Genomic DNA, 71,432 nt, shown 5'->3' with positions numbered 1-71,432 from the left:
GCCATCTTTGCCTTCTGTCTCGTGGCGCACCGGACAGTCCGGTGCACACCGGACACTGTCCGGTGCCTGATTTATTTCCTTAAATGGCGAAGCCGACCGTTGCCGACCGTTGCAGATCTGGCGCACCGGACAGTCCGGTGCACACCGGACAGTCCGGTGCTTCCTTCCGACCGTTGGCTCGGCCACGTGTCACGCGCCGATCGCGCGGCCGACCGTTGGCCCGGCCGACCGTTGGCTCACCGGACAGTCCGGTGCACACCGGACAGTCCGGTGAATTTTAGCCGAAGTCGCCGGAGAAAAACCCGAGAGCGGCCTCTTCGGCCGAGGCAGCCTGGCGCACCGGACACTGTCCGGTGCACCACCGGACACTGTCCGGTGCACCACCGGACAGTCCGGTGCCCCAGACCGAAGCAGCCCCTTGGCTGTACACAGCCAAGTCTTCTCTTCTCTTCTTCTATCTGTTTCTAACACTTAGACAAATATATTAGTACACAAAACCAATGTACTAAGGCTTAGAAACATACCTTAACTTGTGATTTGCACTTTGTTCATCCTTGGGCATATTTTCACATTTAAGCACTTGTGTTTGCACTCAATCACCAAAATACTTAGAAATGGCCCAAAGGCACATTTCCCTTTCAATCTCCCCCTTTTTGGTGATTTATGCCAACACAACATAAAGCAACTAGAACAAGTGCAAAATCACTTCAAATAAAAACTCAAATTGGTTTTATTCAATTTTGGCATATATGGATCATCCTTTGCCACCACTTGGTTTGTTTTTGCAAATCAAACTCAAATCTCTATCTCTAAGTCAAACACACATGTTGAAGCATAAAGAGAGTCATTCCAAAAGAGATTGATCAAAGATTTCAAAAACTCCCCCTATTTCCCATAATCAATACTTCTCCCCACAAGAAGCCAACTTTTGACAATAGAGACAATAAGAGACAATAAAAGCTTTTGACAAAACAAAAACTCTATTCTACTAGTTTCAAAATCTCTCAAGTGGTAGCTGATCCATTTCTTGCTTTGGCCTTTATTTTCTCCCCCTTTGGCATCAAGCACCAAAACGGGATTAACCTTGGCCTTTTAACCCCATTGCCTCACCAAAGTCTTCAATTAAGAGCAAATGGCAATAAGATTTCATGAGATGAACTTGGAATTAGTTACCCTCTCATCGGAGTGCAGTGGAAGTCTTTCATGGTCCAAGTTCACCTTTTCCCTTTCAATCGAGACTCAATCAAGCAAACTCAAGCAAATGGTTAGTCTCAAAGGGTCAAGTTGTAACACATCTCCCCCTAAACATGTGCATCACTTTGCAACGGACTTGTGAGGTCCAGGGAGTGTTGGTACAACTTGAGCACCACAATAAGCAACAAAATGCAAAAAGGAACATGATCAAAAGCATAAGTACATGTATGCTACAATTCAATCCAGGTTCCGCGAATCTATGACATTTAGCTCACTACGCAGCCTGCAAAAGGTCTTCTCATCTAGAGGCTTAGTGAAGATATCGGCTAGCTGGTTCTCGGTGCTAACATGAAACACTTCGATATCTCCCTTTTGCTGGTGATCTCTCAAAAAGTGATGCCGGATGTCTATGTGCTTTGTGCGGCTGTGCTCAACAGGATTCTCCGCCATGCGGATAGCACTCTCATTGTCACATAGGAGTGGGACTTTGCTCAGATTGTAGCCAAAGTCCCTGAGGGTTTGCCTCATCCAAAGTAGTTGCGCGCAACACTGTCCTGCGGCAACATACTCGGCCTCAGCGGTGGATAGGGCAACGGAGGTTTGTTTCTTAGAGTTCCATGACACCAGGGACCTTCCTAAGAATTGGCACGTCCCCGATGTACTCTTCCTATCGACCTTACATCCAGCATAGTCGGAGTCTGAGTATCCAACTAAGTCAAAGGTAGACCCCTTTGGATACCAGAGCCCGAAGCAAGGCGTAGCAACCAAATATCTAAGAATTCGCTTCACCGCCACTAAGTGACACTCCTTAGGATCGGATTGAAATCTAGCACACATGCATACGCTAAGCATAATATCCGGTCTACTAGCACATAAGTAAAGCAAAGAACCTATCATTGACCGGTATGCTTTTTGATCAACGGACTTACCTCCTTTGTTGAGGTCGGTGTGTCCGTCGGTCCCCATCGGAGTCTTGGCGGGCTTGGCGTCCTTCATCCCAAACCGCTTTAGCAGATCTTGCGTGTACTTCGTTTGGGAGATGAAGGTACCGTCCTTGAGTTGCTTCACTTGGAACCCAAGGAAGTAGTTCAACTCGCCCATCATCGACATCTCGAATTTTTGCGTCATCACCCTGCTAAACTCTTCACAAGACTTTTGGTTAGTAGAACCAAATATTATGTCATCGACATAAATTTGGCACACAAACAAATCACCATCGCATGTCTTTGTAAAAAGAGTTGGATCGGCTTTCCCAACCTTGAAAGCATTAACAATTAAGAAATCTCTAAGGCATTCATACCATGCTCTTGGAGCTTGCTTAAGTCCATAGAGCGCCTTAGAGAGCTTACACACATGGTCGGGGTACCGTTCATCCTCAAAGCCCGGGGGTTGCTCCACGTACACCTCCTCCTTGATTGGCCCATTGAGGAAAGCGCTCTTCACATCCATTTGGTACAACCTGAAAGAATGGTGAGCGGCATATGCTAGCAAAATACGAATGGACTCTAGCCTAGCCACAGGAGCAAAAGTCTCCTCAAAGTCCAAACCTGCGACTTGGGCATAACCTTTTGCCACAAGTCGAGCCTTGTTCCTCGTCACCACCCCGTGCTCGTCCTGTTTGTTGCGGAACACCCACTTGGTTCCCACAACATTTTGCTTCGGACGAGGCACCAGTGTCCAAACTTCATTGCGCTTGAAGTTGTTTAACTCCTCTTGCATGGCCAACACCCAGTCCGGATCTAGCAAGGCCTCTTCTACCCTGAAAGGCTCAATAGAAGAGACAAAGGAGTAATGCTCACAAAAATTAACTAATCGAGATCGAGTAGTTACTCCCTTGCTAATGTCACCCAGAATTTGGTCGACGGGATGATCCCTTTGAATCATCGCTCGAACTTGGGTTGGAGGTGCCGGTTGCGCTTCTTCCTCCATCACGTTATCATCTTGTGCTCCCCCTTGATCACACGCCTCCTTTTGATGAACCTGTTCATCGTCTTGAGTCGGGGGATGCACCATAATTGAGGAAGAGGGTTGATCTTGCTCATCTTGTTCCTGTGGCCGCACTTCTCCAATTGCCATGGTTCGTATAGCGGCTGTCGGAACATCTTCTTCATCTACATCATCACAATCAACAACTTGCTCTCTTTGAGAGCCATTAGTCTCATCAAATACAACGTCGCTAGAGACTTCAACCAAACCCGATGATTTGTTGAAGACTCTATACGCCTTTGTATTTGAGTCATAACCTAATAAAAACCCTTCTACAGCTTTGGGAGCAAACTTAGAATTTCTACCCTTCTTCACTAGAATGTAGCATTTACTCCCAAATACACGAAAGTACGATACATTGGGTTTGTTACCGGTTAGTAGCTCATACGACGTCTTCTTGAGGAGGCGATGAAGGTAGACCCTGTTGATGGCGTGGCAAGCAGTGTTAACGGCTTCCGTCCAAAAGCACTCGGGGGTCTTGAACTCTCCTAGCATCGTCCTCGCCATGTCGATGAGCGTCCTGTTCTTCCTCTCTACCACACCATTTTGCTGTGGTGTGTAGGGAGCGGAGAACTCGTGCTTGATCCCTTCTTCTTCAAGGAACTCCTCCACTTGAAGGTTCTTGAACTCGGACCCGTTGTCGCTCCTTATCTTTTTCACTTTGAGCTCAAACTCATTTTGAGCCCTCCTGAGGAAGCGCTTGAGGGTCCCTTGGGTTTCAGACTTATCCTGCAAAAAGAACACCCAAGTGAAGCGGGAAAAGTCATCAACAATAACTAGACCATACTTACTTCCCCCTATGCTTAGATAGGCGACGGGTCCGAAGAGGTCCATATGCATCAGCTCCAGGGGTCTTGAAGTGGTCATCACATTCTTGCTGTGATGCGCTCCTCCCACCTGTTTCCCTGCTTGACAAGCTGCACAAGGTCTATCTTTTTCGAAATGCACGTTAGTCAACCCTATCACGTGTTCTCCCTTTAGAAGCTTGTGAAGGTTCTTCATCCCCACATGTGCTAAGCGGCGATGCCACAGCCAGCCCATGCTAGTCTTAGCTATTAAGCATGCATCTAGACCGGCCTCTTCTTTTGCAAAATCAACTAAATAAAGTTTGCCGTCTAATACACCCTTAAAAGCTAGTGAACCATCACTTCTTCTAAAGACAGACACATCTACATTTGTAAATAGACAGTTATACCCCATATGACATAATTGACTAACAGATAGCAAATTATATCCAAGACTCTCTACTAAAAATACATTAGAGATAGAATGCTCATTAGAAATCGCAATTTTACCTAAACCTTTTACCTTGCCTTGATTCCCATCACCGAATACAATTGAATCTTGGGAATCTTTATTCTTGACGTAGGAAGTGAACATCTTCTTCTCCCCCGTCATATGGTTTGTGCATCCGCTGTCGATAATCCAGCTTGAACCCCCGGATGCATAAACCTGCAAGGCAAATTTAGGCTTGGGACTTAGGTACCCAACTCTTGTTGGGTCCTACAAGGTTAGTCACAATTTCCTTAGGGACCCAAATGCAAGTTTTATCACCTTTGCATTTTGCCCCTAACTTCCTAGCAATTACTTTTCTATCCTTTCTACAAATTGCAAATGAAGTATTCAAAGCACAATAAATTGTAGAAGGTTCATTCACTACTTTCCTAGGAGCATGAATAACATTCTTTCTAGGCACATGATGAATAGCATTTCTCCTAGACATATTTCTACCATGCATAACATTTCTATCATACACATAAGAGGAACTAGGAGCAAACATGGCATGAGAATCATAAACATATGAATCAAAAGCATCATAACTTCTATTTCTAGTTTGTCGTTTATCATGATACAAAAAGGCATGGTTCCTTTTAGCACTAGTAGCCATAGGGGCCTTCCCTTTCTCCTTGGCGGGAATGGGAGCCTTATGGCTTGTTAAGTTCTTGGCTTCCCTCTTGAAGCCAAGTCCATCCTTAATTGAGGGGTGTCTACCAACCGTGTAGGCATCCCTAGCAAATTTTAGTTTTTCAAAATCACTTTTGCTAGTCTTAAGTTGAGCATTAAGACTAGCCACTTCATCACTCAATTTTGAGATGGAAACTAAGTGTTCACTACAGGCATTAATATCAACATCCTTACACCTAGTGCAAATTTCAACATGTTCAACACAAGAGTTGGATTTATTTGCTTCTACTAGTTTAGCATTTAAATCATCGTTTATGCTCTTTAAGTTAGAAATAGAATCATGGCATGTTGACACTTCACAAGCAAGCATTTCATTCCTCTTAATTTCTAATGCAAGAGATTTTTGAGCCTCTACAAACTTATCATGTTCTTCATACAACAAATCCTCTTGCTTTTCTAAAAGTATATTCTTTTCATTCAAGGCATCAATTAATTCATTAATTTTGTCTATCTTAGATCCATCTAAGCCCTTGAATAAACATGAATAATCTACTTCATCCTCATCACTAGATTCGTCCTCACTTGAAGAAGCATAGGTAGAGTTGCGAGTACATACCTTCTTCTCCCTTGCCATAAGGCATGTGTGACGCTCGTTGGGGAAGAGGGTTGATTTGTTGAAGGCGGTGGCGGCGAGTCCTTCATTGTCGGAGTCGGACGAGGAGCAATCCGAGTCCCACTCCTTGCCTAGATGCGCCTCGCCTTTTGCCTTCTTATAATGCTTCTTCTTTTCCCTCTTGTTTCCCTTTTCCTGGTCACTTTCATTATCAGGACAGTTAGCAATAAAATGACCAAGCTTACCGCATTTGAAGCATGATCGCTTCCCCTTGGTCTTAGTCTTGCTCGGCTGTCCATTGCGACCCTTTAGCACCGTCTTGAAGCGCTTAATGATGAGAGCCATTTCTTCATCATTAAGCCCGGCCGCCTCAATTTGCGCCACCTTGTTTGGTAGTGCCTCCTTGCTCCTCGATGCCTTGAGAGCAATGGGTTGAGGCTCGTGGATTTGACCGTTCAACGCGTCATCGACGTACCTTGCCTCCTTGATCATCATCCGCCCGCTTACAAATTTTCCAAGAATTTCTTCGGGCGACATTTTGGTGTACCTGGGATTCTCACGAATATTATTCACCAAATGAGGATCAAGAACAGTAAAGGACCTTAGCATTAGGCGGACGACGTCGTGGTCCGTCCATCGCGTGCTTCCATAGCTCCTTATCTTGTTGACAAGGGTCTTGAGCCGGTTGTATGTTTGAGTTGGCTCCTCGCCCCTTATCATCGCGAACCGTCCAAGCTCGCCCTCCACCAACTCCATTTTGGTGAGCAAGGTAGCGTCATTTCCCTCATGAGAGATCTTGAGGGTATCCCAGATTTGCTTGGCGTTATCCAAGCCACTCACTTTATTATATTCATCCCTGCACAATGAGGCTAGAAGAACAGTAGTAGCTTGTGCATTCTTATGGATTTGCTCATTAATGAATATAGGACTATCCGAACTATTAAAGTGCATTCCACTATCTACAATCTCCCATATGCTAGGATGGAGAGAGAATAGGTGACTACGCATTTTGTGGCTCCAAAATCCGTAGTCCTCCCCATCAAAGTGTGGGGGCTTGCCGAGTGGAATAGAAAGCAAATGTGAATTTGAACTTTGCGGAATACGAGAGTAGTCAAAAGAAAAGTTAGAATTAACCGGTTTCCTTTGTTTGTCGTGGTCGTCGTCCTTTTGGGAAGAAGAGGACTCATCGCTGTCGTAGTAGACGATCTCCTTGATGTGTCTTGTCTTCTTCTTCTTCCCATCTCTTCGCTTGTGGCCCGAGCCCGAGTCATTTGACTTGTCATCCCTTGGCTCGTTGACGAAGGACTCCTTCTCCTTGTCGTTGATCACAATTCCCTTCCCCTTAGGATCCATCTCTTCGGGCGGTTAGTCCCTTTCTTGAAGAGAACGGCTCTGATACCAATTGAGAGCACCTAGAGGGGGGGGGTGAATAGGTGATCCTGTAAAAACTTAAACTTAAGCCACAAAAACTTGTTAATGGTTAGTACAAGTATGGCCAAGTGGCTAGAGAGAACTCAAAACACGATAACCACAAGAAAGCAATCACAGAGTTGACACGGTGGTTATCCCGTGGTTCGGCCAAGTACAAAACTTGCCTACTCCACGTTGTGGCGTCCCAACGGACGAGAGTTGCACTCAACTCCTCTCAAGTGATCCAATGATCAACTTGAATACCACGGTGTTTTTCTTTCCTTTGATCTTTTCCCGTTTGCGAGGAATCTCCACAACTTGGAGTCTCTCGCCCTTACAATTGAGTTCACAAAGAAATACGGAGTAAGGTGGGAATGAGCAACGCACACAAGACTCGAAAATCAGAGCAACACCACGCACACAAGTCGCAACAAGAGCTCGCAACGCAACACAAAGAGTTCACAACTCCACAAGAGCTCTATATGCTATCACAATGAAACGAATGCGTGAGATTGATGTCTTGGTGCTTAGAAGAGTTGTAGGAATGCTTGGTGTGCTCCTCCATGCGCCTAGGGGTCCCTTTTATAGCCCCAAGGCAGCTAGGAGCCGTTGGGAACAAATCTGGAAGGCCATCTTTGCCTTCTGTCTCGTGGCGCACCGGACAGTCCGGTGCACACCGGACACTGTCCGGTGCCTGATTTATTTCCTTAAATGGCGAAGCCGACCGTTGCCGACCGTTGCAGATCTGGCGCACCGGACAGTCCGGTGCACACCGGACAGTCCGGTGCTTCCTTCCGACCGTTGGCTCGGCCACGTGTCACGCGCCGATCGCGCGGCCGACCGTTGGCCCGGCCGACCGTTGGCTCACCGGACAGTCCGGTGCACACCGGACAGTCCGGTGAATTTTAGCCGAAGTCGCCGGAGAAAAACCCGAGAGCGGCCTCTTCGGCCGAGGCAGCCTGGCGCACCGGACACTGTCCGGTGCACCACCGGACACTGTCCGGTGCACCACCGGACAGTCCGGTGCCCCAGACCGAAGCAGCCCCTTGGCTGTACACAGCCAAGTCTTCTCTTCTCTTCTTCTATCTGTTTCTAACACTTAGACAAATATATTAGTACACAAAACCAATGTACTAAGGCTTAGAAACATACCTTAACTTGTGATTTGCACTTTGTTCATCCTTGGGCATATTTTCACATTTAAGCACTTGTGTTTGCACTCAATCACCAAAATACTTAGAAATGGCCCAAAGGCACATTTCCCTTTCAGAGTTTGAGCTCAAGGTGAAGAAGATAAGGAGCGACAATGGGTCCGAGTTCAAGAACCTTCAAGTGGAGGAGTATCTTGAGGAGGAAGGAATCAAGCACGAGTTCTCCGTTCCCTACACACCACAGCAAAATGGTGTGGTAGAGAGGAAGAACAGGACGCTTATAGACATGGCGAGGACGATGCTTGGAGAGTTCAAGACCCCTGAGCGCTTTTGGTCGGAAGCCGTGAACACGGCTTGCCACGCCATCAACCGGGTCTACCTTCATCGCCTCCTCAAGAAGACTTCGTATGAGCTACTAACCGGTAACAAACCCAATGTTTCGTATTTCTGAGTTTTTGGGAGTAAATGCTACATTCTAGTGAATAAGGGTAGGAATTCCAAATTTGCTCCCAAAGCGGTAGAAGGGTTTTTGTTAGGTTATGACTCAAATACAAAGGCGTATAGGGTCTTCAACAAATCATCGGGTTTGGTTGAAGTCTCTAGCGATGTTGTATTTGATGAGACTAATGGCTCTCCACGAGAGCAAGTTGTTGATCTTGATGATGTAGATGAAGAAGACGCTCCAACAGCCGCAATGCGCACCATGGCGATTGAAGATGTGAGGCCACTGGAACAAAAGGAGCAAGATCAACCTTCTTCCTCAACAATGGTGCATCCCCCAACTCAAGAAGATGAACAGGTTCATCAAGAGGAGGCGTATGATCAAGGGGGAGCACAAGATGATCATGTAGTGGAGGAAGAAGCACAACCGGCACCTCCAACTCAAGTCCGAGCGATGATTCAAAGAGATCACCCCGTCGACCAGATTTTGGGTGACATTAGCAAGGGAGTAACTACTCGGTCTCGATTAGTCAATTTTTGTGAGCATTACTCTTTTGTCTCTTCTATTGAGCCTTTCAGGGTAGAAGAGGCCTTGCTAGATCCGGACTGGGTGTTGGCCATGCAGGAGGAGCTCAACAACTTCAAAAGAAATGAAGTTTGGACACTGGTGCCTCGTCCCAAGCGAAATGTTGTGGGAACCAAGTGGGTGTTCTGCAACAAACAAGACGAGCACGGGGTGGTGACAAGGAACAAGGCTAGACTTGTGGCAAAAGGTTATGCCCAAGTCGCAGGTTTGGACTTTGAGGAGACTTTTGCTCCTGTGGCTAGGCTAGAGTCAATTCGCATATTGTTAGCCTATGCTACTCACCATTCTTTCAGGTTGTTCCAAATGGATGTGAAGAGCGCTTTCCTCAACAGGCCAATCAAGGAGGAGGTGTACGTGGAGCAACCCCCTGGCTTTGAGGATGAACGGTACCCCGACCATGTGTGTAAGCTCTCTAAGGCGCTCTATGGACTTAAGCAAGCCCCAAGAGCATGGTATGAATGCCTAAGAGTCTTTTTAATTGCTAATGCTTTCAAGGTTGGGAAAGCCGATCCAACTCTTTTTACTAAGACTTGTGATGGTGATCTTTTTGTGTGCCAAATTTATGTCGATGACATAATATTTGGTTCTACTAACCAAAAGTCTTGTGAAGAGTTTAGCAGGGTGATGACTCAAAAGTTTGAGATGTCGATGATGGGCGAGCTAAGCTATTTCCTTGGGTTCCAAGTGAAGCAACTCAAGGATGGGACCTTCATCTCCCAAACGAAGTACACGCAAGACTTGATCAAACGGTTTGGGATGAAGGACGCCAAGCCCGCAAAGACTCCAATGGGAACTGACGGACACACCGACCTCAACAAAGGAGGTAAGTCCGTCGATCAAAAGGCATACCGGTCTATGATAGGGTCTTTACTTTATTTATGTGCTAGTAGACCGGATATTATGCTTAGCGTATGCATGTGTGCTAGATTTCAATCCGATCCAAGGGAGTGTCACTTAGTGGCTGTGAAGCGAATTCTTAGATATTTAGTCGCTACGCCTTGCTTCGGGATCTGGTATCCAAAGGGTTCTACCTTTGACTTGATTGGATATTCAGACTCCGACTATGCTGGATGTAAGGTCGATAGGAAGAGTACATCGGGGACGTGCCAATTCTTAGGAAGGTCCCTGGTGTCATGGAGTTCGAAGAAACAAACCTCTGTTGCCCTATCCACCGCTGAGGCCGAGTATGTTGCCGCAGGACAGTGTTGCGCGCAACTACTTTGGATGAGGCAAACCCTCAGGGACTTTGGCTACAATCTGAGCAAAGTCCCACTCCTATGTGATAATGAGAGTGCTATCCGCATAGCGGATAATCCTGTTGAACACAGCCACAGAAAGCACATAGACATCCGGCATCACTTTTTGAGAGACCACCAGCAAAAGGGGGATATCGAAGTGTTTCATGTTAGCACCGAGAACCAGCTAGCCGATATCTTTACCAAGCCTCTAGATGAGAAGACCTTTTGCAGGCTACGTAGTGAGCTAAATGTCTTAGATTCGCGGAACTTGGATTGATGTGTAGCATACATGTGTCTTATGCTTTGATCATGTTCCCTTATGCATTTTGTTGTTTATTTATGGTGCTCAAGTTGTACTCATGATCCCCGGACCTCACAAGTCCGTTTGCAAGTGATGCACTTATTTAGGGGGAGGCATGCTACAACTTGACCCTTTGAGACTAACTGTGTGCTTGAGTTTACTTGATTTAGTCTCAAAGGTGGATTGAAAGGGAAAGGTGAACTTGGACCATGCAAGACTTCCACTGCACTCCGATGAGAGGGTAACTCACTCCAAGTTCATCTCCATATTCTTATTGCCTTTGTACTCTTATTTGAAGATTTTGGTGAGGCAATGAGGTCTTGGGGCCAAGATTGATCCTGTTTTGGTGCTTGATGCCAAAGGGGGAGAAAATAAGGCCAAAGCAATAAATGGATCAGCTACCACCTACCACTTGAGAATTTTGAAAATAGTAGAATAGAGCTTTTTGTTTTGTCAAAATACTCTTATTGGATCTTTTTGTCAAAAATTGGTCTCTTGAGGGGAGAAGGCTTGATTATGGGAAAAAGGGGGAGTTTTTGAATCTTTGATCAATTTCTATTGGAACAACTCTCTTATGTCTAAACAAGTGTGTTTGATTTAGAGATAGGAAATTGAGGTTGATTTGCAAAAACAAACCAAGTGGTGGCAAAGAATGATCCAAATATGCCAAAGTTGATTCAAAACAAATTTGTGTTCTCATTTGAATTGATGTTGCACTTCTTTTAGTTGCTTTTTGTTGTGTTGGCATAAATCACCAAAAAGGGGGAGATTGAAAGGGAAATGTGCCCTTGGGCCATTTCTAAGTATTTTGGTGATTTAGTGTCCAACACAAGTGCTTAAGTCATAAACTATGCCAAATGGTGGATAAGGTGCAAATCAATACAAAGGTATGATTCTAGACTTAGTACATTAGTTTTTGTGTACTAACATGTTTGTATAAGTGTTAGAATCAGAGAAAATGCAATTGAAAAAGAGTGGCTCGAAGCAGCCAAGAGTCTGCTCAGTCTGGGTGCACCGGTCTGTCCGGTGGTGCACCGGACAGTGTCCGGTGCGCCAGGCTGGCGGCTGTCAACTGGCTGCTCTCGGGACTTCATCAGCGGCGTACGGCTAAAAATCATCGGACTGTCCGGTGGCGCACCGGACTGTCCGGTGAGCCAACGTCAGCCAGGCCAACGATCGGCCGCGGAATCCGCGCGCGACGCGTGGCATGTGCCAACGGTCGGAAGGGGCACCGGACTGTCCGGTGCGCCAACGGCTCCAAGACTGCAACGGTCGGCTTCGCCAAATAAGGAAAGAGATCCGCACCGGACAGTGTCCGGTGGTGCACCGGACTGTCCGGTGCGCCAGGCGACAGAAGGCAAGAATTGCCTTCCTGGAATGCTCTCAACAGCTCCTAGCTGCCTTGGGGTTATAAAAGGGACCCCTAGGCGCATGGAGGAGCACACCAAGCATTCTCTAAGCATTCCTAAGCACCAAGACTTCGATTCCGCACATTTGATTCTTTGTGATAGCAACTAGAGCTTCATTTGAGTTGTGAACTCGCCGGGTTGTGTTGTGAGCTCTTGTTGTGACTTGTGTGCGTGTTGGTACTCTGATTTCGTGTCTTGTGTGCGTTGCTCATCCCTCCCTTACTCCGTGATTCTTTGTGAACATCAAAGTGTAAGGGCGAGAGGCTCCAAGTTGTGGAGATTCCTCGCAAGTGGGATATAGTCAAGTAAAAGCAAAACACTGTGGTATTCAAGTGGGTCTTTGGACCGCTTGAAAGGGGTTGATTGCAACCCTCGTCCGTTGGGACGCCACAACGTGGAGTAGGCAAGTGTTGGACTTGGTCGAACCACGGGATAAACCACTGTGCCATTTATGTGTTGAACTCTTTGTGGTTATCGTGTTGAGCAAGCTCTCCTCTCTAGCCATTTGGCTTAATTGTGCTAACTCCTAATCAAGTTTTGTGGATTAAGTTTCAAGTGTTTTACATGATCACCTATTCACCCCCCCTCTAGGTGCTCTCAGTTTACCACATTTGTAGCAAACTTTCTTGGAGCGGGGTTTGTAATCCTTCCCCCTCCTTTGCTCGAGGATTTGGCAGAAACTCTTGATGATGAGTGTCATTTCCTCGTTGTCGAGCTTGGAGGCATCGATGAGGAGCCTACTTGATGTAGAGTCTTCTTTCTTCTTGAAAGGGAAATGTGCCCTTGGGCAATTTCTATAATGTTTTGGTGATTAAGTGTCCAACACATTTAATTGAGTTCTAATGTGCAAAATAAAGTGAGAAGTGCAAATCAAAGAAAAAGGTACGTTTCTAGACTTAGTACATTGTTTTGAGTACTAACATATTTTGTCTAAGTGCTAGAAACAGGGAAGAAAGAATTGGAAAAAGACTTGGCTCTGTGCAGCCAACTCCAGCTCGGCTTGGCATACCGGACTATCCGGTGGTGCACCGGACAGTATCCGGTGCGCCAGGCTGGTCCGCATGAAAAGGCCGCTCTCGGGACTCGACGGTGGCGTACGGCTATAATTCACCGGACCGTCCGGTGGTGCACCGGTCTGTCCGCTGAGTCATCTGCGGCGAACTCGTCGCCCTCGGGAAAAGCAAGGGGGCGACGTGGCTATAATTCACCGGACTGTCCGGTGATGCACTAGACTGTCCGGTGAGCCAACGGTCGCCTGCGCCAACGGTCGACCGTGCAATCTTCGCGCGACACGTGGACTGCTCCAACGGTCGGCTGGTGCACCGGACTGTCCGGTGCGCCAATTAGCCCAGTAGAGCAACAGTCGGATATGCCAAATTTGGAAGGAGATCGCGCACCGGACCGTCTACAGGACCTGTCCGGTGGCGCACCGGATTGTCCGGTGCGCCACTCGATAGAAGGAAGGAATTGCCTTCCAAGTTGGTCTCCAACGGCTCCTAGCTGCCTTGGGGCTAGACTCCAAGACTCCAACTTCACGCATTCGATTCTTTGTGTTAGTGATTTGAGCTCCATTTGAGTTGTAAACTCTGTGTGTTGTGTTTCGAGCTCAAGTCGTGACTTGTGTGCGTGGTTGTGCTACATATTTGAGTCTTGTGTGTGTTGCTCTTCCCAACCTTACTCTTGTGTGTTCTTTGTGATCAATATTGTAAGGGCGAGAGGCTCCAACTTGTGGAGATTCCTCGCAAACGGGGAAAAGTCTATAAGGAAGAAAGCCGTGGTATTCAAGTTGATCATTGGATCACTTGAAAGGGGTTGAGTGCAACCCTCGTCCATTGGGACGCCACAACGTGGAAGTAGGCAAGTGTTACTTGGCCGAACCATGGGATAAAAATCGCGTGTCTCGTGTGTTGCTTTCTCTGTGATTGTTTTGTTCACAAGAACTCGCCTCAAAGCTACTTAGTCGCACTAACTCTTTCATAACTAAGTTTTGTGGCTATTTAGTGTTTGATTTTACAGGATCACCTATTCACCCCTCCTCTAGGTGCTCTCACTTCTCCTCCGTCGCTTTGAATGCGATGGGTTGCACCTCGGGTGTGGAGGTACCGCCTTGCTCGACGATTTGTTTGAAGCCTTTGATCATCAACTCAAAGCTCACAAACTTTCCTATAACCTCCTCGGGAGACATTAGCTTATATCTAGGATCACCACGTATTAATTGAACTTGAGTAGGATTACGAAATACGAGTGATCTAAGAATAACCTTGACCATTTCATGGTCATCCCATTTGGTGCTCCCGAGGTTGTGCACTTGGTTGACCAAGGTCTTGAGCCAGTTGTACATTGATTGTGACTCCTCTCCTTGGTTGAGGATGAATCGATCAAGCTTCCCCTCGATCGTCTCCCGCCTGGTGATCTTGGTCACCTCATCCCCTTCATGCGCGGTCTTTAGCGCATCCCAAATCTCTTTGGCACTTTTTAGCCCTTGCACCTTATTATACTCCTCTCGACATAGAGAGGCGAGGAGTATAGTGGTGGCTTGGGAGTCAAAGTGCCAGATTTGGGCGACCTCGTCCGAGTCATAGCCTTCATCCTCCACGGATGGTACCTGCGCTCCAAACTCAACAATGTCCCAAATGCTAGCGTGGAGTGAGGTTAGATGATGCCTCATTTTATCACTCCACATACAATAATCTTCACCATAAAAAACTGGTGGTTTGCCTAATGGGACAGAAAGTAAAGGAGTGCGTTTGGAAATACGGGGATAGTGTAAGGGGATCTTACTAAACTTCTTGCGCTCATGGCACTTAGAAGTGACGGACGGCGCGTCGGAGCCGGAAGTAGATGGTGACGAAGAATCGGTCTCGTAGTAGACCACCTTCTTCATCTTCTTTTTCTTGTCGCCGCTCCGATGAGACTTGTCATGTGAAAGGGATCCCTTCATCTTCTTGCCGGACTCCCCCGATGGAGCCTTCCCGTGGCTTGTAGACTTGTCACCGCCGGTCATGATCTCCTTCTTGGCGTGTTCTCTCGACATCACTTCAAGTGGTTAAACCCTAATGAAGCACCGCCTCTGATACCAATTGAGAGTTACCTAGAGGGGGGGTGGATAGATGGAAACTGAAATTTATAAACTTAATGCACAACTACAAGCCGGGGTTAGCGTTAGAAATAGAGTCGAGTCCGAAAGAGAGGGCGAAAACAAATCAACCAAAGAAATAGAGCGGATGACACAGAGATTTGTTTTACCGAGGTTCGGTTCTTGCAAACCTACTCCCCGTTGGGGTGGTCACAAAGACCGGGTCTCTTTCAACTCTTTCCCTCTCTCAAACGGTCACTTAGACCGAGTGAGCTTTCTCCTTAATAAACGGGTCACTTTAGACCCCTCACAAGGACCACCACAACTTGGTGTCTCTTGCTTTGATTACAAATGTGAAAGGGAAATGTGTCTTTGGGCCATTTCTATAATGTTTTGGTGATTAAGTGCCCAACACATATTCTTGAAGTTCTAAATGTGCCAAAGATTGAAAAAGTGCAAATCAAGACATGAGGTATGTTTCTAGACTTAGTACATTTGTTTTTGAATACCAATGAAGTTATCTAAGTGCTAGAAACAGGAAAAGAAAGATTTACAAAAGACTTGGTTGTGTGAAGCCAAAGTCCAGCTCGGCCTGGCACACCGGACTGTCCGATGGATAGAGTCTTCAACAAATCCACTGGGTTAGTTGAGGTTTCTTATGACATTGTGTTTGATGAGACTAATGGCTCCCAAGTGTAGCAAGTTGATCTTGATGAACTAGATGATGAAGAGGCTACATGCGTCGTGCTAAGGAACATGTCCATTGGGGATGTGTGTCCTACGGAATCCGAAGAGCCTCCACAAGCTCAAGATCAACCATCATCTTCAAATCAAGCATCTCCACCAACTCAAGATGAGGATCAGGCTCAAGACAATGAAGAAGATGATCAAGAAGATGAGCCACCTCAAGAGGAGAGCAATGATCAAGGTGGAGATGACCATGACAAAGACAAGGAAGATGATCAAGAAATTCAGGGTCAAAGACCGCCACACCCAAGAGTCCACCAAGCGATACAAAGAGATCACCCCGTGAACTCCATCCTCGGTGATATTCATAAGGGGTAACCACTCGATCTCGTGTCGCACATTTTTGTGAACATTACTCTTTTGTGTCTTCTATTGAGCCATACAGGGTGGAAGATGCATTAAGAGATTCGGATTGGGTGTTGGCAATGCAAGAGAAACTCAACAACTTCACGAGGAATGAGGTATGGCATCTTGTTCCATGTCCTAACCAAAATGTTATAGGAACAAAGTGGGTATTCCACAACAAGCAAGAAGAGCATGGTATGAATGCCTAAGAGATTTCCTTATCACTAATGGCTTCAAAGTCGGTAAAGCCGATCCTACACTCTTTACTAAAACCATTGCAAATGATTTGTTTGTATGCCAAATTTATGTTGATGATATCATATTTGGGTCTACTAACAAATCTACTTGTGAAGAGTTTAGTAGGATTATGATTCAAAAATTCGAGATGTCTATGATGGGGGAGTTGAAGTATTTCCTAGGATTTCAAGTAAAGCAACTCCAAGAAGGCACCTTCATCAGCCAAAGCAAGTACATTCAAGATATACTTACCAAGTTTGGAATGAAGGATGCCAAGCCCATCAAGACACCCATGGGAACCAATGGGCATCTCGACCTCGACACGGGAGGTAAATCCGTAGATCAAAAGGTATACCGGTCAAGGATAGGATCTTTACTCTATTTATGTGCATCTCGACTGGATATTATGCTTTCCGTATGCATGTGTGCAAGGTTCCAAGCCGATCCTAAGGAAGTTCACCTTAAGGCCGTAAAAAGAATCTTGAGATATTTAGTTCATACACCTAAGTTTGGTATTTAGTACCCCAAGGGATCCACCTTTGATTTAATAGGCTATTCAGATGCTGATTGGGTAGGGTGTAAAATTGATAGGAAGAGCACATCAGGGACTTGTCAGTTTCTGGGGAGATCCCTGGTGTCTTGGGCTTCAAAGAAACAAAACTAAGTAGTTCTTTCTACCGCCGAAGCCGAGTACATTGCCGCAGGCCATTGCTGTGCGCAATTACTTTGGATGAGGCAAACCCTTAGGGACTATGGCTACAAATTGAGCAAAGTCCCTCTCCTATGTGATAATGAGAGTGCAATCCGCATGGCAGATAATCCCGTTGAACACAGCCGCACTAAGCACATAGTCATTCGGTATCACTTTTTGAGGGATCACCAACAAAGGGGGGATATCGAGATTGCTTATGTTAGCACCAAAGAACAATTAGCCGATATCTTTACCAAACCATTAGATGAGAAAACCTTTACCAAACTTAGGAATGAGCTAAACATTCTTGATTCTCGGAACTTTGATTGATACTTTGCACACATAGCTCATTAATATACCTTTGATCATATCTCTTTTATGTCTACGACTAGTATGTTTTCAAGTGTATTCCTGTGCTAAGTCGTAGATTGAAAGGGAAATGGAGTCCTCAGAGAAGACAAGGCTTCCACTCCACTCTATCGTTATTATTTACCCTTCACCGTCACTCCACACCGCTCTCCACTTTGGTATAATCCTCACTCTTATTATTAGTACCAATGGGGAGAAAGTAAAAAGGGCTCTCAAATGTCTCCGTTTTTGGCGATTAATGCTAAAGGGGGAGAAAGTATTAGCCCAAAACAAAAGGACCGCACCACCACCAATTTTAAAGTTTTTAAAAAAAAAATTCACTTGGTTAGTATTTTTCAAATTGGTATCTAAAAATAATTAATCTTCTTTCAATTGGTAAAACCCTCTTGAACACTAAGAGGAGAATTTCATTCAGGGGGAGTTTTGTTTTAGTGAAAGGAAAAGCATTTGAAACAGGGGGAGAAAATTTCAAATCTTAAAAATGCTTCTTGCAATCTTATTCATATACCTTTGACTATCTGCAAAAGACTTTGAAAAGATTTTTTCAAAAGAATTTGCAAAAACAAAACAAGTGGTGCAAATGTGGTCCAAAATGTTAAAATTATCATATCAAACTTATCTGCTTAGAAATGCTTTCATTTCAAAATAACTTATGCACATCTGTCAAAATGCAAACTAGTTACATTTCTACACTTTGTATTTGCTTTGGTTTGTGTTGGCATCAATCACCAAAAAGGGGGAGATTAAAAGGGAAATAGTCTCAACATTTCCTATAATCGATTTTGGTGTTTGACGACCATCACAAACCTTGTGGACTAACCAGTTTGTCTAGTTGATCATTCCACAGGAGCATAAGTTCATCTACAACTATTCTAAAGTCGACTGTCCGGGATATCGTAGATTATTCCGGACAGGAGAAGCTTTTTGGAAAATCACCTAAGCGCGGACCGTCCGCGACACTAGGGTGAGCCTCAGACAGAACCAATGCAAAAACATAAGTCTACACTACGGACCGTCCGATGGAAAAGCAAGCACCGTCCGAGACCAAGCGCGAACCGTCCGGCCTCAGGCGTGGACCGTTCGGCCTCAGGCGCGGACCGTCCGATCAGCGCAGAACCGAAAAACCCGAAGGTGACGGGTTCGGTAAAATGAATTATAGCGTTCTCGCGGACCGTCCGGGGTGCACGACCGAACCGTCCGCGACTACCTTTATCTGACATCTGACGACGCATTTAATGCATAGTAGCTGTTACTGCTGACCGTTGCGATTGTAGCCGTTGATGTGCAGGGGTGGACCATCCGGACCAGGGGCACGGACCGTCCGCGGTCGACAGAAAAGGAGCAACGGCTAGGAAGTGGTTGGGGGCTATAAATACAACCCCAACCACCTCCATTCAAGTCACCAAAGCACTCCAATCCTTTACATTCAATACAAGAGCTAGCACTCCATTCAAAGACACAATCAAAGCTTCCAATCTCTCCAAGTTCCACAATTGAGGCAAGTGATCATTAGTGATTAGTGGCTTGAGAGAGAGAGAGAGAGAGTGATCCGTGTGTTATTTGTCGCTCTTGTTGCTTGGTGTTTGCAAACGTGCTTTCTTCTTCCTCCATTCTTGTTCTCAAGACATTTGTAATCAAAGCAAGAGACACCAAGTTGTGGTGGTCCTTGTGAGGGGTCTAAAGTGACCCGTTGATTAAGGAGAAAGCTCACTCGGTCTAAGTGACCGTTTGAGAGAGGAAAAAGGTTGAAAGAGACTTGGTCTTTGTGACCACCTCAACGGGGAGTAGGTTTGCAAGAACCGAACCTCGGTAAAACAAATCTCTGTGTCATCCGCTCTATTTCTTTGGTTGATTTGTTTTCGCCCTCTCTTTCGGACTCGACTCTATTTCTAATGCTAACCCTGGCTTGTAGTTGTGCATTAAGTTTATAAATTTTAGTTTCCGCCTATCCACCCCCCTCTAGGCGACTCTCATGGAACAGAGGCCTAAAAGTCGGCTTGAGCCGACTCCCAAAACAATCCCCACTCCAAACCAACGCCAGCTGTCCGACACGTTACTAGAACGTCCATCCACCATGCAAGGCCTAGTCGTATGGATATTGAATAGATCTTTGATAGACCAAAGACTAACCATGACACACTGGATCTACCAAGTAGAATCAAAATGGGGCACCGCCATCGCGCTCGAGAACCTTGCGAAAAGGGGTGGTATAGTGATCGTAATCGACAGGCAACATGCATACGTAACAACTCCGACGATGCGTAGTTCTAGATTCTACAATAACTAGTGCATCTCGCCATAAAAACGCTTCAGTACAAGAAAACACTAAAATTGAATGAGTTAGAACAACACCACCCTGATTGTAGGATACGATTAGGGCGGCGTGGCACTTACCCGTAGAGAACCTTGAGAATAGGGGTGGCGATGCGCCAAAGCTTACAGTCGCAATTACTGGAGAAATTACGATCTCTTTCATAAGTGTCTATAAATACATATTTATAGTCTCCGGGACTCTCTCTAACCCTAGTGTAACAGTCAGACTCTATCCTCCTATTCTTAAGCTAACCTATCATCACACAATTTGTGGATGCTTATCTTGGAATGTCCCTGCGCGAGGCATGTCCTTCCGCTCCTCTGGGCCGCTCTTCGCGGCCCATCCTGTGTCGTGACCCATCTCAGGCCCTGCTAAAATACGGCGATAACACAACCCTAGACTTCTGTTATCTCTAGACAAATTAAACTAGAGGTATTAAAAAGTACTACACGGATGCGATGCACGTGCTAAGCTTGTTGACACGTTTAAAACCAATGTCTCTTAGGTTCTTTTAAATTTGACATTTGGTCTAAGAATGGTAAAAAAGATTATCCAACAAGAGCCGATAATAAAAGGACCAATTGGGGTATGATTTATGGTGATGATGATGATACCTTTTAAGCCCCAATCGGTGGCACACGTTCTTTTTCCAACCCCATCCCCTATACTTCTCAAGACATAATTGTTTCTGTAAGTGATTTGCTGCAAGCAGCAAGCCATTGTGCATCTCTTGCTCTTGGGACTAGTTCTGATCAGCATACATGGATAGTGACACTGTCTAGAAGTATGATGATGATTTTAATCTAATAACTTAGCGGCAAGATCATAAACTTACGCATCCTGCTCTTTCTATGTTGGCTAAGGATGTTCTAACTATGTCTGATGCTATAATTTCATTAGAAGGTGCATTTAGTCTTATTGTCAGGATCATTGAGGAGCGTCGACGTTTTCTGAACTCGAACATGGTTGAGATGTTGACATGTGTAATAAATAGAATGAGGGGAACACAAGGAGTCAGCACACTGTCGAGAGCAAGGGACTTAAAGAAGCCTTCTATGAACTTTATCAAGACCCAGTGGAGACTCCTCAGTCATCTCGGTCATCTCAACCATAATCTAAGCCACCTCAAGATACGCTTAATCATTTTAGACTTGTGTTGTAATAGCTTAATAGGGCTTGCTATGAGATACTGACACCTACGAAATGTGATGTAATTGGCTATGAAAACTATCTAAGGTGGGTTGTACTCCTTTTTTCTATCTAGGGGTTTTTCACAAGGGTTAGTTTTTACCTGCACTAAACAGCTCATTATTTACTTTATTTCAATTTTTAAATTGTGTCTTTTATTGTGTTAATTGAGTGTGTGGATTGGATTTATGTTGTCACACCCAAAATTAAGGACAAGTCCGAGTGCATCTCATATGTGCGCCAAATAAAGCTCCACACATACAATGACTCTGCGTATAGTGACGAATATTATAGTCTTTATTACATAACAAGAATGTCTTACAAAATAACTGATAATAATAAAATTGAGCTAAGATAACTATCTCCACGACATTATAGTTGACTGGGAGATGACACCTAGATTTCATCGAACTCATCGTAGTAGTCTTCCTCCGACGGTACCTGTTCTTGACCTGGTGAGATTATAGCAAGGGTGAGCTCACATACGGTCATCACTCAGCAAGTGTGGGAAAAAGTGTGTATGGACTCACTTACAGTTGGGGCTCATGTATTGTAAGGCTTACCAATAAAAATGGTTAAGGGTGAGTATTGTTTTTAATTAAGTTGGTCAGTATTTTATTAGTAATTAATAAGTATAAGCAAATATCACCACAATTAAATACTTAATCAATATAGAAATCCCACAATGCAAATGCATGTCATGTTAAGTTTAATTCCATAAATTACTCATGTGAGGGTCAGAGCCGCTCATGACCGTGAGCACGACTGATATACCTGTTTTACACTATGGAGAGGTTGCACATCTTTACCCACAAGACGTGTTTCCCTCTCAGTCTAGGTTAGCTAGACCCTTAGACAGTTTCAAGGTGAATAGCTAGGGATCTATTGTGAGGCCTTACACAATTCCACTAGCTTGAGAAAACCTGTTACGGTTTTAGGAAGAATGAAGCATAGTCCTTTTCCACGGTTTGTAACCCCATCGCAGTAATTACAACCAGCATTATGCTCTGCAGCGACGCCTCCCCGCTTGCCCTTTTCGGGTAAGGTAATTCCTCACTGGCTTTCCTAATTAATTGACCAAGGGCGTCCCATTCTACCCTTGTGGTAGCACTGTTGTCTCGGGTGGTCGCTCCATGTTTCGAATAACAAAATGATCTTATCATGAACAGTAAATAATCCATTTACAATAAAACATGGTTATGATTCAGATATAATATTAATGACAAAACAAGGTAGAGCAATAGTAAGACTACCCAATATTTCATTAGTATGCAAGGTGTAGAGTAAACAAAACTAGGAAACCTATTAGGTCCAATCAATTTAACATAACAATGTCACAGTGATTAGCAGAATCATAAATATTATTAGGTCAAATAATGTGACGAAGGACACAACTTACCTTTTACTTGTGATATCCAACTATTCAGGTGCTTCCCCATATTTGGGCTTCATATTCTTCGTCACCTCGCTTCTACTCATAGTAATACATACAAATAAGCAAATAATGGATATAAATAACATTACAACAAACATGGAAACAAACTGCATATAATATTCTACGCGTCGCTACTAGATCGTGGATTCGAGAACCACTAAAATCAAAGTTAAAACACGATAGACATGGATTTCTAATCTTTAGAATTATTTTTTGCTTAAAAATCCGATTTCAGATTTGTTTATGTAATTTATAAAACCCTCAAACGATAGCTCATATTTCATAAAAGACCAGAGTGGACTCTGTTAAAAACAAGACCTAGATTTAATTCTCTTTCAATATAAATGGACGACGGACGACGGGTTAATTTCATACTCTTCGGGGGCTCTTTAGCAAACAACGGTCAGCGAAGGGGTACGGGTCCATCATAGCAATCCGATCAAATTTAGACGCTCGAGATTAGATCCATATTAATCTGAACCGGTACGCACTTAGGATCGTCGATCCTGGGATCTACGACCCAAAAGTCGTCCACACCATTGCTCTCATCTCATCCACTCGTGACCGAGCAGACAGTGCGGATTTAAACTATTGAACCAATATCTTCTCTTTCTATTTGGACCGTATGATCATGGATCGACGATCAACATGCCTTCACCCTCCTCCGATGGCCAGTAGCGGCGGCGCCTTCACCTGCGGTAGCGACACCGCCAGAGCAACTCCAATCCGGTGCCCCGACATCTCTCTCTTCCCCAATCGCCGCTACTCACGATATATGGAATGATGAACACCATGGGGTGGTTTTACGGGTGATCGTGTCGTAGAGGTTCCTAGCCATGATGCGAAGCGGCCGACGACGACGGAAATCACCCTGACGAGTAATTCCCAGGTTCCAAGCAGAGGAAATTGCTCGGAGAAACTGGACCCGCATGGTATTAGGTCAGCTGAAGGGCAAGGTGGGACACGTGGGAATCGGCCCATGCACCATTCTCTCTCTCCCCCCTTTCTATTTTATTTCCTATTTCTGGTTCTAGATTTTGAATTTAATTTCAATGCTTTCAAATCTGAGTTGAGTTTTTAAACTATAAAATAAATGCACAAAAAATAACTCCAGCATGATATTAAATTCTATTTAGTATTTATTTAAGGGAACATGTCTCAATAATAAAACACATACTAATATAAACTCTAATATTAATTGTCAAAGAACAAAAGAGCTACCTAAACTTCTTAAAATTATATTTTAGGGTTTACATATGTAATGCTTAGGGCCGGTACTGGCATGACACGGCTAAGAGGCACATTTGTCGTGCCATGTTCTTACCGTGCCGTGCCAATCAGTCCTCCTAGTGCCATGCTGAGCGGTCATATGCGAGACCCCGAATGTGTTTGCTGCTGTCCTTTGGGAATCAACGGCCGTTCGCTGTACACGGACAGGATGCCATCAACGCACTTAAGCAGGTTTCTAGGTGCAGGATATCTCATTAGCTTTCTCTGCAGCCTGAACTGAAACCACGTCCCAGATCACTTGTCTGTCTAGGCACATCCGCTGATATATATTCCCCGATCCTGCAGCGTTCCAAACGGATTATGAATACATGCATCTGTCAACTTGACATTCCTAACTGTCAGACCAACGATCCAAGACCGTGAATTGGACCCAAAATTCTTACTTGACATCCCTAACTGCCAGACCAACGATCCAAGACAGCGAATTGGACCCAAAATTCTCTCCTAAGTTCTCGTCTACGCTAGTTATCTTCACTACGACGTAAATGGAACATTACTCTGCAAAATCCACCAATTGGTACGATCTATACCTAATCTGCCCTCTCGAGTAATCTATACAAGTTTAACTGTACACAAGTTTACAGCAAGATGCCCTCAAAGCTGCACGGATCAACTGCTGATGCCATTCTTTGAGGAGACATAACCGCTCCCACGTTGGACATTCTGGGGTTCTGCTTGCCCCGAAACTTCTGCCGGGAGTGTCTTGGGGCTGCTTTCAGCGCCTTCATATGGCAACACGACCACAGGGGCAGCATGTATTGATTCCCACCGTTCCTTCACGAAGTTCATGAAGGCTCTCACCGTTTCCCTCCGGAATTCTAGCTCCCTTGTGAAAAGATCACATGTAAAGAATGCAAGAACATATTTGAAAGGAAACACAAGAAGGACGGCTGAGGATGCTAGGAGAACAAACGCGACCTGTGTTGTCACCTGTCAAAAGACCAACAAATACTTAGGGGGGGTATATCGAGGTATCCATTAACCGACAGCTTATTAATAAAAGAACGTATCCTATGCACAAGATTACCTTCGTGCACGTATACACAAAGTCAATCTTTAAGATAGTGCACGTATACGCACCAACACAATCATTTTATCTTACCTCAGGTTGGCCAGCTAGAAGGATCGTGCGGATCTTCAGCAGGGAGACATTCAGATTCTGGAGATAATTTTCCACTGAGGCCATTGCCTCTTTAAGGGCTAGGATCTTCTGAATTGTGTTTGAAGGTGATTGATCCCTAATCGTCACTTTACCAAAAGATCTACCTAACCGGCCTTGTTCTTTCAGTCCTTTGACAGCAAGCATGGAAAGGGCCATCGTCATCAAGGTGAAAGGAAATACATAAGAAAGCATGTTCCTGTAAGTTAAAGTAAGCATAGATGTAAAAAAGAACGATCCCAATCTTAAAAGGCCTGGCAGCATAGTTGGAGGAAACAGACATAGAATATGCGGAAATATGATTCACTCTGAACATTTTTAACCAACAAAAACTCATCTCCACGTATCTATCATAAGAACATTAAGAAAGACAAATGATTTCATTGCATTCCAGGACGTAATTTGGAGAGATTGTGATGTATTGCACTGAAGATAGGTTACATAGCCTAACCCTAATAGACCACTTAGGCCAGGCTCTAGGCCCAAGTCACATAACAGTTTAACACCCCCCGCAGTTGAAACTCTAGTCATGATAGATGTTGAGACTGAGTGAAATCGACAAAGTGCAAAGTCATGGAGGACTCGAACATCCCTGATGGTGACACACTCACAAATGAAGAGATCAATCTCGACAATCGACATGCTTCGTGCGCAGGTGTTGGACAGGGTTCATGGAGAGGTAAACTGCACTGACATTATCGCAACAAACAAGGATACTCCTGGTGAGGGGGCTGTGAAGTTCTTGTAGGAGCTAGCGGAGCTAGAACACCTCATCCACACTATTCGCCACTCACAATATTCAGCCTCGACGCTCAAGCGGGAGACCATAGGCTGCCGCTTCAATGACCAGGAGATGAGTTTACCCCTAAGGAATACAACGTAGCCACAAGTGGACTTACGTGTGTCCAGCCAACCGGTCCAGTCAGCATCGGTGGAGGACGAGCTCGGTCGGCGAGGACCGCCGGAGAAGAAGGTCATAGTCAAGAGTGCCTCGAAGGTATACCGTTTCACAGCAGTAAGATGCAGCTCCCAAGAATCATGCATGTGGAGGCATGCCAACTGAACAACACAGGAGATATCCGACCTGATGAAGGTGAAGTATTGAAGCCCCCATCCCCCCGCAATGGTGAAGGTGATGTACTGAAGGGCTAAGGCTTCGATAGACAATGGGGTTACTAACTGAAGCACTGGTGCCTGAGAAAACATTCGCCTAAGCATCCACTGGAGTAGCACAAAGCTTACAGTCCATAATGCCAGCACGCTCAAGTATGTATAGAGTATACTATCGCTATTGAAGGAACAATGTTCGGGGCAGTGCTCAACTGCAATGCCAAAGAAATGGTGAAGCTGACCAGATTCTTCATAGCGAACTCCTGTTGCATTGCTGAAATAGTGTGCTACAAGATGGTCATACAAGAGCAGTGGCGGAGCCAGCTTGGAACACAAGCCTGGGCACAGTCTTAGAACGACGGCGAACGACACCCGGCGTGGCAGGGCGGCATGTCATGCTTCCCATTTCTAAACATCTTTCTCTTCTTGTGCTGTTGCGCCATTGACCCACTGTGCGTGTCTTGGCGTTGTGGTCGTATGTTCCCCGTATATCAGATCAATACCCTTGATATTATTTATTATAGAATATCACAAAAAATTAATGTCGTCAAATCTAACAAATGCAATTGCAAATGTCAGGTCAACGATTTAAACCTAACCAATATCCATCAAGGGTTTAAACCTGATACGAACCAAGCGGCCCAAATTGTCCAGTCACAACCAAAAAGCCCAAAAACGTAAATGAACCGCATCAACGAATCGTGGCCACCCAATCTGTTCAACCCTACCCTACTGTGAGGCCAGTACCGAATTAGTTAATTGTGACGTCCCTCACCTCGCCGCTTCAAAAAATCTATCGTTCCTCGCCACGCAGCTAGCACTAGCATCGAAGTAGCGAGGCATGTGGACGGGCCAATCAAGTCAGTGGAGAGAAGTTGGTGAGCGCTGCACGACGTGATGACTGGGGCGAAACGGTGAAGGACGGCATGGTCGACCGCGGTAAGAAGTGCTTCATTTTTTCAGGCGGTCAACGGCAGAGCCTGGGCACGTGCCCAGGCTCGCCGGGCTCTGGCTCCGCCACTGTACAAGAGGCGACAAGAACAATATCATCGCTATAGAGGAGGTAGACAATGTCATTGCGTCTCCAATAAATGAACAACAAGGTGTCCGACTTAGCCTCGGTGAAACCTAACGAGAGCAAAAACGAAGCAAACCGGCTATACCAAGCACAGGGTGCTTGCTTCAGATCATACAGCGAACCATGTAGGAATGAGCCGAGTCGATGAAACCGGACGACTAATTGCAATACACGACCTCAGTCAAGGTGCCATGGAGAAAGACATTCTTGACATCCAACCGATGGACCAACCAAGACTACGAGAGGGCCAGCAACAAAACTGTGCTGACAGTAGACAACTTCACCACAAGACTAAAAGTCCCATCGTAGTTCATATCGAGACGCTGAGTCAAACCTGAAGGACCCATTGGGCCTTGTACTTATCCAATGATTTGTCGCCCTTCCTCTTGTGAGTCCAGACCCACTACCCACTTGCCAATCACCATGTGACCGCCAGATAAACACGACACCAAGCCCCAGTAATGATTGACAAGGAGAGCCTCGTACTCTTCCTCTATAGCGTGGTGCCGATAAGGATCGACGAAGGCATGATGGACAAATGATAGTATGGGGGAGACCAGTGGTGAAGTCGAGGGAAGTATGAGGTCAACACCTCGAAGGATCCCAACAGCCTGTCGAGTCATCATTGGATGGACATGACGAGGTTCATGATGAAGTAGAGAAGGATGTACATTGACGGCTTGACCGAAGAGCAGATCAGGGCACCTTCTTGTGCACGACGCTGATAGACATGCACCAGTGTGGCGAAGCAAATCAAGGCATGAGTTGGCACACGTAGCTCAGCCAAAGATGGTGATCAAGCGTGAGGTGCAACAAGGGACATTGGGGCCGCATAAAATGCAGTATGGGAGGTTGGGGCCGCAAGCGGCGTAGAAGGGGACGTTGGGGCCGTGCGTGGCACGATCAATCGTTCCAAGGACGTGAGTGGCGTGGTCAGAGGCACCGAGAAGAACCCTACATGGAGAAAAGAAGTGGTGGCTATCTGGAGGGCGCCATGGTGCCAATCTCAAGAAAGGAAACCACCTCTTGGACGAGGTTGGAGGGAGAAGTGGAGAAGGGAATACTGACTCGTTGAAAGTGAGGGGTCGAGAGATCAATAGGCGGTGGGTGAAAACATCGAGACATGGGTATCCCTTAGGACCAGGGGAGTTATAGGTGTACATTTGGGTCGGGCCTGATGGGCTAGCCCGAAGCACGAAAAAAGCACGACCCAGGCATGGCATGACCCGAAACATTTTTGTGTCGGGCCGGCACAACACAATATATTGGGCCGGATTTGGGCCGAGGTCGCGGCCCATGGGCGGGCACGAGCACGACTCGTTTAAGGCAGACACGAAATGGCCCATATAGAAGCACGAAAAGGTCCATATATTTATTAAAACCACATTTCATTCCACACTTTCATGTACTTGATAAATAACACAAAGCTAGAGATGATGCTAGTTAGATATTTTTTGTAGCTTTGAATTAGAGTATGTGAACATTAGATAATGAACTGAACTTACGAACTACGTATATAGCTGATTATACTCTTTTTCCTTCTAACAAAATGATTATACTTGATAAAGAACACAAAGTTAGAGACGATGCTAGTTATACTCTTTTATTTGTTTTATTAAATCTGTTTTGAATTTTGGGCTCTGATGTGAATTTTGGGCCCTGATGTGAATTTTAGGCCAAAAATTGAATTTCGGGCTGTCCGAAATGAGCCTGACACGTTTAAGCAATTACGTGACAAGTCGTGGGCCGGCCCGGTCCAGCTCGAAATTTAAACGGATCGGGCCTTTTTGGGCTTGGGCCGGGCCGGGTGGCCTGAATGTACACCTATAAGGGGAGTACCCAAGAAAGATACAATGGGTCGAGAGATGCAAGTTTTTAAGGTTTTGTGGCAGAAAGGTTAGGATAGCAGGTGCATCCAAAGATAAGGAAGTGCTCGTAAGCAGGAGTGGTGGCAAACAACGCGAAGTGAAAGGTGGGAGCACTGATCGTCTTGGTGGGAAGGTGATTAATTAGGTGGCCGTGTGAAGACTTTCAACCCAGTAGAGAGTAGGGACATGTTGAAAAGAACAGAGATCACATAATGTTGTTAGTGGTGCGAATCATGTGCTCAGCCTTGTAGATCTGGGGAGAGGTGTACGAGCAAGACATCCGAAACTGAACACAGTGGAGAAGGACGAAGGCACGCGACGAAGTGTTATCAAACTCTCCTATTTACTGTTGCACCGAACAACATTGATAATGCTACTGAATTGATTGGAAACCCAAGAGAATAAGTGAGAAAGGGTGGTAGATGTGTCCAATGATTTCAAGTCGTCCGACTAGTCGCGATTAATCGCGATTAGTCGGGCTGGTCGCCTGTTTGTACTCGACTAGCTGGACGACTCGATTAGCCTGTCTAGTCGTCCGACTAGTCGTCGATTAGGGCGACTAATCGCCCGATTAATAATTTCTGGTCACCACGACTAGGGTTTTAGTATTGGGCTATTTTTAGCCCATCTATATGATCTTTTAGCCTGGCCTCTCCTTTGCCAATATGCAGCCGCCAAAACCCAGTCTAGTCTGTGCCTCCTCTCTTTTGCCCAACGTCCAGCACCGGTGGTTGCGCCCCAGATCTCCAGCACCGGCACTACGCCCCAGATCTCCAGCACCGGCGGCTGCTCACCCGCGCCCCCTGTTGTCTTGCTCCATTCAACGGCGCCTGCTCCCCTCTGTCTGCTTGGCTGCTTGCCTGCTCTAGTCTAGATACCGGTTGCGCCCCTCTGGTTGCTTGGCTGCTCGCCTGCCAGTCCAAATACCGGTTGCGCCCCTCAGCCTGCTTGGCTGCTCGCCTGCTCTAGTCTAGATACCAGTGGCTACTCCAACACCATTGACAAGATGAGCTCGTCATCTCAAGGTTCCTCCTGCTCCCCCCTTCTCCCCTTCTCTGGAGTTCTGCCAGTGCGGAACTAGTGGATGATTGCTGTAATCCTAAGCCAGTGATGAGTAGTGACTTGTACCTATATCTGTGTTTCCAAACTGCTATTTTGTTTATGCTAACTGTTTGTTCTAATTTATATAATGTATATAGGTATATTTATATATGTATATACCTATATAAGTATAACTACTAGTCTAAAAGGTCTAGGATGACCAGGAACCGACTAGGGGTCGACTAGTCGCCCTGGTCGTCCCTAATCGCGATTAGTCGTCTGGTCGGTCCCAGGGATCGACCAGGCGAATTGCAATCATTGGATGTGTCAGACTTCAAACGCAAAGGAGAAGTCCACGATGATGGAATAAGTTTTGAGCATCTAGAGGACAACAATCACTTTTGACTGTTCTCTGTAGTCCTTTAGCATCTAGAGGACAACTTGACTGTTCTCTATAGTCTCTTTAGCATCTAGAGGACAGCAGTCGCTTTTTGACTGTCCTCTGTAGTCGCTTTAGCATCTAGAGGACAACAGTCGCTTTTGACTGTCCTCTGTAGTCTCTTTAGCATCTAGAGGACAATCCTGTTGTGTAGTGTGTGTGAGAAAGTGTGGTAGTGCAGCCTCTAGGGCTATAAATATGGGTCTCCAACCCTTAGATGGGTATGGCATTGTGTAGTGTTTGAGGAAATAAACAGAAAATTGCCCCAACTCATAGTGTCATCCTCTTGATGAGAATTAGAGTCCCTCTACTTACAATTGGTATCGGAGCCAAACTATCCTGCAGCCTAAACATCTCGTGCTCATCTCCTTCCCGCGCCTCTCCCCACACTCAGTCGGCAGCAAGAGCTCCAACTGTTCCTTCCTCCCCTGCTCAGACGAGCAGCCTTTCGTCTGAGACAGCCTCTTCCACCCGCAGCGACCCCTCACTAGCCCACCATGTCCCTACGCTCGGCCACTTCGAGTGTGCGGCGCCAGCAGGAGGCCGAGGTCGCCGCGGCACAAGAACGCGAGCGAGCAGCAGCGGCGGCGAGGGCAGCACGGTTGGCGGCGGCGGAACTGGCAGCGGCGAGAGCGGAAGTAGAAGCAGCGGAGGCAGCGGATGCTGCACGTGCGGCGGCAACAGAGCTCGAGGTTCTGCGCGGCAGTAGAGCTGGCAGCTCTGCTTCTGTCGACGACAACACCGACGAAGAGCTCAGGCTGGCGAGGGAAGCAGCGCGAGAGCAGGCGGCACAGTGGGCAGCCGCGCATCCCCATGGGGGCGCGAGTGGCGGCAGCCCGGATAGGCGTCGACGCGCTGACGGCGCTCCAGGCGGGAGCGCACGCGGCGGCAGCCCAGACGGGCGTAGACGCGCCGGCGGTGCTCCCGGCGGCGGCGACCGAGTCGACGGAGATCGCGGCCTCTACAGGCGGCGCGGTTCTCCCTCCCCGGATCGGTACCATGGTCGCTGCATGGCCCAAGCCATTGTCAGGGACATCGGTCCCGGGGGTGGGTGGCCTACCCTCACCAAGACCAACTACGTCGAGTGGGCCGCGGTGATGAGGGTACGGCTCCAGGTTCGCCACATGTGGGAAGCAGTTCGTTACGACGACGTCGACTACCACGAGGATCGGCGGGCGCTGGATGCCCTCATTGCTGCAGTCCCGCCTGAGATGCAGTTTTCGCTTTCCCAGAAGCGGACTGCCAAGGAGGCCTGGGACGCCATCGCTGCGACCCGCATCGGCAGCGATCGTGCCCGCAAGACCACACTGCAGGCACTTCGCAAGGAGTGGGAGAACCTGGCCTTCAAGCCAGGTGAGGATGTTGATGACTTTGCTCTCCGCCTCAACACTCTGTTGCAGAAGATGGTGCAGTTCGGCGACGACACCTACGATGAGGAGAGAGCTGTTGAGAAGCTCTTCCGTTGCATCCCCGAGAAGTACAGGCAGATTGCTCGCTCGATCGAGTCTCTGCTAGACCTCTCCACGATGACGATCGAAGAGGCGATTGGTCGCCTCAAAGTGGTCGACGGCGACGAACCACAGGCTCTCTCTGGGCCTATCACTATCGGCGGGAAGCTACATCTCACTCGGGAGCAATGGGAGGCCTGCCAGGGTGACAAGAAGAAGGGGGAGTCCTCCTCGACACGAGGCCGCAAACGCGGCAAGCCGCGCAAGGCGCGTGGAGGCGCCCAGGCCGGGGCGCGAGGACATGCTGAGGGTGGTGCACGTGGAGGTGCCCAAGGCGGCGCTGTCGGCAACAAGAAGCCGGCACGAGACGACGGCTGCCACAACTGCGGCAAGCTTGGCCACTGGGCCAGGGATTGTCGGCAGCCACGACGTGGCCAGGCCAACGTCGCACAGGCGGAGGCGGATGAGGAGGCCCTGCTCCTGGCACATGCAAGCATCGAGCCATCTCCAGCGGCACCGGCCGCAGCGGCACTACTCCACCTTGATGAGTCGAAAGCACGCGCTTTCCTCGGCGACGGCTCCAACAAGAACATGATCGAAGGATGGTGCCTCGACACCGGCGCCACTCATCACATGACCGGCCGACGGGAGTTCTTCACCGAGCTTGACTCTAGCGTCCGAGGCTCCGTCAAGTTTGGGGACGCCTCCGGCGTAGAGATCAAGGGCGCCGGGTCAGTCATCTTCACCGCCGCGTCTGGTGAGGATAGGCTGCTCACCGGAGTCTACTACATCACCGCGTTGAGGAACTCTATCATCAGCTTGGGACAGCTGGATGAGAACGGTTCGCGCGTGGTGGTCGAGCACGGAGTCATGAGGATCTGGGATCCCTCTCGTCGCCTTCTTGCCAAGGTACGCAGGAGTCCAAATCGGCTATACATCCTCAATGTGAAGGTGGCACAACCTTGCTGTCTTGCTGCTCGTCGAGACGACGGGGCGTGGCAGTGGCACGAGCGCTTCGGGCACCTTAACTTCGAGGCCCTGAAGCGGCTCAGTGCCAAGGAGATGGTACGAGGCCTGCCGTGCCTTGACCATGTGGAGCAATTCTGCGATGTCTGCGTGTTGACAAAGCAGAGACGGCTCCCCTTTCCCCAGCAGTCGAGCTTCCGAGCCAAGGTGAGGCTTGAGCTCGTGCATGGGGACTTGTGTGGCCCGGTGACACCAGCCACACCAGGAGGACGACGCTACTTCTTGCTGCTCGTCGACGATCTCTCCCGCTACATGTGGGTGATGATCCTTGGCAGCAAGGGAGAGGCTGCGAACGCCATCAGGCGTGTGCAGGTCGCTGCGGAGGCGGAGTGCGGCCGCAAGCTGCGCGTGCTGCGCACCGACAACGGCGGCGAATTCACGGCGGCTGAGTTCGCGTCGTACTGCGCGGATGAGGGCGTTCAGCGCCACTACTCCGCGCCGTACAGCCCGCAGCAGAACGGCGTCGTCGAGCGGCGCAACCAGACGGTTGTGGGGATGGCTCGGGCTCTCCTCAAGCAGAGAGGAATGCCATCTGTCTTCTGGGGAGAGGCGGTGGTGACAGCGGTTTACATCCTCAACCGCTCGCCCACCAAGGCTCTCAACGGGATGACACCGTACGAGGCTTGGCATGGGCGCAAGTCGGCGGTCTCTCACCTACGGGTCTTCGGCTGCCTCGCGTTCACCAAGGAGCTTGGCCACATCAGCAAGCTCGACGATAGGAGCACCCCGGGGGTGTTCATTGGCTATGCGGAGGGCTCGAAGGCCTACCGCATCCTTGACCCAAGAACACAGCGTGTGCGCACGGCGCGCGACGTAGTGTTCGACGAAGGGCGAGGATGGGCGTGGGACAAGGCGGTGGACGACGGCACGACTCCGACGTACGACTTCACCATCGAGTACGTCCACTTTGAGGGAGCTGGGGGAGTAGGCAACTCTTCTCCGAGCAGGTCTACCCCAGCCCCCAAGTCTCCATCGACTCCAGCGCCAAACTCTCCAGCTTCTGCTACAACGAGCTCTTCACCACCACGCACTCCAGCCACGACTCCGGCTACAGCGAGCTCTTCGCCACCACGTACTCTAGCACCGATGGTACCCTCTCCGGGAACGTCCTCTCCGACACCAGCTCGTGTCGAGCACGACCCAGTGGAGCTCGTGACCCCTCTGTCCCGCGACGAGGAGCGCGTCGACGCGTGCTACGACGACGAGCCGTTGCGGTATCGAAGGGTGGAGGGCCTTCTCATCGACCCGTCGGTGCCAGGCCCTGCATCTCGCATTCTGGCAGGAGAGTTGCATCTTGCATGCGATGATGGTGAGCCTCGGTCTTTCGCGGAGGCCGAGAAACATGCGGCTTGGCGTGCCGCGATGCAGTCGGAGATGGACGCGGTTGAGACGAACCGCACCTGGGAGCTCGCTGATCTCCCTCATGGTCATCGCGCGATCACCCTTAAGTGGGTGTTCAAACTAAAGAGGGATGAAGCCGGCGCCATCGTCAAGCATAAGGCTCGCTTGGTGGCACGCGGTTTCTTGCAGCAGGAGGGGATCGACTTCGACGATGCCTTCGCCCCTGTAGCACGGATGGAATCCGTGCGACTCCTCCTCGCGCTGGCAGCCCTGAAGGGCTAGCATGTTCATCACATGGATGTCAAGTCGGCGTTTCTTAACGGCGACTTAAAGGAGGAGGTCTATGTACACCAGCCGCCAGGTTTTGCGATCCCTGACAAGGAGGGCAAGGTGTTGCGCCTGCGCAAGGCTCTCTACGGCTTGCGACAGGCACCAAGGGCGTGGAATGCCAAGCTGGATTCCATGCTCAAGAGGATGGGCTTCATGCCAAGCCCGCACGAGGCGGCCATCTATCGGCGGGGCAATGGAGAAAATGCCCTGCTGGTGGGTGTCTACGTCGACGACTTGGTGATCACCGGCGCCAAGGATGCAGAGGTGGCAGCGTTCAAGGAAGAGATGAAGGCCACCTTCCAAATGAGTGACCTGGGGCATCTCTCCTTCTACCTGGGGATTGAGGTGCACCAGGGAGACTCCGGGATCACACTTCGCCAGACCGCCTATGCCAGGCGCATTGTTGAGCTGGCTGGGCTCACCGACTGCAACCCAGCTCTCACTCCGATGGAGGAGAGGCTGAAGCTGAGTCACGACAGCACGACAGAGGAGGTGGATGCTACTCAGTACCGGCGTCTTGTGGGGAGCCTTCGCTACATCGTCCACACACGGCCTGACTTGGCATACTCCGTCGGCTACGTTAGTCGGTTCTTGCAGCGACCGACGACAGAGCATGAGCAGGCTGTGAAGAGGATCATCCGCTATGTTGCGGGGACTCTCGACCACGGTCTCTACTACCCGAGGTGCCCTGGGGAGGCACACCTTGTCGGGTACAGCGACAGCGACCACGCCGGCGACATCGACACTAGCAAGAGCACAAGCGAGATCCTCTTCTTCCTCGGCAAGTGCCTCATTAGCTGGCAGTCGGTCAAGCAGCAGGTGGTGGCCATGTCCAGCTGCGAGGCCGAGTACAAAGCGGCGTCCACTGCTTCGACTCAGGCGCTCTGGCTGGCTCGACTGCTCAGTGATCTCCTCGGGAGAGACACTGGAGCGGTGGAACTCAGGGTGGACAGCCAATCCGCTCTGGCATTGGCCAAGAACCTCGTGTTCCATGAACGGAGCAAGCACATCCGGCTGAGATACCACTTCATCCGAGACTGCTTGGCAGAAGGGAGCATCAAGGCGCGTTACATCAACACCAAGGATCAGCTTGCAGACCTGCTCACCAAGCCCCTTGGGAAGATCAAGTTTGTTGAGCTTTGCTCCAGGTCCGGGATGACCCAACTTTCTCACAAGACGACGCCCAAGACTTAGGGGGACAATGATGGAATAAGTCTTGAGCATCTAGAGGACAGCAATCACTTTTGACTGTCCTCTGTAGTCCTTTAGCATCTAGAGGACAGCTTGACTGTCCTCTGTAGTCTCTTTAGCATCTAGAGGACAACAGTCGCTTTTTGACTGTCCTCTGTAGTCGCTTTAGCATCTAGAGGACAACAGTCGCTTTTGACTGTCCTCTGTAGTCTCTTTAGCATCTAGAGGACAATCCTGTTGTGTAGTGTGTGTGAGAAAGTGTGGTAGTGCAGCCTCTAGGGCTATAAATATGGGTCTCCAACCCTTAGATGGGTATGGCATTGTGTAGTGTTTGAGGAAATAAACAGAAAATTGCTCCAACTCATAGTGTCATCCTCTTGATGAGAGTTAGAGTCCATCTACTTACACACGAGTAATGAGACAATCATCATGAACCACCAAATAATACTTATATCCCAAAACACTGACAAGAGGAGAGGTCCACAAAACACAGTGAATGAGATCATAAGCATGCACAGTCTAAGAGGAACTAGGGAAGGAAAGTATAACAAGACAACCTAGCTAACAGACACGACATAGATGCTCATGAGTGCACCTAGTACAAGAGATAACTGAGCTATGAGACAACTTGGACAACACGTCAGGACTAGGATGACCGAGTCGACGATACCAAGTGCTAGAGGGAGTAGCGGAAATAGTAGAAGCAGGAAGCCACAGACTATACAGGGCCTAGAGCTATCACATCAAGCGAGAAGACTCCAAGTGGCAAGATCCTTAATGGACAAGCCAAAAAGATCAAACTCCATAGAACAAGAATTATCAGTAGTAAACTAACAAACAAATAATAGATTTACATGATATTGGAGGCAACAACAACGTCCTTAAGGCGGAAACAACCAGGAAAACCGAATTGTCTGCTAAGGCAACCGGAAGAATGATATCATTTTCTGACAATGATAGAAGGGTGGGGTATGGGAGGAGTATACTAGCATCCAAAGTGGTGTCGTAGGAGGCACTGGAGTCGGACACCTAGTCTGTGACAACGGGAGGAGCCAAAGTCATCGTGCTAAACGAGTTAGCAAGCGACTATTGATCCCACCCATCAGTCCATAAAGTCCACGACCAAACTAAGTGGGTATGGTGTGGAATAAGTGAAGGCTAGTATGGTGTTGTAGGAGCCATACGAGGTGGTCCAGGACACCCAAAGTTGTTGAACATGGGCATAGTGAGGAGGGTTGACGATTGCAGTTGTTGTAGGCGTAGTGAAGAACCACCATGGCTGAGTCAGGCCACAGAGAGATGTGGCCAATCCACTGGTTGTAGAGTGATGGCAAGGGAGCATCACCCTTCCCGCTACCACCACCATAACCACCCCTCCACTGGCAGCGGCTACCACAAGCACCAGAGCCAGTAGGACGACGAGGGACTCTCGACGATGGAGCAGACAAGCATGAGAGCAAGCCCCAGGTGTTGTAGTGGATGGAGTGGTGTGGTGAGGCTTCCCACAAGAGCTGGAGTTCTAAGGTGTTGTGGTGGTGTTAAAGGGGACCTGTGCCTCCTTCGTGAACTCGAGGCTGAGATCATTGTTGACAGTGTGGAAGGAGGGAAACGGCTTGAACTGAGTAATCAGCCCCATAGATGATCGTCATGCTCATTGAGGCCTTGAAGGAGATTAAGATGAGGGTACGATCTGAAATGGGCTCGCTGAGGTCACAGGGAGTCCGCCATGCCCTTTAGGTGACAATAGTACTCGGTGATGGAGATGTCCCCGTGGATAAAGTTACAGAAGGCTACGTCGAGGTGGAGGGCGTGGGCCTCACGACTGCCGATGGAGTGCTCCTCAATGGCAACCTAGGCCTAACGAGCAATGTCCGCGGGCTTGTGGACGATGTCTTGCAACTCGACGATGATGGTGCCAAGGATCTAGGAAAGGATGATGTTGTCCATCCAGCACCAAGACGGTTGTGAGGGTGTAGCGTTGCAGGGTGAGGACGAGGTCACGCCAGAGGGCGTAAGTGGAAGTCGGGTCGAGGAGGACGAGAACCAACAACCATATGTTTTGGACACCAGCCGCCTTAACATGTAGGTTAGCGATGACAACTACTTTGTATGCCTAGAATGATGGAATAAGTCTTGAGCATCTAGAGGACAGCCTGCTTTTGACTGTCCTCTGTAGTCCTTTAGCATCTAGAGGACAGCTTGACTGTCCTCTGTAGTCTCTTTAGCATCTAGAGGACAGCAGTCGCTTTTTGACTGTCCTCTATAGTCGCTTTAGCATCTAGAGGACAATAGTCGCTTTTGACTGTCCTCTGTAGTCTCTTTAGCATCTAGAGGACAATCCTGTTGTGTAGTGTGTGTGAGAAGGTGTGGTAGTGCAGCCCCTAGGGCTATAAATATGTGTCCCCAACCCCTCTAAGGGTATGGCATTGTGTAGTGTTTGAGAAAATAAACAGAAAAATTACCCCAACTCATAGTGTCATCCTCTTGATGAGAGTTAGAGTCCCTCTACTTACAATTGGTATCAGAGCCAAACTATCCTGCACCCTAAACATCTCGTGCTCATCTCCTTCTCGCGCCTCTCCCCACACTCAGTCGGCAGCAAGAGCTCCAACTGTTCCTTCCTCCCCTGCTCAGACGAGCAGCCTTTCGTCTGAGACAGCCTCTTCCACACGCAGCGACCCCTCACTAGCCCACCATGTCCCTACGCTCGGCCACTTCGAGTGCGCGGCGCCAGCAGGAGGCCGAGGTCGCCGCGGCACAAGAACGCGAGCGAGCAGCAGCAGCGGCTGCAGCGACAGCGGCGAGGGCAGCACGGTTGGCGGCGGCGGAACTGGCAGCGGCGAGAGCGGAAGTAGAAGCAGCGGAGGCGGCGGATGCTGCACGTGCGGTGACAACAGAGCTCGAGGTTCTGCGCGGCAGTAGAGCTGGCAGCTCTGCTTCTGTCGACGACAACACCGACGAAGAGCTCAGGCTGGCGAGGGAAGCAGCGCGAGAGCAGGCGGCACAGTGGGCAGCCGCGCATCCCCATGGGGGCGCGCGTGGTGGCAGCCCGGATAGGCGCTGACGCGCTGACGGCGCTCCAGGCGGGGGCGCACGCGGCGGCAGCCCAGACGGGCGTAGACGCGCCGGCGGTGCTCCCGGCGGCGGCGACCGAGTCGACGGAGATCGCGGCCTCTACAGGCGGCGCGGTTCTCCCTCCCCGGATCGGTACCATGGTCGCCGCATGGCCCAGGCCATTGTCAGGGACATCGGTCCCGGCGGTGGGTGGCCTACCCTCACCAAGACCAACTACGTCGAGTGGGCCGCGGTGATGAGGGTACGGCTCCAGGTTCGCCACATGTGGGAAGCAGTTCGTTACGACAACGTCGACTACCACGAGGATCGGCGGGCGCTGGATGCCCTCATTGCTGCAGTCCCGCCCGAGATGCAGTTTTCGCTTTCCCAAAAGCGGACTGCCAAGGAGGCCTGGGACGCCATCGCTGCGACCCGCATCGGCAGCGATCGTGCCCGCAAGACCACACTACAGGCACTTCGCAAGGAGTGGGAGAACCTGGCCTTCAAGCCAGGTGAGGATGTTGATGACTTTGCTCTCCGCCTCAACACTCTGTTGCAGAAGATGGTGCAGTTCGGCGACGACACCTACGATGAGGAGAGAGCTGTTGAGAAGCTCTTCTGTTGCATCCCCGAGAAGTACAGGCAGATTGCTCGCTCGATCGAGTCTCTGCTAGACCTCTCCACGATGACGATCGAAGAGGCGATTGGTCGCCTCAAGGTGGTCGACGGCGACGAACCACAGGCTCTCTCTAGGCCTATCACTATCGGCGGGAAGCTACATCTCACTCGGGAGCAGTGGGAGGCCTGCCAGGATGACAAGAAGAAGGGGGAGTCCTCCTCGACACGAGGCCGCAAACGCGGCAAGCCGCGCAAGGCGCGTGGAGGCGCCCAGGCCGGGGCGCGAGGACATGCTGAGGGTGGTGCACGTGGAGGTGCCCAAGGCGGCGCCGTCGGCAACAAGAAGCCGGCACGAGACGACGGCTGTCACAACTGCGGCAAGCTTGGCCACTGGGCCAGGGACTGTCGGCAGCCACGACGTGGTCAGGCCAACGTCGCACAGGCGGAGGCGGAGGAGGAGGCCCTGCTCCTGGCACATGCAAGCATCGAGCCATCTCCAGCGGGACCGGCCGCAGCGGCACTCCTCCACCTTGATGAGTCGAAAGCACGCGCTTTCCTCGGCGACGGCTCCAACAAGGACATGATCGAAGGATGGTGCCTCGACACCGGCGCCACTCATCACATGACCGGCCGACGGGAGTTCTTCACCGAGCTTGACTCTAGCGTCCGAGGCTCCGTCAAGTTTGGGGATGCCTCCGGCGTAGAGATCAAGGGCGCCGGCTCAGTCGTCTTCACCGCCGCGTCTGGTGAGCACAGGCTGCTCACCGGAGTCTACTACATCCCCGCGTTGAGGAACTCTATCATCAGCTTGGGACAGCTGGATGAGAACGGTTCGCGCGTGGAGGTCGAGCACGGAGTCATGAGGATCTGGGATCCCTCTCGTCGCCTTCTTGCCAAGGTACGCAGGAGTCCAAATCGGCTATACATCCTCAATGTCAAGGTGGCACAACCTTGCTGCCTTGCTGCTCGTCGAGACGACGGGGCATGGCAGTGGCACGAGCGCTTCGGGCACCTTAACTTCGAGGCCCTGAAGCGGCTCAGTGCCAAGGAGATGGTACGAGGCCTGCCGTGCCTTGACCATGTGGAGCAATTCTGCGATGTCTGCGTGTTGACAAAGCAGAGACGGCTCCCCTTTCCCCAGCAGTCGAGCTTCCGAGCCAAGGAGAGGCTCGAGCTCGTGCATGGGGACTTGTGTGGCCCGGTGACACCAGCCACACCAGGAGGACGACGCTACTTCTTGCTGCTCGTCGACGATCTCTCCCGCTACATGTGGGTGATGATCCTTGGCAGCAAGGGAGAGGCTGCGAACGCCATCAGGCGTGTGCAGGTCGCTGCGGAGGCGGAGTGCGGCCGCAAGCTGCGCGTGCTGCGCACCGACAACGGCGGCGAATTCACGGCGGCTGAGTTTGCGTCGTACTGTGCGGATGAGGGCGTTCAGCGCCACTACTCCGCGCCATACAGCCCGCAGCAGAACGGCGTCGTCGAGCGGCGCAACCAGACGGTTGTGGGGATGGCTCGGGCTCTCCTCAAGCAGAGAGGAATGTCAGCTGTCTTCTGGGGAGAGGCGGTGGTGATAGCGGTTTACATCCTCAACCGCTCGCCCACCAAGGCTCTCAACGGGATGACACTGTACGAGGCTTGGCATGGGCGCAAGCCGGCGGTCTCTCACCTACGGGTCTTCGGCTGCCTCGCGTTCACCAAAGAGCTTGGCCACATCAGCAAGCTCGACGATAGGAGCACCCCAGGGGTGTTCATTGGCTACGCGGAGGGCTCGAAGGCCTACCGCATCCTTGACCCAAGAACACAGCGTGTGCGCACGGCGCGCGACGTAGTGTTCGACGAAGGGCGAGGATGGGCGTGGGACAAGGCGGTGGACGACAGCACGACTCCGACGTACGACTTCACCATCGAGTACGTCCACTTTGAGGGAGCTGGGGGAGTAGGCAACTCTTCTCCGAGTAGGTCTACCCCAGCCCCCAAGTCTCCACCGACTCCAGCGCCACACTCTCCAGCTCCTGCTACACCGAGCTCTTCACCACCACGCACTCCAGCCACGACTCCGGCTACAGCGAGCTCTTCGCCACCACGTACTCCAGCACCGACGGTACCCTCTCCGGGAACGTCCTCTCTGACACCAGCTCGTGTCGAGCACGACCCGGTGGAGCTCGTGACCCCTCTGTCCCGCGACGAGGAGCGCGTCGACGCGTGCTACGACGGTGAGCCGTTGCGGTATCGAAGGGTGGAGGGCCTTCTCATCGACCCGTCGGTGCCAGGCCCTGCATCTCGCATTCTGGCAGGAGAGTTGCATCTTGCATGCGACGATGGTGAGCCTCGGTCTTTCGCGGAGGCCGAGAAACATGCGGCTTGGCGTGCCGCGATGCAGTCAGAGATGGACGCGGTTGAGACGAACCGCACTTGGGAGCTCGCTGATCTCCCTCATGGTCATCGCGCGATCACCCTTAAGTGGGTGTTCAAACTGAAGAGGGATGAAGCCGGCGCCATCGTCAAGCATAAGGCTCGCTTGGTGGCACGCGGTTTCTTGCAACAGGAGGGGATCGACTTCGACGATGCCTTCGCCCCTGTAGCACGGATGGAATTCGTGCGACTCCTTGCGCTGGCAGCCCTGAAGGGCTGGCATGTTCATCACATGGATGTCAAGTCGGCGTTTCTTAACGGCGACTTAAAGGAGGAGGTCTATGTACACCAGCCGCCAGGTTTTGCGATCCCTGGCAAGGAGGGCAAGGTGTTGCGCCTACGCAAGGCTCTCTATGGCCTGCGACAGGCACCGAGGGCGTGGAATGCCAAGCTGGATTCCACGCTCAAAGGAATGGGTTTCACGCCAAGCCCGCACGAGGCGGCCATCTATCGGCGGGGCAATGGAGGAAGTGCCCTGCTGGTGGGTGTCTACGTCGACGACTTGGTGATCACCGGCGCCAAGGATGTAGAGGTGGCAGCGTTCAAGGAAGAGATGAAGGCCACCTTCCAAATGAGTGACCTGGGGCATCTCTCCTTCTACCTGGGGATTGAGGTGCACCAGGGAGACTCCGGGATCACACTTCGCCAGACCGCCTACGCCAAGCGCATTGTTGAGCTGGCTGGGCTCACCGACTGCAACCCAGCTCCCACTCCGATGGAGGAGAGGCTGAAGCTGAGTCGCGACAGCACGACAGAGGAGGTGGATGCTACTCAGTACCGGCGTCTTGTGGGGAGCCTTCGCTACCTCGTCCACACACGGCCTGACTTGGCATACTCCGTCGGCTACGTTAGTCGGTTCTTGCAGCGACCGACAACAGAGCATGAGCAGGCTGTGAAGAGGATCATCCGCTATGTTGCGGGGACTCTCGACCACGGTCTCTACTACCCGAGGTGCCCTGGGGAGGCACACCTTGTCGGGTACAGCGACAGCGACCACGCCGGCGACATCGACACTAGCAAGAGCACAAGCGGGATCCTCTTCTTCCTCGGCAAGTGCCTCATTAGCTGGCAGTCGGTCAAGCAGCAGGTGGTGGCCATGTCCAGCTGCGAGGCCGAGTACATAGCGGCGTCCACTGCTTCGACTCAGGCTCTCTGGCTGGCTCGACTGCTCGGTGATCTCCTCGGGAGAGACACTGGAGCGGTGGAACTCAGGGTGGACAGTCAGTCCGCTCTGGCATTGGCCAAGAACCCCGTGTTCCATGAACGGAGCAAGCACATCCGGCTGAGATACCACTTCATCCAAGATTGCTTGGCAGAAGGGAGCATCAAGGCGCGCTACATCAACACCAAGGATCAGCTTGCAGACCTGCTCACCAAGCCCCTTGGAAAAAATCAAGTTTGTTGAGCTTTGCTCCAGGTCCGGGATGACCCAACTTTCTCACAAGACGACGCCCAAGACTTAGGGGGAGAATGATGGAATAAGTCTTGAGCATCTAGAGGACAGCCTGCTTTTGACTGTCCTTTGTAGTCCTTTAGCATCTAGAGGACAGCTTGACTGTCCTCTGTAGTCTCTTTAGCATCTAGAGGACAGCAGACGCTTTTTGACTGTCCTCTGTAGGCCCTTTAGCATCTAGAGGACAATAGTCGCTTTTGACTGTCCTCTGTAGTCTCTTTAGCATCTAGAGGACAATCCTGTTGTGTAGTGTGTGTGAGAAGGTGTGGTAGTGCAGCCCCTAGGGCTATAAATATGTGTCCCCAACCCCTCTAAGGGTATGGCATTGTGTAGTGTTTGAGAAAATAAACAGAAAAATTACCCCAACTCATAGTGTCATCCTCTTGATGAGAGTTAGAGTCCCTCTACTTACATAGAAAACCTCAATATCATTAAATTCGGGGAAGGAGTCAGAGACCACAACACCCTCAAGCTTTTGATCGGCCTCCGCAAGCTGGTGAGCAAGAACATCGGTGGTGGCACACTCTTGCTCCAAAGCGAGAGAAGTAGCCCGCTCATGCTCCCAAGCAATGGCAACGACAAACTTGGCGGCGACACTAGCAGCAACAACATCGTCGAGGGGATAGTGGCCCACAGCGGCACTGGGAAGGGCACCATCGCACCAGAGAAGAACGGAAGAAGGGAGATACAACGGGAGTACGGGGAAAGAAGTTGCGCCTAGGCCAGCTGTGCCCGCATTCGCGACGGGACTGGCTAGGGTGTCGTCTTCGATAGCGGCGACGCACGCCTCGACGACATCTGTGCCCATGGGAGCAGCAGCGTGCACCTCAGCCCCGCTCGCACACACCTATGCTCGCGGCGACGACTGTGCCTAAACCCGTGTGCGCACACCCACGACTCCCACGATAGCGGCCCTTAGCAGTGTGCCAACAGAAGAGGGGATGGGGAGGCGACGACAATGGAGGAGGGAAGCATGCCGACCATGGTGGCGTCAGCGGTTACAAGGCTCCAAGAAGAGGCTCAGGATACCATGAAAGGAGAGATTGTGATTGTATGCAATGCAGAACATAGGTTACATATCCTAACCCAAATGAGCCTCTTGGGCCGGGCTCTAGACCCGTCACATAACAACCTAACAAGAATGACTAACAAAGCAAGTGCATGATTGTCTTAAATCAATATTTAAGCGAAAGGACCTCTAGCTGAGTTGGTTAGGTGGTATGAATAGCACTTCTCAGGTCCTGAGTTTGACTCTTAGTGGGGGAGGCTAGGGTTAAAAAAATCTCCTCATTTGTCCCACGCTAAAGCACAGGTCTAAGGTTCGGCCCCGATCGTGGTCGTTCTTGTTAGAGTGGACGCACTAACCAGTTCAACCCAAAAGCTTAAACCGATGAGAGAAGGTAGACAATCCACTTATACACTTCAACACCCCCACTCATGTGCAGCTAGAGAGAAAGACACAAACATGTAAATAAATGAGTGGAGGCACAAATAAAGCCTCTGACAGGATTTGAACTTGAGACCTCTGGCTTTGATACCATGTTAGAGTGAACACATTAACCAGTTCAACTCAAAAGCTTAAGCTGATGAAAGAAGGTAGCCAATCTACTTATACACTTCAACAGTTCTCACATGGACCATAATGCCGCTATGTATGGGTGGAGCGGGAGTTTTCTCGACATGTGTGAGAAGGTATTCTTAATACAATGCACGTGCAAGTCGAGTTTTTAAATCAATATTTAATAGAGTGGATCAATATTCGACTTCTCAGGGTGACTAAGGAAGAAATAACTCATAGAAAAGTAGCTTACCTGAAAATAACAGTATGAACCAATAGTAGAAAACAAAATGTTGAACGTGGATTTTCCCAGCGTTGCAGTTTCTTGAAATTTTCAGCCACTATTGCAAAAGGAAGCATAAGCTCCTGATTTGAGAAAAAAGGATAAATGTTAAAAATGAAGCATAAGGTTCTGATACAACAACATGACAAAGATGTTAGATATGTTAAGGATATTCTTAAAAAATATAATATGGTTTTCATACTCCATGAAACTAGGTGAAAATCAAATACCTTGAAGAGGTCAATGTTACTTGGAATACCTTCGATTGTAGCAGCAACTATTGTCGCTTGTGTCCTTTCAACTACTTTGCTCTTCTCTTTACAGTCAACCATTGCCTTTTCTACAAGGTTTTTATCAGCTACAACTAAAGATTTACTCAATATTATACCATACTTGACAGAAGAATTTCTCCAAAAATTGGCTGAGTGGCTAGATGTCCAGCTGGGGGACGTCATCCACTTGCGCAAGTACACGCTGCCATCTATGTCGTAAACATGTGTGCGACCGCTAGATGGGTCCTCTGAAGATCTATGCCACTGAGTTGATCTATGATTTGCAGATCTGGCTTTTGTAGTCAGAGGCCCACCCCAAAAGTTCACTGCTAGGGTCTGAAGAACAACATCACCAAATGGTGCGTTGGACAGGTAAGAGAACTGCACTAGCTTAGCTGGATCTTCATATAATCTCCGTATGAACTGCAGAGACTGGAGCCTTGCAATACTGTTCGCTGCACTACTAACAGCTCTTTTCTTCCCTTTGTACGCACCATACACATTATGTATTGCTGGATCATCACCACCTGGACCATATTCACGAATGAATCTATAAACTGAAATAATTTCACTGATGAAGGCGAGCCACACATCTCGTCTCATCTCCCCACTGAAATCAACAAACTCCAATGTCCATTCATCTGACCTGCTAGTAGTAAACCAGTTACCTTCAGAGTTGAGATCATACTAAAAACATGATATCATAACAACAATCTGCAGAAGTTGCAGTAAATGATTAAAGTGATTGCAACTTCTGCATTCATGGGATTGCTCAAATGAATACACGATAATGATAAATATGTTTTCCTGTACAGATACTGTCTATGACTTACAAGTACCAAAAACTAGACCAGTCAAATAGTTAATATGATGCAAATGCAATGTCTCTATGCATGTAGCAGCGATCACTAGGCACAGGCTGGAGCTCTAGAATTAGACTATCAAACTACATGTGCATGGAAAATTGACATTCCAGTAGTAGTGAATGATCAACGGGTTACTTACATTGAACCAGAAGAAACTGAGACAGCAGAGTCAAATAGTTTGGATCCAAATGGTCCAACTTTCGTCTTTTCAGCCCTTGAATTCTGATTTGTAAGGTCAAGCCTCATTGGTTTCTTGGTACCTGACAGTCCAATGGCCTGCCAGTATCAATAGAAATATAAAGAAATTGAGGTTGAGGTCCTCTCATGCTCACGAATTCTCAAAATTGCATGTTGCCAAGTAGGGAACAGGTAGAAAACTATGTGATCAAAGAAATGCCAGTACGGAGCATCAGCCCAAACATGTAGACATTTCAGGTCCAGAGACCTACCTCAAAATACAGCGCCTTGTCCGTCAAGGTAAGGTTTCCTGGCCATGCGGTATTTTCCTCCCATTTTAGAACAGGTCTTTTTTTACTAGAGCCAATGCATAAGACTTTCTCATCATACAAAAAATTATCTCCCGTTTGATGTGTTTGCCTGCCATGATGAACCCTATTCGAATGTACTTGGTTATTAATGAAAGGAACTCCAATATTCACTTATTCCGCACAAAAGTTCAACATGAATATAGATAAGAGACTAACTCATATTGCAATCATGTCAGGTGGTGGAGCTGTAAAAAAATTGCACCATAATCTTATCTTGCGAAAAATTAAATAAGCATAATATGCTGATGTGACGACATCATGACAAAGTCATAAGCACCGACATATAATAATTTCTGCATATCAAGATCTCCTCTTGCCTAAGTTACAGGAGAAGTTAATGTGGATGTGAAGAAATGATTTGCATGATTAAGAGCCTACTTCAAATAAAATGAATCTCCTGTCATGATATATAAAAGCTCAAAATTTTCACATTAATATGATGATGCATCCTTACTTCAAAAGTTCCGCTAGATATGTTGTCCACAGATCAAATGAAAGTCCCTTTTCTGCACCAACAAGAGCCCTAAAGAGATAATGAGCTGTTGAAACATCAGCAACACCTGCAACAGCAGGAGCAATTCGGGCAAAGGCATCTTCTCCAACAAGCCTTCCCTAACATTTTAGAATATCTAACTCAAAATCCATTTTTTGCAACTCCAGTACAGAGAGAACATAGAGGAATAAGTCATCACCAATACAGAATAGTTGTCTAGCGAAGAAAGTGGACTGCTGTCTTCGTTATATGGATCTTCCCAAGCAAGCATAGTCACAAAGATAAGCTTTTGAAAGGCAAGCTCCTGTAGACAATTTGAAACAACAAGAAGTACGGTCACTTGTTGTGAACTGCGATGCACTCGCAAGATAGTCCCGGTACTTAGCCCTCCCGTAGGAGGCTCTAGGAGTAAACCAGATCTATTCTTCTTCCCCCCTCTACTAATACCCTGCCCCTCCTTATATAGAGAGGTAACCCTAACTTAATAGCTAAGCAACATAACAAACACTATCTGGCCGGCACGTGAACAGTGGCCACAGCTAACCTAGCCATAATGACATAGCTAATGGGCTAAGGCCCATAACATCACTATACAATTAACGTAGAAGCACATATACAGAAGTTAAGCGTAGTTAGACTAGTAGAGTTCAAACTCAGCAGAGAAAACATCAGAGAAGACATGGAGCATGATTATAATATGTCACAACCAAGCCTAAAGTGATTTTATTCGTAAACTCATTAGTGGAAACATGGAGCATGATTACTGGATCAGCAGCCAATTTTACCTTCAAGTTTGGATGGAAGTCAGAATTATCTTTTGCCAAGTAGCGGAAGCAGCTATACTCAACCAGGCTTCGAGCGTCATTGTGCAGATGCTCTGGAGCAAGTGATTCAAATATCCTCTGCACCTGTCTCCCCGTCAACCCATTCAACCTACCAGAAAATTATATACATAGATGGATCAAACCAAGGGAAAAACATTTCAGCTGTGGACTATTCAAAAGACCAAACTTGAAAATATGGTTCTCTGGCCGAGTTAGTTTGGTGGTCTGAGTTGCACTCCTTAGGTCCTGAGTTCGAATCCCAGTGGGGGCGCATTTCAGACTGAGGTTAAAAAAAGTCACTTGCTGGTTCCCTAGTCGTGCACACACGAGATGGACTGACCTATGGGGGTAGATCCTCGTGTAGGCTCTGGGAGAGCTCAAAGTACGAGTAAAGATCTGGTCTATAGGGGGCGGACCCTCATGTTGCACCGGGGACCAGTTTTCGTGACCTCTCTCGGTCAGGGCTCCGATTGAACTTCTTCTTAATATAACACCATGGGGGCGGTCTTTCCCCTACCAGCCGAGTTTTTTTATACATGCTGAGTTGCTTGGCTCCAACCTGCTTGGGACTAAAAGGTCTGTGCTGTGTTTTTGTTGTTATTATTGTTTGCTCTCTTAAACATGCCGAGATAATCATTTACTCAATACCCAAATGGCGCTGTAAATGCAAAATGAAGTGTGATAAATTTATAAGAGCACCAACTGGAAACAACGTGACCCAGTTTCATCTATATAAAGTATCTCTGAGACGAAAAGTGCTGACAATCAAAGCTACCTAATACTGATAATTCTTGTTAACTAGACAGCAAGACAGGGAACGATCACAGTCTACAGATTGATTTAACACCAAAGTAGCCCGCTGCTACGTGCCACGTTCACTTCAAGGACCCAGCAATTTGAAACTTACAGAAATTTTCTAATGAGCCTAGCTAATTCGGTAGTAGAATCACCATATAAGACATACCAATGCATAGATTCGCAAGCACACACTGCTTGACCCTACCTGGCGAACTGCTCGATGGAGACGACGGCGTCCAGCGAGAGCCAACCCTGGGGCACCCGCGGCTCCACGGTGACCTCTGGCACCGCAACGAACGCCTGCTCCTCCACGGTCACCTCCTTCCGCTGCTTCTTCTTCCCACCCTCGGGCTCCTCTTTGTGCCTCCCTCCCTCCCGCGCCGCGCGCCCCGCGTCGGCGATCGCGCCCCGCGCCAGAGACATCCAAGACCGCACTCGCTCCCGCACCGCATCTGCGAGGAACAGGAACCACGCGGTGGCCGCGGGGATCAGCGAGGGAAAACAGAAACATCCGACCGAGCACCTCCGGGTGGGCTGGGGCTGGGGCTGGGGCTGGGCTAGAGGACTAGCTAACGGGGAGGTGTTCACCTGTGTCGACGTCGGGGATCTTCCACTGGGAGTTGAAGGCGATGACAGGGCGGGCGCGACGCCCGCGGGCGGTGACGCGCCGGCGCGGGATGGGCAGGAACCCAGGGGGCTGGAGCTGCAGCATGGCGCTCAATCGAGTGCGGTTAGTGGTGGGGAGCAGCGTGTCGTGAACCTTCCCTCGATTTCATTGGGTCCGTGGTTGTTTGTTTATGTTTCGCTTACTGTTCGCCAGTTCGGGACGAGGGGAGAGGGTCAGAGAGACGATGGGAAGAGAGAAGGACGAAACATGTGGCTACTGATTTGGGTTTTAAGGAGCGTGTGGGCCCATCCACGAGATGGGAAATGGCCCATTTGGGAAGGGTCATGGGCCAGAAGCTTCTGAAGCTGTTTTTCATCTTCTCTTAAAATGGGTATTTTTGAACGTGAGCTGAGATTCCATCTGTGTGATTCTATTTAAAAAAATCTCTCCATGTACATCTATACTACCTATTAAGACTCTAAGGGGTAGGCTGCCTCCCCTGGTTCTGCCTTCGGTGCATCTAAGCCGTTCTTTGCCTTCGATGAATCTAAGCCGTTCTTCCACCACGATGCAACCGCGACCCCAACCCGCTCGTTCCCCTCCCCCTCCTCTCTTTCTCTCTCGCGCTTGACTCCCCCGCCGCCCCTTCCCGTCCCCACCCCGACGCCGTCCGCTCCCCATCCACCATCCCAGCGCGATGGCTGGGAGGACCGCGCCCGCCTCCCTCCCCTCCTTCTCCCTCACGCCCGACTCCCTCGCTGCCCCTTTATCCTGGATCTCGTCATGGACGCTACCACGACCAACGGTTCGACGGAGCAGGCGCCGCACTCTGCGCCACGGGACGGAGCCCGTCCCCACCCGACACCGGCCACCTCCACCCCGAGCTCCTCCGAGAAGTGAGTGATTTCCATTTCTTCGATTGGATGACGCGCGGTCGGGCCTCCGCACCTCTCTGTCCCCCTCCCCTCCCGCGGCGACAGCTTCCTCTAGGAGATGAGCGCGCCCGCCCCCGCGCGCACCACCACCACCACGCGTCCACGCCCCTCGTGCACCTTCTCGCCCGAGGTACGCACCCTGCACCCTACACCCTGTCAAACCCTAGCTATTATCTACTGGGTTTCTTTCTTGGTGTTGATAGTTTGTTGGAGATTAGGCGTTTGATTTCCTTTACAAAATAGGTTCAGTTTGAAATTGCGGCCAAAGCAATGTTTTCATGTGGTTTCATCAATTTTAGTTTCTATATTTACATGTGTTTGATTGTCCCTTGCCCTCGTTTAGATAGAGATTTCTATCAAGAGTATAGAAAGTTGGTGCCTGACAACTAGCTGCTTGCATTCATCCACCCCCTACTCTTATCTTGCAAAAGCCCACTTCTTGTGTTTTGCTTGTATATATATTAGGCTGGACCAAAGTGTGGTTAAGTAACCTCTAACAAATTGTCATGACATGAGCTGATTAGCGGTCTATTGTAAGCCCGCTCGGACTTACGAAAGTGGAGGTCACATTTCCATTCCACCAATGCATGTAGATTTTGGTTCAGACTTCCATCAGTGAATGAAAAAAGGAAAAGCAAGAGAGAATAGCAAGTACTTATATCAGTATAAAAATATACCAATGGGTAGTGAGCCTGCAACGTTGTGTACGTATACATGGGGAAAATATTTGGTTTGTGGCTTGTGTGAAAGGACAATTTAGGTTTGTATTCTATATCTGAGGACCATTCATAGCTTTCAGATTTTGTTATAATTGTCATCCCATGGTTCTGCTCGGAACAACTCTTTCTCCAGGATTGTTTTGGGACTGGTCATTGCGGGCATGTTGAGGGTATTTAGTTAAACAATTTTGTTATTATTTTAGATTGAGTACATCAACTCGCTGGTTGCTTACATTTTCTTGGTCCCTAGAGCTACTCACCTCGCTGGTTGTTTACATTTCCTTGTTCCTGGGATCCACTTTCCTAAAATGAATCTGTTTTAATCTTGTAACTGGAACTGGTGGATATTTTGATAGGGAAATTACGATGATTGATTTCTGGATTTGAGTTTCAGTTTTTTTTTTTGCTTGTACTGGCCTCTTGAGATTGGAAGACTGGCGTTGTTGTGGGCTTGTGGCATAGGCTTCCTTTGTGGGTCTTTTTCTCATCTGATGTAAACAATATTTTTTAGTCTGGTAACGGTGCAAAGGCAAATGGGGCATCATCACATATCTAGGTCGTATTTTCGACAGACAGATATAAAACGGAGTGGGAATGCCTCGGTAGGATTGATTACTCTGTTTATTTTACTAAGAACGGAAGACTAAATCCATTATTAATTTTCTACTGTTGGATAATATGTTTTTTGCAGATTGATATCATGTCCAAGTTCTTCAAGCTGATGGTGGTAGGTGTTTTGCTTTGCTACTTTCTCATTGTTGAAGTTGTCTCCATGTTGTATTCACTAAAGAACCCCTATATTATTTATTTTGGAACAAACCTTTTTTGTTTTGTCCTAAAATGAGATCGAGCAAGAGCATTTTTCCTGTGGGTTGAGTAAATCTAGATTTTTGCTTTGCATGATGAGACAATCCAGAGAATGTATACCAATTATGATGTGTGCCTTTTATATTTATCTACATTACCCAATATAGCATATTATTCTTTGCTATCTTAGTCTATTATTACTCATGATATGGCATATTATTCTTTTTGCTTCTTGAAATAATTTAACCATAGTTCTTGGAGATGCTAGGATTCCAATGCGAGACACTGTCATCTCTTGTAGTGTCGGCTATATGTGTTCTACTCCTTTGCTCGATAAAGCACCTATTTCATATCTTTAGCAGTTGTCTTATGTCACTGTCGGTATCATATCCAAATTTGTATCCTTTTGTATGGTATGATAAGTCCAAAAGCTCTAAGATTTTTTTTGTCTTGTGCAGGTTCTACAATTAATGAATGATTTGAACGAAGTGTTCAAGATGCCGCTATCTCTTGTATTGAGGTTAGTTAATTCCATATTTGATATTGTCTGTGTATGCCTACTTCAGCCGACATTGTGTTTTTTCTAGACCCATGGTGACTGGTATGATCTCTATTTCTATTGGACTTGTTCAATTTCCCAATAGTTACATCCCATATTTACAAGCTGGAGAGATTGAAACATTTTTTATAACATCTTATCTATTAAAACTCCATGTCGTTTGCTCCACCAGGGGCTTCCAGTGCGCTTTTTCCCCTCGATCTCGTGTGATCTGAGTGTGAGAAGGTTGTTAAAATGTGCATCTACTCATATTTTTATTTTTACCAGATATGTGTCTAAATTTTCTTTCTTGTGTTTTAATACAGGCTTATAGTGTGCTTGAGGTTCTTCGACCTCTCTATAATTCCCCTAAGATACTGGAACAAAAGGTAACTGTTGCGATATATGTCAATCTTCAATTTCGTTGTCGCTTAGCAGTTGTTGGGCTTTGGTACCCAGTCTGTAATTTTGCTGATGCACCAGCGACACATATTTATCATTTTTTATTTTTAAATCAATAACAAAGCACAGGTACAATATAATCTTATATAGCTTTTAAGGTATGTAAACATCCACTTTAGTGATGCTAACAAATGTATAAAATAATAATAATTATTTTTTCATAGCAATATATTTTATCATATTGCATCTTAGTTCATGCTACCTGGATGTAAATGTGGTGCGGTTTAGTTTAATAAGATCTTCACTAATCACTACATAGTGCAGCACTGGGCTGTTAATATTTTTTGTACCATGTGTCATAAGCATGAGATGTTGCCTGTAGAGTACCAATGCTTTATTGCAGTCTTCCTCCTCGTCTGCCCCAATGTCGGCAAGTCAGCCCTCTTCAACAGGTGAGAGACACCTTAGGAAGGCATCGGTCATTGCCTCTCGCCTGTAGTTTCTATGCCGCTATGAGGGGTGGTGGCATTTCCTCAAATACGTTGCATGTATCACTGTAACTGTTCTTCCCCTTCCGTTACCATTAACCCATGCATCTAATTACTTGTATATTTTACGTTACCGTTTTCCTGTTCTCAACATTTCAGATTCTAGATGATGGTACGACAAATTATTTTAGGAGCGCTTTGACATAATTTAAAGCTTGGAAGGGAGCTTTCTATGATTTATTTTTCTGACTGTTTCGTCACATGTTCTTTCCCTAGATGAAAGTATTGATTTATTTTTGGTTCTGCAGGATCATTGCGTCTCTGCGAGCTAATCAGGTTGGGATACTTTGTTATGTTTGGACAGTTCTATGATTGGGAACTGTGCAGAATGTGACAGCATTTCTTATTTTAATGTGCATTGCAGTTCTGTGAGCGTCTCCCTAGCCCCAATGGCGAGTCAACTGTTGATTGTCATCAGATCTCAAAGATGCCAAATCTTGCATTCACCATTGCAAACAAGACTTTCACCTTAACACCAGAGCAGGTAACTCCCTACTTACAGTTTCTTCAGTGTTTGAATTAGTAGTGAAACCTTGTCTAGGGAACCATGATCTCATTTTCAAAGTTACAGTTCATTTATTGGATATTCTTTGGTGCAAACATATACTTCTTCTATTTCTCTTAAATCCACTGATTGCCTTTGTGCTGCAGTACATAGTGAAGTTGGAGCAAGCAGGACAAACTATCTGCATCAATGGGTTTATGGCATTTGACGTACCGCCTCCTCGTGGTCCTCTCTGCTACGCTAAACATATCTGTACTACTCTTAAGTGTGCAATGAGGGCGTCCACCGAGGGCATCACCGTGCCCCCGCTCGCCCCCTCCACGCCCGCGCCTGTCTGCATCCGCCCCCTTCGTCTCCCCGCAATGGCCGCGTCCCTACCTCATGTCTACGACGACAACTAGGTGCGTCCTGCCTGGTCCGATCTGCTCAATTTCGCCATCCCGCTTGTTTCGTGTTTGTTTCTTTGGTGGAGTTTTGATCGAGTGTTTGCTTTTTCTTGCATGGAAAAGCATCGCCACAAGAGTTTGTTCTGGTGCTCACATTGGTAAGTGTGGAACTTTCACCACAGGTTAAACATGAAGAAGTCATCGGGCTCGGGCTCGGTGTCGTTGGCGCGGAGCATCCCGGAGCTGTACGAGGAGAGGGGAGCCAGCAACCTCCGGGAGTTCGGGTTCCAGGAGCTCCGGGCCGCCACCAGCGACTTCAGCCGCCTGCTCAAGGTCGGCGAGGTGGCTTCGGGAGCGTTTACAAGGGCGTCGTCCGCCTTCCTGGCGGGCCCGCCGGCGGCACGGTAGTTGCCATAAAAAACTCAATCCCAATGGTCATCAGGTATGGTCGTGTGGATCAGTGTTTTCTTGGCTCACCTGTGTCAATACCATCTTGTCGTTGTTGATCACGAATTCGTCAGCATTTTTACAGTATATTGCCTACCATATACATTATCTCTGTGTGTGTGTGGGTGAACCCTACATCCCGTAGAAGTAGAACTACACAGGGTCTCTGTTTTTTGGATCATGAAATGGACTGTACCTTGCATGACTCTGTACAATTCATCTTGCTAATGTGTCTGTGAAGTATCTATCATTTTGCTAGCCCTGTTTCATTTCAGAAGTTCAAGGTTATCTCATTCTGGCATATCTCATTTGCCTGCTGATGAAGTGAAGCCTTTGGTTAAATATGATAATGATGAAGGTATTGTGTGAGATTCCCTTGTGTTATTTATTGTTAACGTTCTAATAATTCTGTATGGCATCATAATTCATTTAATTGATTGTAGATGCACACTCACCTGGTGGCCGTGGAAGGGGTCGTGGTGGTCGAGGCCGTGGGCGGGGCAGGGGCAGAGGTGGACGTGGTGAGGCTGAGTGCTGCAGAGTAAACCCTCAATTTGTCACATGTTCAATTATTCCTCACATGTTACGTTTCAGGAAATGGGTTCAATGAGTATGCTGATGCTGGTTGGGAAGACGATCACGCCCCTGCATATATGGGCAATGGATATGCCCGCGGAAGAGGTCGCAGTTTCAGGGGCCGTGGTAGGAGAGGCGACGACGATAACCAGCCTGAATACCAACATGTCGGAGGTTATTTCAAGAAGATCCAATTGAACCAAAAAGTGGAATAAAATTTCCAACATTTCTGGAAGACGACTCCAGTCCATCTGCAGCGGTATTTCCATTTTCTTTAAAACCATAACTTCTCTTAATCTGGAGGAATTGACTTCATTTTGTGTGTGTGTGTGTGTTCAATTGAAATCATTTTCAAGTTAGTGGTGTATTGCGATCAATACATAAATTGTACCAGTTGGGTACATGGTTTGTGATTTACTTTATGGCTATTCAAACTTGCTTCTTTGACAATTTTGAACTAAAAGTCTACATAATCGTATATAGTGTATACTGGTACTGATTTGTTATTATGCACTCGGTATCTGCACAATGCATTTTTAATGGTTTTGAAACATTGAAATTAAAGCGTATAATTTTGGTAATATTATTTCCAGATTCCGTATCATTTTGTATAAATTCTTCGATTTGATCCCTCCATGTGACGATTTCCATTGATAATTAAACCTTCAGGTCCTTGTTGGGATAGGTTTCAAAGGCATGAGAGTGATGAGGGTCAAAAATCTGAACCTCTACGCTTTTGGTTTATGTAAGACAGAATTTTTTAAATTGGTTCTGTTCCATGTCAGTTTGCCAATGAATACTAACAAACCTCTATTCATTACTGATTAAATTTTCTTATAGATATGCAACCAACTTCTATCCGTGAGAAGTTGGGTCCTAAGTATGCTTCATTTCCAACTGACAAGCTGATGGAGAACCCTGATTTCTATAGTAATCTTCTCAGGTATATTGATATATCCTTTTCATCATATTTCTCAGCTTCTTTTGCTTACCCTTAGCCTTAGGTTCCATTTGTAAATGAGATTTTTGAATCTGTTTCCTAGATCAAATCTCCTCTCTTAGTCAGGCCCTACTTGAGTTGGTGGCCATATATTTTAGGAAGTGCATAGGCTAGCACTGACTAATGTGGCTGTCCTTGTTAAGGAATGTAACTATGTAAGACCAAAGGTACCTATGGAGCAGCCACTGAGTTAGACATGTTATTGTGTTAGGTGGTTGCTGGGAGCAATACTTGCTACCAGTTGACATATTATCATTAAATTTCTGCTTATATCTGCATGTGTATTATGTCATCCATACCAGAATGCATGTGACACATAACACATAGGCGCTCATGCAAAGCTCACAACCTCATTTGCATATATACACCACTTATTAATCCTCAGAATACAAATATTTGTTGAGAGGGCAAGTAGATTGCAGGATTCTGGTTGTTTACAACGAATATGTTGTTTTGAAGCACATATGAAACTTGGTTCTTCTCCTTGTTACGTTTCAGGAAATGGGTTCAATGAGTATGATGATGCTGGTTGGGAAGACGATCACTCCCCTGCATATATGGGCAATGGATATGCCCGTGGAAGAGGTCGCAGTTTCAGGGGCCGTGGTAGGAGAGGCGGCGACAATAACCAGCCTGAATACCAACAGGTCGGAGGTTATTACGAGTGTTCATGCTCCAGCTTTAGGTGGGTAACCTCACAGGACACAAATGAAGTGTACAAAATATTTTCAAACAAAATTAAGCAAGGCCTGAAGATAATCTGAAGAGCTTTGTACAGGCGATTTTTGATCATTGTTGATCCTGATTCCTGATTCTTTTATTTTTTTCAACAACAGATTTTCACCATTTGTAATGGAACTGAAACCAGCCTCTCATCGAAGTGGAAACCTTTTTTTAGTCGTAAACATTTACATGGTTTATCCAGTGGTATGCTGATGAAAGATGCTAAGTTTCGCTTAATATAATGTATATGAAGGTCCTGTGTACGTCAAATTTTGTCCACATTGAACCAGTACGAATGACATCTTCCTTGAAAGTTATAGAAATGCTTCAAAGTTCAAATGGCATTCAGCATATTCCATGTGCTGCTATTTCAGCACTCATTTCTCGTGCTGGCAATGCAAACTGGAATAGGAAGGGTTTGCTCCTCATCCAATCGAATTGGGCACCGATGGTCAGTCAGACAGTCACCTACTCTACGTACTCTTTCTTTAGGGATGATAGCCTTCAGTTTTTTCAAAGCAACAGATAAATATGAACATGTCCTCTACCTATTATGGGAAGTGCTGCCAGTAATCCTGAAGAGATTAAAAATGTTTTAGTGTTCTCCGATGGATGTTGAGATAGAGTCTGGAAAAGGGTTTAGGGATGGATGGAGCAAGCTTTGTCAACCGGAGAGAAAGAGTGTTCTTACCAAAGCGATTGCACAAGCAGTTCCGACGTACTATATATGTCCTGTTTTAAACTCTCACGAGAATTATACAAGATGTTTTTTTGGGCTTGGCACTTGGGATTTTTACCCGGGCTCAATAAGCGTATCACATGCTGATCGAAAACGAGGCCCGTGATGAGGCATGGGTGGACGAGCGCCAGATACAAAAGCCTACGAGCAAGACTGGTCGGATTTAAAGTATGCTAGGTCAAATTCCCATCCAGTATTTGTGTTTTTTATAGAGACTAGCACGTCACCCTCTGCCAACGGGGGACGACGTTCTCAACTCAAACACAGGATCATGTCGACACAGAGCACTCATGCTTAATTTTACGTGGAGCGGAGGACTCGTGGAACCATTCTCTAATCGGTTGCAATATGGCTCAGTGCGACAAGAGCCTATCGAGCTTAAATGCGCACGATTGAGGTCCCCAAGAGCGAGTATAATAAGATGACATAGATAGATAGTAAGAGGTGCTATGTTAGAATTATTTATGGAAACATAGAGAGAAGAAAAATGGATTGCTCATGAGCACCCAGTAAAAATGGCCTGCTCACTTACCCTAGATAATTTGTGAAAGAAAGAAGTAGATCAATTATTAAAGGCACATATTGTATTATGAAAGTTGTTATATAATTATTTTTTAATTGACTATCTATACTACTATATTAAGGCTGAAGAGGTAGTCTTCCTCCCCTTGTTCTGCCTTCTGTTAATCTGGACCGTCCATCCTATGGCCCCTACCCCGCCCGCGTGCGTCGCCCCCAGACCCCCCTCGGTCGTCTCCCCCTCCGCGCGAGCCACAACTGACCCCTCATCGCTTGCTCTCGCTATTGCTTCGTGGGTGAGCGAGGGGCTGTCGTGCGCGTAGGTGAAGGCCTACGGGCACTCGCGCTTGAAGAACTCCGAGTACTTGGAGGCGCGGCAGGTGTGCGGGCTGTTGTACATGTTGCGGCAGCATAGCTCGTCGATGCGGAAGGCCTCGCAGCCGCTCTTGCACGCAAGGATGCTGTCGGCCGAGGAGCGCAGCTACAGCTCGCCGGGGCAGCTCTCAGTGAGGTTTTCTTGCGGCAGGCGAGGACGGGACAGTTGTCGCGGCCCTCGTGCGGGGTCACGGACAGGCCCACATTGAAGTCGTCCACCACGCTCACGCCGTACGAGGTCTGGTCGTTGTCGTGGTGGAGGTTCACCCACGCTAGCGTCGTGGGCACCGCGTCGCCGAGCCCGCCGCAGTCCCCGTGGCGCAGTGGAGCTGCGCGCCGGCGCCGGCGTAGCCCGTGCGCGTCCAGATGCTGCCAGACCAGGGGTGGGCCGGCGCCAGGAACGACTTGTGGGAGAGCGGCGGGAGGAATCACAACTGTTGGTGCTTGCTGGTCGATTATCACCACTCCAATAGATACCATCAAGACTCGGCTTTAGATAAATTTAATTGTTCTTCTGAAAGTGTGATTATGTATCTTTGCAGAAACAGTTTCTGTGGTATTCGTCATGTTTTCTTTTTGCTAGCACCTTATTTCTGGTATAAGGAATCTAGCGTCCCATATTTTTGCTACTAGCTTATTTATTAGACAAGATTTTTGGACTAGGACGATGAATCATTGTAAGTGTTAGAAGATCACAGGGGTTTCCTTAGGTAGTTCTTCCTGAAATTTAGAAGTTGACATGCCTAGGCTATACTTTCTGACTTGTGAAATATCAGTAGCTTTAATATACATGATTTCAACTAGGCCCAAAGCTCCTCAATATACGATGGAGAAGGACATGTCCACTATGCTAGGTAGCTTGTGAAATCATGTTTTAGCACTTAACCTGGGTGACACAGGTTTGATCTTAAGCTTATTGTTCCTCTATGTCAGGTGCCTCAGTTTCACAACGACCACACCTATTATTCAATTTTAATATGACATTTCAAGGCTGGCACTACAACATTATAGTTATGGCATGTGCAAGTGAATGATGTCTACAATACTGTGGTGGTCAATACTGTGATGATCATGTTATACCTTAGGTATGCAGATTACCTTTGAGTTGGCTGTTTATCATATCACCTTTGTTACATAGGCTATGTACCCGAACTTAAAGTTAGTACAATTCTAGAATTCTGTGGTATTCCTCTTTTCATATTTTGACGACGATGTGCTCCTATATTTTCCTTTCTGAATACCAAATTCTTTAATGTGTCCTCTTGTGTGGAATCAAGTTCCTAATTTAGCTAGAGCAATACTTGAAAAGAGGACTCACAATTAGTTGTTTTTCATGTGATTGTATAACAATTTCTCGTAAATGAATATAATGCTGACTAATTTACTGTTTGTGTGAATATGTTTTGGCAAAACCTTCTAAGATGGTTCCTGACTAATTTATATGTTCCCGTTGCAACGCACGGGCACTGACCTAGTCAAAATTAATGAAGAGGGAGATGAACGTCATCACCTTGCGAGACGACGCTTCGAGTGCATGCTCCCACAGTCCCACCTCCCACGTGGAATCGTCGGCGGAAGCGGTGTTGCATACTTGCATATGTGTAATGTGTTCCACATCCTCGCTGGAGAGTGTGCGGCAATGGTGCATGCCCTGGCAGCAGTCTCTTCTTCCCGTCTTCGATATTTCGTCGACCTCAAGTCCTACCTCTAACGCCACGTTACTAATTTTTAATTTTAATTAAATATATATAATACTAAGTGAGTGACCGTGCGTTGCAATGAGGACATATAATATCCAATAACTTATAAACTTAATCACATAATCAAAAAATAGCAGTCTACTTGGATTTAAAAGCACGCCGGTGCAAGAATACATTAGTGCACAATGATTAAAAAACAAACAACCTCAATATCTCACGAATCGTTGTCTCGCTTATTGATAAGCAAACTCAGGCATTGTTTGCATAGCCAGATATCAAAGTATTGGACGATGGTTCGGTCAAAGCAAAGGATGGTAGAACGATAACAGTCACATGGTCTTGGAGGCAGTCGCTTTCGGTTTCTTCGGGTTTCTGTCAGGACTCCAGCTAACGACATATATGCTCCCTGTGTGTTCGCCTTCAGTGGAAAACTCTCCTATATTTTTGAACTATATGTTCCTGCTAAAAGACGTTAGCAATTTGAACTATATTTTACAGCAAAAAATGTTTAGTCAAATTGCTTAATTTTATTAATTTGCACAAACTTAGAAGTTAGTGTATGGTATCCAACATAGAATCATGGCATGTCATCTAAAAACATAGAGTGCCTTTCTGTGAAACGTAGTGGTGATAATTTAGGATATAAATAAAGGGGCGGAATGAAGAGGATCATGGTGTAGTTCAGACTTTCATAGCAGTATTATGCAAAGTATGGAAAAGAACGCTATGCAACACCAATCCAGGGTACATTCTATTGGAGCATACTACTCTGAACAAGATTTTTTTAGGACAGAACAGTCAGCGTAGTCATGAGAGCAAATTCCTAATTTTTTGGTGCATCGTGGATAAATGATCTATTATGTAATTGTAAACACCATGCAAACTACTTCAGCATGCTTTAGCCCATCTAAATGTTCTTTTCATAGAAGCATTCAGTCAAATTTAAATGCATAAATGCATAAGAGAGATCACATAATCACTACACCACTCTGAACTAAAATACTTCGTCAGGATCCCTGGAGACAAAAAAACAACAGAGAATTAAATTGCACTCCTTGAGAAAACCAGCCCAATACTCTCTAACAAATATTATAAAATGAGTTGTGTTGAGCACCATATTGAGCGGCCGGACGGTCCGGCCCTGAGGCCGGACGGTCCGCGCATGCGCAGAGTAGTTTAGGGTTCCGAGTTTTGTGCTATGTTTGTTGGCTAGATTTGCGGAATTAACCCGGAATCCAGTCGTGTAAAGGGTCCAGCCCCCCTCCTCTATATAAAGAGAGGTCTACGGCCGATTTGTAATTATCAATCGAATCAATACAACTTCTATTTCACATTTTATCCTAGGAGTAGTTCTAGTCTAGCTTAGGTTTAGCTATCCAATCCCCAAATTCTTCGTCTCTCTTCGGCTCTACGCCGATTAGAGGAGTCTAGGTCGGCCGGCCCGAGCCTAGACACCACCTAGGATCTCTCCTCCCCGACGGGGTCCCTCTCGGGAGCGAGATCCAGGCGCCGCCGGCGACTTCCGCCGCCTCTGCGTACGCGCGGACCGTCCGGCCCCCAGGGCGCGGACCGTCCGGCCGTCAGGCAGAGAAGCCCTAGCCGCGCACCAGGCCGCGGACCGTCCGGCCCTAGGCCGCGGACAGTCCGCCCCTGCGCAGAGAGTACCACCGCGCCTCGCACCAGGCCGCGGACCGTCCGGCCCCGCGCGCGGACCGTCCGCCCCTGAGCAGAGGGCACCGCCACGGTTCTTGTTGAGTGTTTGACGCTCCGGAAAGGCGTCAACATACTTTTTGGCGACTCCGCTAGGGACAGCATATTTAGACCTATCAAATCGGCCCTCAATGGCCGGTTCAAGGGATAGCTCTGATATTTCCCCAAGCAACATCATAGAGCCGACTTGGGACACATTGTCGTCTGACGAGCAGCTCCAGTTCGAGGAGCACAAGGAGCGGATGATCCAGGAGGCGAAAGCAAAGTTCTTGGCCAACTTCAAAGTGGATAGGAACAACAAGGTCGTCCGACATCGGGCGACGGATCCGGCTTCGCTCCAACCCACGCCAGATATCCCCAATGTAAGTAATACCAACGATCTGCAATCTCTTAGAAATTATGTAGAAGATCAGCGTGAACAAATGCAGAACATCATAGGGGGTATGCAAAGCGATCTTAAGAGACTAGTACGTGCATTTGATAAATCTAGTATCGCCAATTTTCCTTCGCACGAGGTTGAGTTAGGAGGTAACACGCGTAACACATCGGCTACAGGTTGTCACGACCAGTCACAACCCCTTTATGGGATGTCGATGGACACGTACCCTGAGCAACCGCAAATCGGCAGCAAATCAGCCGATCTGCACATGCCCGGACCGTCCGCACGTGAGCGCGGACCGTCCGGACCAACAACAGTCGGGCCGATTTTTAATGAGTTACCTAGATATGCGCCCGAACCACCACACACGACACAGAATCTAAACTACCCAGTCGGACCGTCCGCGTACAACAACGGACGGTCCGCACATAATCACGGACGGCCCGGGCCAATGTCCGGACAGTCCGCACATGACCTTTTTGAGGAGGATTGTTACCGGAATCCTCACCCGTCCCAGCAGCACTTCCCATCGCACTATACAATGCATCAACCCATTAATTCAAGATCCAGAGCCCAGGAAAGCTTTCCGGCCCCACCCAGGAGGCCGGAAAGAAACGATCAAACCTATGACCCATATAGGGCAAATGAAAATGCACCACGTAACTCAAACCAATGGGGGGAAAGACAACATGCTAATATCCAGCCAACCCCACCTATGTTTGACCAGAGAGCCGGTGGTCTCGCACCAGCTGCCATTGATATAGTAAGGGAAGAAATAGCCGGGGCGTTCCGAGATAAGCTCGGAGTAAGCATGGTCCCTGGGGGGCAATCATATCGGAAACCTTATGACAGCCGATTTGATCACCACCCATACCCACAGGGAACCAGGATACCCGAATTCGCAAAATTTTCGGGTGATCAAGGGAAAAACACACGCGAACATATAGGCCAGTTCTTAGCACAATTGGGAGAATTGGCCGACACAGAGGCATTTCGCGTACGTTTATTTTCATTATCGCTAACAGGAACCGCGTTTGCATGGTATGCCACTTTACCTCCTAATTCCATTTCATCATGGGGGGATCTAGAACAAAAATTTCATGATCATTTTTTCTCCGGTGACTATGAGTTGGATTTGGTAGATTTAGTGTCGTTGCGACAGACAAAAGATGAATCGGTTAATGATTACATCCGGAGATTCCGAGATACAAGAAACCGATGCTTTCAAATTCATTTAGCAGAGAAACAGCTAGTAGGATTAGCCTTTAATGGTCTGCGATATTATTTAAAAGAAAGATTAGAAGGCATCCAATTTTTTACACTAGCACAGTTACATCAGAGAGCTTTGGCTTGCGAAAGCCGGAGCAAAGAAACTGCTAAAACAATGCGTCACAACGTACACATAGTAGAATGCGACCAAAGTAGCTCGGATGACGAATCAGCAGAAGTGTACGCTGCTGAAATGGTTTGGCCAAAACAGGCCGAATCTTCGGCTTGTTCCTCCTTACAGCCGGTTCAAAAGAAACGGCAAGAGGAGGTTAAGTTTACGTTTAATGTCGGTAAGTGTGATAAAATATTTGACGAGTTACTCAAAAATGGCAATATTAAAATAAATCACACTGTTCCATCTACCGACGAGCTAAAACGTCGTGCGTACTGTAAGTGGCACAACTCATTTTCTCATGCCACTAATGATTGTAATGTATTTCGGCGACAGATTCAATCGGCCATTAATGAAGGACGATTGAAATTTCAGGAAATGCAGGTGGATACAGAGCCCTTTCCGATGAACATGATTGACTTCGAGGGCAAGAAAGTCCTAGTTCGGCCAAACACAGCCGATAAATACAAAGGCAAAGAGACAATCATCGGCAATGCTAAAGAGGCTGATGAGGATCGTAAAGTTTCTCGCAGGAAAGTGGTAGCCGAGAAGACTCCCGATGGAGGGGAGACCCTAAAGGTGACCATCACAGCCTCCAGTACTGGGGGGCAAGCGCAGACAGGGAGACAGATGCAGGAACCCGTGCTGCGTATCCCGGACGGTTCGACACGTAGGCGCGGACGGTCCGGGACCCCACCGGACGGTCCGGAGAGCTCCGGCGGACGGTCCGGAGAGCTCCGGCGGACGGTCCGGAGAGCTCCGGTGGACGGTCCGGTCGTACTCAGGATTCACAACGTCCACGTACTTTCAAACCACGACGACCAGAGATAGGTACGTGGAAAACAAATACATTTAAAGCAGCTGGTCGGCTGATCAAGCCTGGCCCGACTTTCGATCAATTGTTGTCTAAGTACGTTAAAAAGAAGGCCGGCCCCAGTGACCGGCCACCGAAGCGACCCCACTCACCCATTCATGAGCAACGTCAGGTCAGGCCGATTGGACCATCTCACCAATCGGAAGAAATGAAAGGTCCTATTGTACAATTGAGACCTAACATGCCGACATGGACCCCTCCACCCCCTTATCCATCTATGCCATATCCATACACATTTTTACCTCCACCATATGTCCCAAATAAAATGTGGGGCATGCCACCATATCCATTTGGGATGCCACAATACCCCGCCTGGGGGGCACCCCAAACATCCGTTTTTGATGGGCTGGCGCCGCCAGTGCAAGACCGATTGAGCGCTGCTGAATCCGGTTACCACGCACAAGCCCAACAAGATTGCCGGACTACTCGGCCTCCTAGGCCGACCAATCCGGCAGGGGGGCATATGTCTATAGCAACTCAAAGAACAACAAAAAAGGACAGCATCAAAATAGGCACCGCAGATGTTGTCATACAGGGAGACAATAAAGGGCCGATGATTTTCGGCGAATCGGCCAACACAACCTAAAAGGATACGGCTACCATCAAAATAACCGATCCAAAATACTCCATGCCTCGATGGTGCCCAGCGGGATTGACACGATCCCAAAAGAGAAAATTACAGCGCCTAAGAGCAAAGGAGAGCCAGGAGAAGGAGGCGGAAAAGACATTTAATGACACACATCCACTATACCCGCCACCGCAAAAGAAATGGAGACCGAAGGCCGTTGAGAAAAAACAAACGGCCACAGAAATAGAAAGTCAACCTGCACCAGGCGCGGACCGTCCGGCCCCCGCGCACGGACCGTCTGCCGTTCACCAGGAAGCCTCTGGACAACCTGCACCAGACGCGGACCGTCCGGCCCCCGCGTGCGGACCGTCCGCCGTTCACCAGGAGGCCTCCAATGACACGACAACATCAATGGAAGAGGACGACTTGCTGGGAGAAGACCTGGTCGACTACGAGGCTTCTCCAGAACGCCCAGGTATGGATGTAAATATTATTACATTTTCTGCCGATTGTACTATCATCGGCGACGATGAACCTGTTGTTGCCCAGTTTGATTTTGGTCCTAAAGAAGCCGCCTTTACTAAACCAAAGGAATCGGTAAATCATTTAAAGCCGCTCTTCGTGCACGGTCACATTGATGGGATACCGATTGCTAAGATGTTGGTAGACGGAGGGACGACTGTAAATCTAATGCTTTATTCATTATACAGAAAATTAGGTAAACAAGATGACGAACTTGTCAAGACCAACATGACCCTCAGCGGTGTTGGAACTGATAGTTCGATCAAAGCCAGGGGAGTCACGTCCGTTGAATTAACCATCGGGACTAAGACCCTTGCTGCTGCATTCTTCGTCGCTGATGTAGAAGGAAATTACAGTTTAATTCTAGGCAGAGATTGGATTCACGCCAATCAATGTATACCTTCTACATTACATCAAATGCTAATACAATGGGTAGGCGATGACATAGAACAAGTACATGCTGATGTATCGGCCTGCATCGCTGTGGCTGATGCCCCTGTACTCTGGACTTATGAGACTGCTACATGTCTCACAGGAGTAGATTTTTCTGATTATCAATTCATAAGTATAGATAAGAAAGGTTTCATTCCTGTAATGCTAGAGCCGATGGGGAATCGGCTAAATCCTAAATAAAGTTTAAATGATGAATACACACAAAATTCATGAGTCTTTGGTCACGGACAGTTCGGCCGCCAAGGCCGGATGGTCTGGTCTTTCACGAAAGAGTTCGAACTTTAAGACCAAACATCTACCACAGCGAAAAGACAGTATTACGGATGATCCGGTCCCCGAGACCGGAAAGTCCGCCATCACACAAAGATCATCTGATTCCTCTGTGGGGGACATGATAGAGGAATTCAGAGATCTTGATAAACTAGGACAGGGGTTTACATCGGCCGATCCTTTGGAGGAGATTGACATAGGAGATGGTAAAACTCCAAGGCCGACTTTTGTAAACAAGACCCTGGAGACCGATTCTAGAAATGAGATGATCGGTCTACTGAAGGAATATTCAGATTGCTTTGCTTGGAATTATACTGAGATGCCTGGATTAAGCTGAGAGATCGTAGAGCATCGGCTGCCTATTAAATCTGGTTTCAGACCTTTCAAGCAAAGAGCTAGAACATTTCGTCCGGATCTTCTCCCACGCATCAAGGACGAAATCCACCGGCTGCTAGAAGCTGATTTTATCAGACCTTGCAGATACGCAGAGTGGGTCTCCAATATTGTGCCGGTGGAGAAGAAGGAGACAGGTAAACTTAGAGTACGCATTGATTTTTGCAATTTAAATAGAGCAACTCCTAAAGACGAATATCCCATGCCCATAGCCGACACATTAATCAATAATGCATCAGGAAATAGAATTATTAGCTTCCTTGATGGTAATGCCGGATATAATCAGATTTTCATGGCCGAAGAAGATGCGTCTAAAACGGCCTTTATATGTCCAGGCTTCATTGGTTTATTTGAGTGGGTTGTCATGACATTTGGTCTGAAAAATGCTGGTGCTACTTATCAGAGGGCTATGAATTTGATCTTCCATGAATTGTTAGGAAACACTGTGGAAGTTTACATTGATGATATTGTAGTCAAATTGGCTGAGTTTAGTTCTCATATAGCTGATTTGCGCAAGGCCTTTGATAAAATGCGTCAGTATGGTTTGAAAATGAACCCACGTAAATGTGCTTTTGGAGTGTTGGCTGGTAAGTTTTTAGGATTTGTCATACATGAAAATGGTATAGAGATAGACCCTGACCGAATCAAGTCTATTCGGAATGTGAGGCCTCCGACCTGTAAAGTCGAGGTACAAAGGTTCCTCGGCAAGGTGAATTATTTACGACGGTTTATTTCTAACCTAGCCGGGAAGATTGATGCGTTTACCCCTATTCTTCGGCTTAATAATGATGTCGAATTCGCTTGGGGGGCAGAACAACAAGAAGCATTTGATCTCATCAAAAAATACTTATCTTCGGCTCCCGTATTAAAAGCACCACAAGCAGGAGTGCCATTTCGATTATACATTGCAGCTGAGGATAAGATCATTGGGGCTGTTCTGACACAAGAAACTGAGGGGAAGGAGCATGTGGTGGCATATCTAAGCCGAAGGTTGGTGGATGCTGAAACAAGGTACACTTTTATTGAAAAGTTATGCTTATGCTTGTTTTACGCATGCACCAAATGTAGATGTTATTTGCTGTCTAGTCATTGCATTGTTTCTGGTCAAGCCGATGTGATCAAATACATGTTGCATAACCCAATTATGAGTGGTAGAATTGGTAAGTGGGCTTATGCACTAATAGAATATGACTTGGCCTATGAACCATTGAAATCTATGAAAGGCCAAGTCGTAGCAGATTTCATTGTAGAACATCAGGTTAATGATATTCATGAGCTAGACATGTCATACCTCACTATTACTCCTTGGACTTTATATTCTGATGGATCGGTTTGCAATGAAAGGCAAGGAATTGGCATTGTACTTGTTTCACCAAGTAATGTCTCCTTTGACTTCTCTAGCCGATTGAAAACTTGTTGCACTAATAATCAAGCTGAATATGAGGCCCTCCTATTCGGTTTAGAACTTTTAAATGGTATGGGAGTAAAACATGTGATGGTATTTGGTGATTCTCAGCTGGTTGTCCAACAAGTGTTAGAAGAATATCAATGTTTTGATGGTACTCTAAATAGTTACCTTGAGAAATGTTGGAGCATAATCCATTCTTTTGACGAATTCAGTATTCGGCATATCTCTAGAGTTGAGAATCATAGAGCTAATGATTTGGCACAAGAAGCATCAGGTTATCGGATAAAGAGAGGGAAGTTTCACAAAACTGAAAATCTGATAACCAGTGCAAAGCCAAATTCCCAGGTCGCGGACCGTCCGCGTGATGGCGCCGGACCGTCCGGGGTTACCAGAAATGTTCTTTTCATTAATTCGGCTGACAATGAAGCCGATGCAAGTGATTGGAGGACATCTATACTTAATTATTTACGAAATCCCAATATCAGGACAGATAAGAACATTCGGCGAATAGCTTTCAAGTATGTTTTGATGAGTGATGAACTTTACCGCCGAACAGTCAATGACATCCTGCTTAAGTGCTTGGGCCCAGATGACGCTATATTAGCCATGGCCGAAGTACATGAGGGAATTTGTGGTACTCATCAATCAGCTCCAAAGATGAAGTGGTTGTTGCGAAGGTCTGGTTTTTATTGGCCTAGTATGATAGCTGATTGTTTCAAGTACTACAAGGGTTGCCAAGTGTGTCAAAAATTCGGCGACCTACAGTTGGTCCCTGCAGCCGAATTACATCCTATCATCAAGCCTTGGCCGTTCAGAGGATGGGGATTAGACTTTATTGGAGAAATTCATCCTTCATCATCAAAGGGGCATCGGTTTGTGTTAGTTGCCACTGACTACTTCACCAAATGGATTGAAGCCGTTGCTCTAAAGAACATGACACACAAGGAGGTAATTGAGTTTATAACTAAGCATATCATTCATAGATTCGGCATTCCCCAGACCTTAACTACAGATCAAGGTACTTCTTTTATGTCAAAGGAGGTACGTGAATTTGCTGAATTATACAGAATTAAGCTGCTTAATTCATCTCCATATTATGCTCAGGCCAATGGTCAGGCCGAGTCTAGCAATAGGACATTGATTAATTTGATAAAAAAGAAAATATCTGATAATCCTAAACATTGGCATAAGATTTTGTCTGAGGCTTTATGGGATCATAGAATATCTAAACATAGTGCTACTAAAGTATCTCCTTTTGAGCTTGTCTATGGGCAGGAAGCAGTGTTGCCTGTGGAAATAAGTTTGAATGCTATCAGGTTCGCCAGACAAAATGATCTAACTGTTACCAATTATTATGATTCAATGATGGATAATATTGATGAGGTGACTGACAAAAGGATGATAGCTTTGGGAGCAATAGAAAAGGACAAAATCATGGTAGCCAGGGCCTACAACAAGAAGGTCAAAGCAAAATCATTTCAAGTAGGGGACCTGGTGTGGAAGACCATTCTGCCTCTAAGGAATAAAGACCGGAAGTTCGGGAAATGGTCACCAAGCTGGGAAGGCCCTTATAAAGTAAAACAGGTGATGTCTGGCAACGCCTATTTGCTACAAACATTACAAGGCAAAGACTTGCCTAAGGCTTTGAATGGGCGTTTCCTCAAACAGTACCATCCTAGTATGTGGCAGGATGCCTAAGAGAACCGATGTAATCACATCGAGTTAGTTGCTTTTGGTTTGCTCAGCTCCACCAAAAGGCAGGGGGGCATATGTTGAGCACCATATTGAGCGGCCGGACGATCCGGCCCTGAGGCCGGACGGTCCGCGGTCCGAACAGTCCACGCCTGTGGGCCGGACGGTCCGCGCATGCGCAGAGTAGTTTAGGGTTCCGAGTTTTGTGCTATGTTTGTTGGCTAGATTTGCAGAATTAACCCGAAATCCAGTCGTGTAAAGGGTCCAGCCCCCCTCCTCTATATAAAGAGAGGTCTACGGCCGATTTGTAATTATCAATCGAATCAATACAACTTCTATTTCACATTTTATCCTAGGAGTAGTTCTAGTCTAGCTTAGGTTTAGCTATCCAATCCCCAAATTCTTCGTCTCTCTTCGGCTCTACGCCGATTAGAGGAGTCTAGGTCGGCCGGCCCGAGCCTAGACACCACATAGGATCTCTCCTCCCCGACGGGGTCCCTCCCGGGAGCGAGATCCAAGCGCCGCCGGCGACTTCCGCCGCCTCTGCGTACGCGCGGACCGTCCGGCCCCCAGGGCGCGGTCCGTCCGGCCGTCAGGCAGAGAAGCCCTAGACGCGCACCAGGCCGCGGACCGTCCGGCCCCAGGCCGCGGACAGTCAGCCCCTGCGCAGAGAGTACCACCGCGCCTCGCACCAGGCCGCGGACCGTTCGGCCTCGCGCGCGGACCGTCCGCCCCTGAGCAGAGGGCACCGCCACGGTTCTTGTTGAGTGTTTGACGCTCTAGAAAGGCGTCAACAAGTTGTAAGGATTTGGCCAACATGTAAATAATATCTAGGTTATATATGAGTTTAACTGCTAGAAAGCAGCATGTACCTTGTTTAACTTTTTATGTTAATAGCAGAATAGGTGGTCGCATGATTTATGTTTTGTGCGAATCCTAAATACTTGCACATTACCGAGTTAATTCCTTAGTGCTTGTACACTTCCAGGAGATAGAAAAAATTACAGACAGTGATCTTCTGTTAGCTAACTTGGGAGTTCAGAATGGTTCTTTTATTGTGAAAATATTGGATGAGTGCATCACCTCAAGCCAATGCTATGTTTCAATAATTGAGAAA

At 47.7% G+C, this 71,432-nt stretch overlaps 2 protein-coding genes and 1 pseudogene across 24 annotated transcripts; 1 reads left to right on the top strand and 2 right to left on the bottom strand.

Moving 5' to 3' along the window:
* Window positions 1–23,752: 23,752 nt before the first annotated feature.
* LOC100384641 (uncharacterized) lies at window positions 23,753–50,003 on the bottom strand. 3 transcript variants are annotated; one of them, XM_008675072.4, is made up of 12 exons: window positions 49,728–50,003; window positions 49,345–49,591; window positions 48,303–48,450; window positions 47,717–47,821; window positions 47,479–47,636; window positions 46,926–47,088; window positions 46,616–46,752; window positions 45,569–46,259; window positions 45,309–45,421; window positions 25,029–25,284; window positions 24,845–24,856; window positions 24,174–24,752 (listed from the first exon to the last, which is right to left on the bottom strand). In XM_008675072.4, exons 1-12 carry the CDS (start codon window positions 49,849–49,851, stop codon window positions 24,651–24,653), a joined length of 2,256 nt encoding a protein of 751 aa, XP_008673294.1. In that variant the 5' UTR covers window positions 49,852–50,003; the 3' UTR covers window positions 24,174–24,650. The 3 variants fall into 3 exon arrangements, with proteins under 3 accessions (XP_008673292.1, XP_008673294.1, NP_001349346.1); XM_008675070.4 differs by having other exon boundaries at window positions 23,753–24,856; NM_001362417.1 differs by having other exon boundaries at window positions 24,208–24,856; window positions 45,569–46,256; window positions 49,728–49,915.
* Window positions 50,004–50,252: 249 nt separating this feature from the next.
* On the top strand, window positions 50,253–57,683 carry LOC118476727 (uncharacterized). 21 transcript variants are annotated; one of them, XR_004857301.1, is made up of 16 exons: window positions 50,295–50,811; window positions 51,912–52,002; window positions 52,092–52,127; window positions 52,666–52,727; window positions 52,939–52,991; window positions 53,072–53,599; window positions 53,795–53,971; window positions 54,060–54,179; window positions 54,347–54,601; window positions 54,769–55,028; window positions 55,309–55,391; window positions 55,477–55,554; window positions 55,628–55,868; window positions 56,279–56,354; window positions 56,450–56,552; window positions 57,108–57,595. XR_004857301.1 is itself a non-coding variant. In XM_035966375.1 (13 exons), exons 1-7 carry the CDS (start codon window positions 51,934–51,936, stop codon window positions 54,599–54,601), a joined length of 633 nt encoding a protein of 210 aa, XP_035822268.1. In that variant the 5' UTR covers window positions 51,803–51,933; the 3' UTR covers window positions 54,769–55,391; window positions 55,477–55,554; window positions 55,628–55,868; window positions 56,279–56,354; window positions 56,450–56,552; window positions 57,108–57,595. The 21 variants fall into 21 exon arrangements, 2 of the variants coding, with proteins under 2 accessions (XP_035822268.1, XP_035822269.1); XR_004857294.1 differs by having other exon boundaries at window positions 50,290–50,811; window positions 52,666–52,991; window positions 53,072–53,971; window positions 57,108–57,294; window positions 57,446–57,683; XR_004857296.1 differs by having other exon boundaries at window positions 50,290–50,811; window positions 52,666–52,991.
* Window positions 57,684–58,705: 1,022 nt separating this feature from the next.
* On the bottom strand, window positions 58,706–59,393 carry LOC103652389 (osmotin-like protein; annotated as a pseudogene).
* Window positions 59,394–71,432: the final 12,039 nt, after the last annotated feature.

This window comes from Zea mays, chromosome 3 (assembly GCF_902167145.1).
Source record: "Zea mays cultivar B73 chromosome 3, Zm-B73-REFERENCE-NAM-5.0, whole genome shotgun sequence".
Lineage (NCBI taxonomy): Eukaryota > Viridiplantae > Streptophyta > Magnoliopsida > Poales > Poaceae > Zea > Zea mays.
The sequence above is the reverse complement of the archived record's forward strand: the minus strand, read 5'-3'. Positions and strand labels throughout refer to the sequence as shown.

Coding starts and splice junctions, on each gene's coding strand:
- LOC100384641 (XM_008675070.4), bottom strand. CDS start 49,851: ATGCTGCAGCTCCAGCCCCCTGGGTTCCTGCCCATCCCGCGCCGGCGC. Junction 47,822..48,302: donor ACTTCCATCCAAACTTGAAG/GTAAAATTGGCT, acceptor AATTGTCTACAG/GAGCTTGCCTTTCAAAAGCT. Junction 24,857..25,028: donor TTCTAGCTGGCCAACCTGAG/GTAAGATAAAAT, acceptor GTCTTTTGACAG/GTGACAACACAGGTCGCGTT.
- LOC118476727 (XM_035966375.1), top strand. CDS start 51,934: ATGGGGCATCATCACATATCTAGGTCGTATTTTCGACAGACAGATATA. Junction 52,728..53,071: donor CCGCTATCTCTTGTATTGAG/GTTAGTTAATTC, acceptor GTTTTAATACAG/GCTTATAGTGTGCTTGAGGT. Junction 53,135..53,943: donor CTAAGATACTGGAACAAAAG/GTAACTGTTGCG, acceptor TTGGTTCTGCAG/GATCATTGCGTCTCTGCGAG.